Source organism: Thunnus albacares, chromosome 1 (assembly GCF_914725855.1).
Source record: "Thunnus albacares chromosome 1, fThuAlb1.1, whole genome shotgun sequence".
In the NCBI taxonomy this organism is placed as follows: domain Eukaryota; kingdom Metazoa; phylum Chordata; class Actinopteri; order Scombriformes; family Scombridae; genus Thunnus; species Thunnus albacares.
This window is the reverse complement of record NC_058106.1, coordinates 32,791,781-32,863,869: the sequence shown is the minus strand read 5'-3', so window position 1 is coordinate 32,863,869 and position 72,089 is coordinate 32,791,781. Positions and strand designations below refer to the sequence as shown.

Below are 72,089 nucleotides of genomic sequence, written 5' to 3'. Positions count from 1 at the left end.
ATGGTTAATTATGGTAAACTAATGCTTATTCAGCATCCTTATCCATTTATGAAGTGTTACTTAAGAAATACATGTTTTCAACTTTACAATAAGGGTCACAAAGAACATTAATACATGGTTAATTATGGTTAAGTAATGCTTATTCAGCACTCTGATGCATTTATGAAGTGTTACTTAAGGGATACATGTTTCCAACTTTACAAAAAGGGTCACAAAAAGCATTGATCAACAGCCAATTACGGTTAAGTATTACAGTATAACATGCACAATAATTTATAGTTAGGCTGTAAGTTAAGGAACGTCTGTATAAAGATAAAGGAACAAGCAAAACTCTACATGAAGACCATGGTGTGTGTCCACTGATCTCAAACTTTACCAAAAATAAGTCATAAGTTGGAGGATGGACAAATAAGTGGACACTCATTACCTTTAAATAAACATTTATAAGAACAGTTTTCTCTTAATGAAATGGCTTAGCTGTGAACTTCATGACATACATATTAATTAACATCTTTATCAACCATCTACTAATATTAGTTAAGGACCTTAATTAACATGTAAACCCTTAATTAAATAATGTATAAATTCATAATCGGGTTTTGATTTGGCAAATTATTATCCAAGAATTGCTTATTTACACTTTGAGTAGACACATGTGAACTTGTGTTTCTGGCCATTTTATCAATCTAATTCCAATAGTCATTCTTTTTAGCTGAGGTTTTTCACCAACTCCTGAAAAAAATATTGTGGCTTTTTAGCTGCTAAAAACTCAACTATGGTCTTCAGCTAGTCGCTAGCTTTGTCTGCTTGCCCTTTGGTGCTGAGCAAGTGGGTTTTTAGAGGTTTTTTAGGGAAAACAGGTGCCTGCTGCATCTGGGAATGATGCTGTTGAGAGCAGTGAGAGTGAACCAAAACAGTAAAGTTGTGCAAAACCATAAAACCAAATCAATGTACTGAAAAATGCTAAAACAGCAGCACTGAGGGCAACTACAGAGTTTGGTTATAATTCTGTGTAGGTTTGTTACTATGAGCTTTCCATTTCACATATTATTATTAATATAGATAATATCACCTTAAAATTAATCAGCAGAAAATTAAGTCATTTTCTGAGTAAAAATGCATTTTCTTGTTCCAGGTTCTTAAATGTGATGTGATAGCTTTTCTCATTTTATATATTTGTAAATTGAATATCTTTTTTAGTTTTTTGGTTGAACAAAACAGACTAGACTTCACCTTGGGTTCTGGAAAAACTGAAAAATATATTTAACAAATAATCTATCCAATTCAATCCAATTAATTGGAAAATAATTACCTTTTTTCCTTCCGTCCATCAGTTAAGTTACCTAGTTATCCTGTGCATGGCTGCGGTGTGGATTCTATCTCAGCTCACAGTAGGCAGGGTACACCCTGGAAAGGCAGGGTTGACACAGACAGTCTAGACAGACAAACATTCACAGCCAGAAACCAGAGCACCCACGCGGACATGGGGAGAACATACAGACTCCACACAGAGAACCATCAGCCAGAGGGTCTGAACCCAAGACCGTCTTGCTGTTAGCCCCCTCAAGTATCCCCTGTATACTGTATGGTAAATCTATTTGGCTGTATCCTAGCTACATACACTGCCATTTTTAAAATGAGCTATTAGACTTATTAACTAGGTGTATTGTATGAGCCCTGGGAATCCTCCTGACTCATTTAGCTTCCTGGGCATGTGCGTCATTCACCTCCCCCTCATCACCTCCCGCAATTGGAGCTCAAGGTTCTGTCATGCAAACTACTTTTTGCCAAATCAAATTTGAATGGATTGGAGGGATGACAACCATTCCCAGTGAATGGATTTGCAAGGGACTTAGTTCCTTCTTGGCACACATCTCTGCTTCAAGAAGCAGCCACAAGACAGAATGCCTATGCAGCTGCTGCTGCACATCTCTGCTATCACAGTTGAAATATTTTGTATTCCTACAGTGTATTTCATACATAACATGATTGGATACATCCAGTGCAGATCTGGCAGACTTGCTTCTAATCTAGTTACTTCCACATCTGGATTAAATGAACTGCGAGCCAAGTACCAGTTGGATGATACATTGTACACATATTTTACTATCAAAACAAAACCTTGTTCATCTGACATCTGAGGAATAGAGCTTGTTTCCTCTGATGAAATGATTGCATGACATTCGTTCCTCATTTGAACCAAAGAAAAAAATAGTTTATCTCAGTGTGCAACTGCAATCTTAAAAATTAGTTGGAGCATTTAGTTGGAGCATTTAACAACTCTAGATCATAAACAATTGAAAGAAAGCGGATTATGATTGTCTCTAAACTCAGAGCATTTGAGACAGTCAGCACTGTCCAGTTGTGCACGACTGAGACTTTTAGGTTTGAGCGAACTGACAGCTTAACTACTATCCTACAGCACAACTGTATGTTAGCTAAGCTGAGCTGTCAAATTTAGATACCAGAAACACGTGGCTGCTGCAAAGCTTCCGTTTTTTTTATGGTTGTCCTGCTGCATTCGTTGGGTTCTTGTTATATGTAACTGATATGTGCCCTACAAATGGTTGGCTGGGAAGATGATGATTTTTTGATGCCCTCTGCTGGTGCCTTGTTGTTGCTAATTGATGCTTGTGGAGCATTATTAATAATGCCATGATTCATGTTACCACTGAGTATTTCAACTCAGTCAGGCAATTAAAATGGATTTACAAAGATACTGGAGAACACAAGAGATCTTTAAAGTCTTTAAATCACAGATATCATGATAATATATCATAAATTAATATATGTATCCACTATAATTCTGATTGTATACACAAATGAAAAATACACTGGAAAATTATGGATAGTAGGCCTCGCAGCAGACCACCACAAGTAATAACTTTTTTATGATGTTTAAGATCACCAAGAGTTGAAAAAGGTGTTTTTGTGTTATTTTATGATGTTATTTTATGTTAATACTTTAATTATGTTCATTTTATATATATTTTTATATAAAATACTCAAAACTAAGCAGACATGAACCCAGCAATGCTGTTGCCATAGAGCTGCCGTCTCAGCAGAGTGCCATTATGAGGCAAATTTAAGCAGTCAAATCCAAATCTTCACTTCTTTAGAGGTGTGCATTATCAAACCTCATCTTGGTTTAGAGCACAGCAGAGAATCAATTTAACATTTGATTTGCATAAATTGTCTAAAATAAAACTTTTATGCCTCTACCAGAAACTTAAGAATTTTAAAATAGGATGATGCTGCATGCAATTTAAAGATTAGTGATGTCTGAACAGTCCAAAATATTCAGTCTAACAGCTACAGAGTTAATAAACTCAAAACTAGAGAGATAACCCGCACACTGTCAACTCAGATCATGTCCATATATTGAGGTTAGGGTTTTTGTAGGGGCTTGTTTTTCCATATTGAAGGATTTGCCAAACCAATAAGAGGGGACTGGAACAGAACATTACATCCCCATTGTTTTGGTGATGTTATGCATTGATAGACAATCAGCACATTAATACAACACAGCAGCTGGCCAAGCAAGGCATCTATCAGTATCCATGGTGATGGATATTTCTGTTTATGATGGACATTGCAAAGTGCATCTCACAGTTAACCTTTTCATTTAAACCTTTTCCCCTAGTGGTGCTGAAACTATAAGTGGATCAGTGAAATAGTTTAAGGAAACTTGCTGTGCAACAATTTTCATAGTTTATTAATTGTTTAGAGCTGCACCTAATCAATATTTTATATGAACATTTTATGAACAATGGCTCAAATGTAATGTGAATGGGGACACTTGTAGCGACAAACCCACAGAGATTCATCACTCGACTCTGCAGTCTCAGCTCTATGTAGCTTTTTAGCATTTTTCAGCACATTGTTTTTGCTTTTTTCTATTTCCAGCCGCAACAGCTGTTTTCAGCAAAAGGCTCTGATATACCCACCATAAACTACAACGCAGCGCCAAACAAACAACAAAGTTGTTTGCTAGCTAGTGAACATGGTGGAGCATTTAGCTGCTGAATAGGTGGATACTTTTCTCGGGTATTTCAACTCACTCATGTGTCATGTGTCATGTGGACACAAACATGACTCCAAATGGATGCTAATGTCGGTTTGTGTTTGCTGGATGTGTTAAGGTGATATTATGTTTTATATGGTTGTTGTAAACAGAATACCTTTAAGTTTTGAGCAGTTGGCTAAACAAGCTGAAGACATTACATGAGCTCTGGGAGAGTGTGATGGGCTCAATAGATTGATCAATAATGAAAATAGTTGGTCATTGCAGCCTTACTCAAGTGCGAATGTCACCTCTCATGTAATGTCATTCTGTAATGAACAGTTAATCGAGATGGACCAAGTCGGGAAACGGCCATCAGGTACATGTTAATAAAACCTATCCCAGAGTTTGAATATATGGATGAGAACATGAGTGATGTGTCCACCATTACTCATCACTCATTTAAAACCAAAACAACAGACTGGTTTCACAAACATCACAAACATGAATTCCGGACATAAATGAGGGAGTGTCCCTTTAACAATGAATATGAAAAAATTGCATTATGAAAATGCATTAAAATTTCTCAAACAAAAAGCAATGTGCTTTTTTGAGACAACAGAGACGTTTCAGTGCTGTGTCTCCATTAGTCTGTCTGAACCTCAGTGTGGGTAATTAATTAAAATACTAAAGTAACATTTTCACAATAGAGATGACTAAGCCAGAGCAGAGATCCAGTACAAAGGAGTGTGGGGATGAAGGACATGTCAGTATAACACCTTTACTGTAATAAAAGCAAGTAAATGTTTCATTTCCTACACATTCACAGATTACGTCTCTTTCTCAGAGATATTTAATTGTGTAGAGAGTGAACTATCACACCTTCTCAATCCTTTTATGTTCACTGCAAATGTGTTAAAGTATATTTTCTTATGTACATTATTAGAAGTACTTACTTAGTCAGAGCTAGGACATGCATAATCAAGACTCTGTCACACTTAGATAGTGGCTGATATTTGCAATTTTGCAAAGTGTTTTGAGCTTTTTGTTGCTTGCAAAACCACAAATATACCATGGGACTGCAGAGAAGCTGTACTTGCTGTAACAATGACTTCTTGTTTCTATTTCATTTGCAAACACTGTATATGCAAATCTTGTAGACACTTAATAAGGTAATGTAATTTCCCCTAAGAAAATGTCCACTTTGTTGTATTTTGGACTGTGTTGTTTGCCCTACTTTCCTTCACACCGGCTTGGTATGCTGAAGCACCCACTCAGCACCAGCCCACAGTGTCTGGCAGAGACATGAGTCTAGTTCATATTTCTGTGAGCCTCTCTGTCAGTTACGCTTTCTAGGGCCACAGTCAAACACAGAGGGATGGGCCCCTCGCTATCCAAGCTCACAGTCAGAGAATCTGCCGCAGGGAGCAGATCACACTCCACACATGTTTTTTTTTTTTTTTTTTTTTTTTTAACTCTTGAATTAATGAGGATGCGGCAGGATTCATCATTAGGGCTTGTTTGTGTCAAGTATTTTATAATAGGAGTGATCGCTTGAGACCTGATGTTCTAGGAATATGTAAACACACTCGGAAAGTAAATTTGTTTCACATAAAATTCTTCACATGCTAAGTCCACACCGTGATGTAACTTAGCAGGTGATTAGTAAATCATGAAACACACATGCCTACATATTTTACCGCAGTCAGACACGGTGCTGGGAATAAAAAATAGATGTGAGATTCATTGCACCTCCCTGGTGAAAAGGAAGCTAAGTAATGCATCCGGCTTCCTGATGGAGAGACTGACCACCTCTTGTTTGACGTAACAGTTTTTAATTAATGTCAAGATTAATTTTCAAAAGTATTACTGTCGTCACAGCATCTAAAAAACCAGCAGACACTTCTTAATTTAAACTCCAAGAGTTATTCAGATGATTGTCTTCTTTCCCACAGAAGCCGAGTGGTAAAAACAAATTCATGAGCTCACAAAACCTAAAGGTCTGCAGCCTCGCTGGAATAACACAAGACCGGGCTGAGCGCTACAAACGCCTGCGAAGCCGATGTAATAATTTAGACGTGCCGCCAGAAGACAGGTCTTACTGAGCTCTTAGGAAACCATGACGGCACCTCATCTGTCATCTGTCATCCTTTCTTCAGCCTATCTCCTGGGCCCGGCTGGAGAGCATCCTCCGTCTCTCCTTGCCCACATAGACAGACACATAAACCCTCAAATATGATGGATGAGGGAAGCACGCACACAAGCCTTACTCTTTCAACAGAGCATGACTCCATTTACACCTACAACATTACCAGTGAGCACTGTCTGCCTGGTGGAGCCCAGTGTTGTCCTTATCCTGACCACTTTTATGAACAAATGCAGACAGATGTGGGGCACACTTGGCTCCATTTTTATTCCTGTTCTGGGACTCTAATCTTAACGCTGGTGTTCAAATGCAAGTGGATGCAAGAGGAAAAACATGTATTAGCATATTAAAATGTTCCTTCCGGCATGAGAATAAAAAAGTGTAAAATAGTGAGTCACAGTGAGATCTGCATGAGGGTTATTTGACAGTAATCTATCATGAAATCATTTTAGTCTAGGCTGAGTGTAATACTGTTTAATTCAGTTGAATTTAGGCCAATTACTGTCAAGTATGTTTTGGATCTTTAGGTTCGTAGCTTTTTTCTCTGAATGAGCAGAGTGATAACAGCCTGCATTTTGGTACTTTATCGTATTTACAGCTAGTTTACTTTAATGTCCTCCGTGCTGTCAAAGTAAGACAAACCTTTTATAAGGAAATATGACACAAATCATTACCTACGTTTTAAATAACTTTAATTATTTTTATACAGTCGACAGCTGTTGTGATTTTTCTCTCTTAAGAAGCCAAGAGATACAGGGTGTTTTCACTTTTTACAGTAAGTCACCTTGTTCTGATTTGCTCTCAGAAAAATGTGCATTACAAAGTTCTTTTACAGTTTCTCAGATGGCACACCTGTCAAAACCTGTTTCATATTTAATATGTTTGCTGTGCACTTTGTATTTTGGAGCCATGAGATTTCACGGGTATTTCTTTCGGTAAGAGATAAAAGTGATAATAACTTCAACAAGAGGTAGAGAGTGTAACTTAATTATTGTATATGTACTGTATATAGACATATGGATGGATTTCTTGGATTTCAATGAACATATACACTTGACTTAAATTGAAACCTTTTAAATTAAATACCACTTGCAAGATTTATCTTTTCATTATGGCTTTTCCCCTGCACATTCTAAACTCCTCCAATACATCTCACCGGACCTCAAACCAACCATAGCAACAAAAGTAGTTTCATTTTTGTAGTAACTGAGTAAACATGCCATTTCTGTATGTTAACAATTAAACCTAAGTGTAACACTCCTACAACTTAACCAAACTTGTTCAAGTTTGATTAAGTTCAATTTAATTATGTGATTCTTTGGAAAGTCTGTTGTCTCCAGAGAAACGAGGAGATACATTTACAACAGAGGAGTATCAAGCCACCCTTCATACTTTACTGTGTGCATACTGTTAATTAAATTCGTTTGGATGTGAAACCATAGTGATGTGTTTCTTCAGTCCAAAAATAAACAGTGTAAATAACAGATTGCATCTTTCCATTTTCATATATATGTATATATGTTTGTATTCCTAATGACAGAACATTTCAACTAATTATTGTGAGAAGGTGGCCAAGAATTTTTCCCTTAAATGGTAAAGCAGTCATTTGTGAAAACAGAAAACATCTGGAGAAAAAACAGCTGCAATACACTTCTTTGTATTGTACAGTATTTGCAGAGGAGGTTTAAGAGACTAAACACAACAGCAAACTAATTTATTTTTCTACACTTGCAGTATTCTTTAATCCCATTTTATATTTGGAACTTTCACAAAAGTGATTTGTGAGCACTGCTTATATGCAGATGAGGATGCTAGCAGCACTACGATTTATAACTGATTGTCATTTGCATGAGTCCTACATGGCTCTCACAAGCTTATGCATGGGTCACAAGTGTGCCATTTATTTTAATCTGTGAAAAGTCAAAATGAGCAAAAGGGCAAATGATCTCTTGTTGCGAATCACAGCTTGAGTGAGAATTATTTGGGCCACTGGTCATTTATTCCTTACTAAGGTTTAAAGGTTTTTCACATTTAATACTTTAGATATGCAGACCCTCTCTAAAACTTCATGAGGCAGCATTCATTCAAACAATCCAAAGATGCAACAAGTCAAAAAATAGGTAGATTGTCGGTGCCTTCAAAACTGACCCACAACACCATTTGAAAAATTATTGATATGACAGTTTTCTGACCTGCCAACCCTACAGTACAATATGAGTCTGGTTACATTTAGGCAATTTAACCTACTTGGTTAAGGAAACATCAATGTCATGGTTGAAAGAAACCAGTGTTCACTTTCAATGTATCTCATGAAACAGTTTGTATGATATCCAGGGTCAACACCCTAATCTGCTCCATAAGACATATGTGACAGAACAATGACACCACACTACTTCTACCTTTACTACTTAGAAGGGGCAGTTATTACTCTCACAAACATAGTTGCATATCAGGAAAGTGTAAAGGTACATTTTAATTGTTGAACAGCTGTTGTATTTTTGCGTTTTTTTGGTGGGGACAGAAAGCAGTGAATCCACTGACCACAAGCTCGACTGTTTGTCCATAAAGCTACGATAATCACTTGATTATTGCACAGAAAAGAATATGGCAGCCGTCCACATTTTACATTAGGCGTCTCATCACATCCCAAGATGATGAAAATACTGTCAAATCTGTGAGTTTATTCATCCACCAGCAAACAAAACATTGTCGTGCTGCAGCTGTATGTCATCTTCAGTAGGCGCTGCTGAAGAAAAAAACAGCGTGATGACAACAAAAACGAGGATTTGCAAACACTGCATTCATCTGTGTCCTAGTCAAGACCAAGACCACTCTGAGAGAAGTATTTTTCATCTCCACAGGTTTTAACTGGTGCAATCTATTCTGTTATATTGTAAATGATTGCATTCCTAGCCTAATGCAGTGTTTTGTGCTAAACTGGAGAAAGAAAGCAAGAAACTCATTCTTTGGTTGAACTGTTCTCCAGTTTGCATTTGGAGGCTGTGACATGTTTGTGAATCAGTATCACTTAAGTTTTTTAAAGGGTCATGGGCCAATAAAGTCACTGGCTTAATATGATAAATATGAATCTAAGAAGTGTAATTACACCATTGCTATTGTTGAATGAATATGTGATGTGGAATAAATAATTAATATGTAAATAAATTAACTGACACTCAGCCATGGCTGACTAAACAACCAACTGGCTCACTTACACACTGGGTAAGTTACATATACTTACTCATGCAAATAATTACAACAGTTGAGGCATGAAATTGTGCAATAAAAGGAATAAAAACATGACATCCTTTTAGTTATGAATGAGCATATTTACAGTAATATGTAACTTTATGTGCACAAAATCTGTTAGTACATAGTAATAACCTTACTGCAGAGTCCTCACCTCCTACCCTTTAATATGGTATCATAATCCAGCCTGCATTTTCTAATGATCCATTGCGCATATTTGTGGTACCTCCTGAGTAAGTTCAGCTAATACTCCTACTTTGCTGTTAATCGTTTGGAGCTGCAGGGCCACAGTTGTTTAATTTTAAGATCTGCCTCTTTGTCTTTTCATGTCATGAATACACTGAGGTCCAACTCCCCCCTCCGAACTCCAAAGAGACGCTGGGTTCAAACCTCCTCCTCCAACACTCACAATCACACACTCTCCACCAGCTACACAAACTCATAATAATGCTAATCAGTCCAACAGCAATCGGCTCAAATTAACATGGCAGCATTTAAAACAAGATCTCTGCTTATAGTCACTCTGAAAAACAGTATTTTATCATTTTCTGGCCACAGATTTTTTTTTTTTTTTCAATTTTATGTACAGTCACTTATTTTTTTTTATTTTACTATTTTAGCCTTGTTTATTTTGATATTTATTTCTTCACTGTTTTTTTCATTTATTTATTTTTTTGCTGATCCTGCTTCTATTGATTGGCTGCACTCTGTTGCAGCTGAGAGAGATGGGTAGGTGGTGCGTGGGCGTTTTATGATCCGTCCTCATCCTCTTTCCATCCTGTAAAGTGCTTAACGACAATCAATCTTAACTCTCCTCCTTAGGAGATAACGTCGACCATGAGGTTGGTATTGATTTGTGAGAAGGCCTCCAGGTGGTCTTTAGTCATTCCACAAACCTCACCTACCCGCCGACAGAAAAAAATACTGATTTAGAAGGAATCGAGTATCAGTGACAAATTGAGCATGGTAGCATTGATAGTAACATAACGTCTGCAATAAGGAGAGCATATCTGATAACCCAGGATATATAACCTCTATTAATTAAATTAGTTGGCTGGTGAATGTAGCAGTTAGATTAGTCGGTTACATAATGAATTGTGCGGCCAGTCTGATTGTCACTTAGATTTATAGCCCAGTAACCATTTCTAGGTGTGTATATCCTTCTCCTGACATCTGAATTGGGCTTCTGTATGGATGCCTCAGACTGGATTATGGCACACAAGACTGTAACATCAGACCCTGCGTATTGATTAATACAAGCACCTGATCATATCTGTCATTCACCGGACATTTTATAGGATTTCAGAGGAGAGAAAATAGTCTTGTAAAGGTGGAAATTTTATCACCAAGACAACTAAATAGTGTCCACTAGTCTCAGATTTTACATTGATTTTGAACACAAATGTGTCTGGCATTCAAAATTATATTTGCTGTAAGATAAGATTCAAAATTCAGTGCGTAAGTGCTGAGAAATCAATGTTGCAGAAGACTGGCTCGGGTTGTAAGAGGCAATCCTACAAATGGAAGGTCACTGCTTCAGTCCTTTATGACACCCGCTGTCCATTCTGAAAGACATTGAACTGCCACTGCGGGAGCTCTAGCAGTATCTTAATCTGCAGCTCGATCTATATAGTCATAAATACACGTGTATGTCTTTTGGTTTTCTCACAGGATATCGATAGGGGTATAGAGAATATTCTCAACCCTGAATTGAAAATTCAGACCTAAGACACTAAGATCTAGTATACATATCTTCAAATCTCATCAAATGAATCAGTTTATTACTCAACACCTTTTCTTTTACATTCCTAATAATTGTAACTCTTGAGAGCATTTCTCATTGTAAAGGTGTTTTATGCATAGGGCTCAGGATTGCACCCTACGGATCAAATATAACAAGAGCGCACGTAATGAGATGATTTTGTCATTTCTCACCGCTGCACAGGCCGATCACGCAGGGAAGCGTCATTACTCAGTGGGCTCTAGTTTTCTTTATCGTGACATGCTACTGCATTTATGACAAAATAACAGGACACACTAAATTTCCCTTAACTGCTGTCCCTGTGCAGTCCTCACCATCTAAAGTATTTGCATTTATCACCCCCCTCATGCATCTTGTCTTTCTGAGATGCAGGTTCATGTGAGGCAGTAAAACTGTCGTGAAAGTTACCAGATAAGAGATATAACAGCCAGGCCCATTTTAGAAGCTCCTCTTTGTCTTCATGTTTATGCTAATAAGCCTCATTATCATGCTTTATAGAAATCTGGGCCTGCACAGGAAGTCACATGACAAGACTTGGTACACTCTTTTGGAGGTCATTCAAATTCAATGGGGACCTGGTGTAATTAATCAAAATAATGTATTCTGGAGAAACAAGGCCTGTTGGACAGCGGTGTTCAACAACGTCGGGAACACGGAGCGTATTTGACGATGTGCCAGTGTATCCATATTGGCATGGCATAGAAGTGGAGGCAGCTTTACATAACTCTTCATTGTTTCTCTGCTCCTAAAATAATCTGGCCTAGAACCTATGAGAAGGGCTAAAACATCATTTTTTAATCCTTGTTTTCTCTCTCTCCCTCACTTTTGTACTTTTACTTTTGTACTTGCACAATGTGTCACAAAAAACAGAGTAGTTTGCATAATAGGCCTGTAGCTCCTTGTAAAGTACCCACCAGAAAGATTTAAAAATCACACTGCTGCAGATACAGCTGCATTCATTACACATATTGATGTCTATGGTGAAAAATGTGCCTCCGAAGTACACCTTACTGATGATATCACTGATTTAAAGCACATTGGTGCTGTGAAAGGACCTGACAATAGACTGTAGCTGTTGAGTCTTGATATAGATATATTTTTTCACCCAGTTTCCCCACTTAACTTTGCTTCAAATTAATTCAGTGTATAAAAGAAGTCGTCAGCTGTTTTTTTTTTTTTTCTTCCCCTCCACATCAGTCACAAAGGCCTCTAAGAAATTAAGCTTTTGCGACCAACCCTATGGAGGTCAACAGGTCAATACGGGAGGGAAGTTCCAATTTAATAGCAAAGAATGTCAATGAATGATTTTCTTTGACCTATATACAGATAACTTTAGAGCCTTTATAACCTCTTAAAAGAAGAGGAATAAAGAATAAGATGTTGTGCATGACTGCTAGATGTTTCTTGACACTAATAACATGGTCTGCACATACTGTACACTCCAGATAACCTGATGTTATTACTAACAAAAAAAACATAATTTCCCAAAGATTAATTGTCTACTGACATGTAAACCTTTCTACCAAATGTTTGGCTTCACTTTAAAACAGGAAGTGGTCTTGTTACCCTCGGGAGCATCTTGAACTGGCACCTTTCCATTCCAGTTCAGAGTGTAAACTTGTACAGCCCTCACGGCCATTTCACCAGCTGAGTTATTTTTTCTTTAATCCACAAAGGGGCTTTAGTGTAATATGCATACACAGAAATGCCACTTCAATTATCTGGAACTGCTGTAATGAGAGGAAACACTGTCCATTAAGGTTTATCCTCCTACGCTGGTTACTGTGATCACTGAATACTAACAAATTTAAAAAAAGAAAGAAAGAAAGAAAGAAAGAGTACAGAATAAAATGTCATGGGTTCTAACTGAGGGGAGTTTATATTTGGTCACATTAACTAACAAATCAAAGCAGTAAGATGGAACCCTAACAAACAAACAGGTGACAAATTAAGTGAAAAACCTGAATGAATGTGGAGAAATATATATATATATGTACAGATACAGATGATACAGGTAATGAGGGGTCATTGAACGGTTTGATGAGTATGAAAATTATGTGAATCACATCCTATGTCCATGACAGTCACCAAATCTCAAGATGAATTGAATACCTAATAGACATTTTGAAGCGATGCGTAAATCAGTGCTCACCACCATCATCAAAGCACCAAACGAAGGAATATCTTTTGGAAGAATGAAGAACTACAAAGACTTGGAGTATGTTTGCCAAGTTCCATTGAAGCTGCTCTGGAGGGTCATGGAAAGTCAGGACTTTTACTATTACTACTTTACATTGTTGTATGGATACTTTTACTTAAGTATATGTGAATATACTTATATAACTGCCCTAACCCGGTCACCCCACTCTCCCACTTGAACTACAGCCACTCTTAGTTTTAGCCTGATTATCTGGATTTACTTCACTCTGTCTAATATATGGAACAAATCATTTTAAAGAGCTTCTCTAATCAAAAATGTGTTTTGCTTATTTGTATTTCTCTGGGATGTTTGACCTTCACTATGCAGACTGATGTATGTGCAGAGTTTGACGTTAGAAGGCTATTCTCACATTCATCTGCTGAAGTGGGAAAGATTCTCTATTCTCACCTTAAATCAGTTTAATGTGTGCACCTACAAGAATGATTTGTGACATCACAAGTACTTTCGAGCCAGTTGAGGTCCACTATGCAATTTGAACAAGTATGATGTGGAAACTTGAAACCTCCAGGGCACATACTGCGCATTGACAATAGACTTTTCAGGGAAGTAGGAGACATCTTGTGTCCAGCAGCTAAACTTTTGAAATAAACAATGTTGGAATATTCATTGATTCTGTTTTCTCAATGATGGAGACCAAGTAGATGAAATTTTAAGAATTTGTAACCAGGTAATTTTTTCTGGAAAGTATTTTATGCTTTTTGTGATTTTCTGTTATTTATTTATTGTTATGATGTCAGATATTTACGGAAGCGTAATACAGTTTATTGTATTTATTGTATAAAATTGTCCTGTTCTTCTGAATTAATGAGATAATTATCTAGGAAATTCTGAGAAAAGTTTTCATGGGAAAAATAATTCTGCACTGTTTTTCTGAATTAACGAGATACTTCAAAATCCCAAGAGAAGCTTTCATTCGTACTCGAGAGCTTGAAGTGAACATGTCCCACCTCTTCTCTTTAATCCAGTTTTATTTCAGTTTTGGTTTGATATTCGTGTCTTAAAGTAATATAGATGGTATTGTTATTAGTTTGTTGACTTTGCGCAGGCACCTCATGACAGAAAGTACATGAAAGAAAACATGTATATGTATCTGTCAGGACCTCGCTCAGAGGCCGTTGTTACCATAATTACACTACTTTAGGTGCAACAAAATTCAGATGGCTGTGTTACCGCAGTCAGGATTGGAAGAAGAAGAAGTATCTCATTAATTCAGAAAACAGAGCAGGTTTTTTTTTGCATTATACTTCCGTAGATATCTATGCTAAATATGGTCAAAGTTACAAAACTTGAGGTTAATGTATAAAAAAATTCTCTCTGCAAGACAAAACCAGGGTTTCAGCCTGCTCTTAACACTTTGTAGGCGACATTTTTATCAACCTGCCAACAAGCTGAAGTCGGCTCATCATGCATGCCCATAATTGGCTTTCCATTTGACAGCCTTGGTTGTGGAGGTTTTTCTATGTGCTGTCCACATGCATGTTTCGGATTGGATTCAGGCTGGAACATGTACAGATATATTTAAGAAGTTGACATTTCAAGTAAAGAATGAGAAAAAGTGGTGAAATCCTACTACTATAGTTTGTTGCATGGTTTGTTGATGTAGCCTCTGGAATCGCTGGAAGTCTCCCAAGGGGAAGGAGCAAGAGCTGGCCAATCAGAACAGAGTGGGCTCATCGGGAGGGGGGGGGGGCCTTAAAGAGACAGGAGCTAAAACGGCCTGTTTCAGACAGAGGCTGAACTGAGGGGCTGCATAAAGGGCCAGTATGAATTAAAAAAGGAGTTCTTTGAACTGTAAATCATACAAACATATTCCAGTAGAGCCCCAAATTAAAAATATAGACCTGTAAATGTGCATGATATGTCCCCTTCAACAACTAATACCAAAATCTAACCAAACAAAGGTCACCCAAATCTAAGCAACGCAGGTGATGTCCAAACCAAGCTGCATGTATAAGAGAGGATCATAATCCTTTATAATCTTCAAAGTTCAGTCACAAAATCTCATCAAACTGTGGTGACTAGTCTGAGCCTTGAAATGAAGGATCAGGAAGTCAGTTACTACTTCACTGTGTACTTCTGAGAGTAGTGGGCATTTCCCGCCTGCTGGGGTACAGGTAGCATGCTCTACTTGATACTAATAACGCAGTCCCTCAGCCTATCTTTAATGGAATTTAGGCCAAACGTGACAGGAATACTTCCCTCTTCAAAGTCATGCAGTCAGTTGCACAGATAGTCTCCCGTTCATCGACTGCTGTGGTGGGGATGTGAGGAGTCAAGCACACTCAGCCTTTGCTCTCTGCGTGGGCTTCATCTTCTGGATATCTGTCTCTTTGGGGGCGGCCATTTTAATATTCAAACCAAGGAGAGAGAACAAGTGCAGAGGGACAGCGGCCATTTGAATAATTGAAGAGGCTCCATAGCGCTAGAGGATCCTCTCTCTCTCTCTCTCTCTCTCTCTCTCTCTCTCTCTCTCCATATTTTCCCTTCCATCTTTTTTTCCAGCCTGGCTTCTTGAAGTTTGTCCCAGAAAGCAGTCTGGGACATGTGCTACCACAGCAGCCGATCCAACAATCCCAAAAGACTGATGGAAGGAAATAGAAAAGGAAGAAGAAGGAAAAGAGGTGTCTCACAGAGAGAAAGAAATATAGAGGCCAAATCTATTTTGACAGAAAAGTGGCTATGGACCAAAATGAGGATAAAAAGAATCAACTAAAGCCATCTCTGCCCATAATTTGTTAAACACTTTTACATAGCTTTTCCCATCTGTGTCCTTCAATTTGTTTGACAGACTCTAAAGCCAGAATGTCTAAATAAGTTAGTGAGAACCTTCTTCCTCCCAAAAGACTGAATATAGCATAAAGCATGTCACATAGCATGTCACATATGTATGTCATATATAAACTATTTCAAGTTCAGTGAAAATTATGAAATGTACTACAAATTGTGCTTTTTGCTAATAGTGTGACGGTTTTGTCTAAAATACTTTTAATTTAAAATCCATCTGGCTGTATTTACATTAAGAAGACCAAAGTGAAGACACACATCTATCTATCTACATTCAGGAACTGAAATGAATCCAGTCAAAAATGTTATTAATCTGCAACAAGATTCTATTAACTGCAAAACTGACAAATGCATAGGAATACAAGCATGGGCTCAACAATTTCCAACTTTCATCTTTGCATAAGACATAGAAGTAATAGAAGCTGTCAAGCTGTCAAATATGCTTCAAACTCCATGTGTTGATTTGCCACCCAGAATTCATCAGTGGGCTGGAGGTCTTTGGCACTGACACTGAGTGTTGCTGTTGCAAGGACGCAAATAGGGCTAAATAACACATACAGTACATTTATATTGTCCTCGTATGAAAAACATTGTAATGAAGGGGTACATTGTTGAACCAGCGTGTGGTTGACATTGATTTGCTTGTGCAGATCTGCTGAGGCTTTCATTTACAGCAACATAGGATGTGCTTCCCTCCCCTTGCTCTCTACACTTTTTATTTTTAATTTTTTCTGCTCAGGAGATCTCGAGGAATTAAAATTCATATTTCATCAAAGCGTGCATAAAATGCTGATAAGAAAAAATATATCAAATGTATCTTGGGTGTTTGTAGGAGAGAGTGTGCAAGTCGTTTATAATTATGTAACTGTTACCCCATTTATGTTCGTGCAATGTATGAAAAATGATACTGAAGTCCAATTATACATAAATAAAGGTGATGTGAAACCCACAAAGGTCCCGTTTCGTACACCGGGATCTGACTTCATCCTAGGCAATGAAAATTCTCTCGGATAAGATTTGCACTGATTTAGCTTCTTAGACCTGGATTATATTTAATCTATGTGAAATTGACTTGTGTTTTGACAAGCTACCCTTTTAGTTATGCATGAGGAGGAAAGTCCTGATTTCAGGAGATGTGGAGAAAGCAGTGAAATATTTTATTAGTGTGTACAGTTGGAACGTTTTCAGTTCAAGATACTCAATATTCTTTCATCTTTCTCCCCGTTAAAGGGTTTCTTTTAGGGGAGTTTTTTCCGTATTCAAATCAGGGGTGTAAAGACAGAGCATGTTGTATTGCTGTACAGATTGTAAAACCCCCTGAGACAAATTTGTGATTTGTGATATTGGACTATACAAATAAAACTGACTTGACTTGACCCAAATTGGATAATTGTTAACTGATTAAAAATGGGACTTGAGAACTACCTATGAACCAGCATCAGATTTTGCACTGTCCACCAGTTTAAGACCTTATCACTCACTTTGTCATTTAATGACATTTTAATGGCGTATTGTCAACAATGACAAATAGAAGCACAAGGACAGAGTTGATCTTTAATCAGCTAATTATTTAGCTTTGATTCAGTCAGAGATCAATTTCTGTGGCTTTATTTCTTATTATGATCCTCCCACACGCACTTTTTCATCTAAGCTGTATATTAAAACTCTGAAACTGAAAGCTTTTCATTATGCAGTAAATAAACACATTGGATAATTTCTTCCTCCCTTAAGATATACAGTATATTCGTCTTCAGTAGATGACAGTCATGGAATACATTGCATGTCAGTTAGTGAGTTAGTCAGTTAGTTAGTTAGTTAGTTAGTTAGTTAGAGACAGACAGATAGACTCATTTATTCAGCTTTTTCCTTGGATTCGTTACCTGCCAGATAGAGTGGCTGCGTTTCTTACTTTGGTGATTTCAATTACTCATAGGCTCTCCCTCAGCTCTCATTAGATTTTTGTGTGTGATCAAAACACCATGTAATACATTGCCAATATTAGTGATTTATAATCATCTTTGTTCTCTCTCTCTGCCTCTATCAGTCTCATAAAGAAGCTCATAGCCTCAGTGACCAGGAGCCACTCTGTCATGTGGCCGACTTGCGGCCCATTATGTCATCTAATGAGACAGGCTGCTCAGCTCAGATCAAATGAATGCACACTCACTTGTCTATCTGCAGGTCTTCAAGTCACTAAACCTCCCCACCTACAGTGCTGCCATACTGGTCTTTGCAGTGGATGCAGACCATCAGTAAAGGCTATCAGTAAGTAGGTTGCAGCCACGCAGAGGTTGCCTGGGTTACTTTTGTCTGCTATGAGACAGCTTTTGGAAAAGGGATAAATTGGTTGCACGTAAACATGCTAATTGAAAATAGCAGGTGGGGAAATAATGTCATGTCCCAGACAGTGTGACTAAAGCCCCATCATTATATCTTCTGTGGCATATTTTAACACGGTAGACACATTCACATATTCTGCCTGTGCTTTTAATGTGGGGGAGACCTGATAAGACCTAAAATGTGGATTTATTTGTGGATGCAGACAGTGGAAATGGTCCGTTTTGGATGACTGGATAGACAGCCTACTAACGCCTGTAGGTGGCAACCATACCTCATCAACAACTGAATCACGCATGCACGCGCGCACGCACGCACAAACACACACTCAAAGACATCAGATCTAGGCTTTATGCGTTAATGCTATTGATCCCTGATAATTAACGACCGCTGGGTGATTTAAATGGGCAGATGGACGCGCAGGCAAAGTGGTCAAAGTTAAAGTGGTCCCTGGGCAATACAGGATTACGCTCACGCCTACACACGCGCACACCTACCTACACTTTAGTTGCACACACACACGTGACTCGCGCACACACGCGCAAGACAGATCTGTGCCTGGAGACCGTGATTTCAACGTGCTCGCTATTCAAGTCATGGACTGCAGCGAGCGGGGGAACCATTAGGAGCCGGTGGCAAAAAAAAAAAAAAAAAAAAAAAAAATCCGCTTTATTTGCAACACACGGATGATGCTTCTGCTGCCACACCACCCGGATCGGACACACTCTCACTGACAAGAGGAATTATTACTTATAGCCGCGTTTATATAATCAATACACCGGATTGCTCTTGGGGGGGAAATAGCATCCCGCGGATTGTTCCCATTCTACTTGGTAGAAAATCCCTACTGTATGCTCTGCGATTTTTAGAGCAGCCTATGGCACCCCATTTGTCCTGATGCGACGCTTGCGATGGTTGCAGTGGGACGGATATCCTTAATTTGATCCAATAGGCGTTCTCAGGTTTTTTTTTCTTTCTTTTTTTTTGCAGGACGCTTCTGCACCCCTTTCTGCTCTGACCTTATCATCAATGCTTTAAATAGGTAATTGTTAATTGCCATGTCTGTAAACTGATCCTGAAATTTGTTTTGGAGGGGGAATGATCCGCGCAAAAAAACAGCCAGACTGCCAAATCAAAAAAAAATTAGTCCACTTTGGTTAGTGTTTTTTCTTTTTTCTTTTCTTTCTCCCTTTTGTTTCTTTGGTCGAATCTGATTTGGCGATTTTTCAAAGAGGAAACCACCGGTGGGAGTCAATTTTGGACTTGACTGGTTTGGGGAAAAGGGGGGCCTTCATAGACTCGATCCCCGTCAAAAACTCTGCAGGATTTCCCCCTTCCTCAGTCCAGAGGAATATCTTCAAGTCCAGGGGGGCTACTGCTGGTCCGCTGAGGGTTTTCATCGGCGCTCATTACATCCGAGGGAATGGTGGCCGCACCGCAGATCAACGCAACTCTTTCTCAATGTTTGGCATTTTTCGCAGGCGAGCATCTTGACTTGTGATCGAGAGAGACGCGGACTGCAGCAGCCTCCAATCCTTTTCACATGGAGATTTGTGCCTCGCTTGTGCTGCAAATCCTGAAAACGGGGACCGGGGCCCTGCTGATTTTTCCTACACTGCTCTCAAACTCGATTTTATTTATTCGAGAAAATGCGTAAGTATTTGATTGAATTCAGTCCAATGTAGCCCGTGTCTGGCGCGATATGCTCAGAACTGTGCTGTATATTCTCACGCAGACCGATTATTCACCGCCATTTAACTCGTGATTTGTGGTTTCATCGTAGACTTTAATGTAAGGAAAGATACTTTTTATTTTCTGTCATGTCCTTTTTTCATCTCTGTAGGTATTTTGTGATAGCTGTCGCATCCTATTTAGTGTGTGAGCGACTGTGTGTGGGTCTGAATGTCTGTATGAGATTTATAGAGAGATATATAGATGTAGATAAAGATAGATAGGGACAGAATGGGGGTTGAGGAGGTATAGTGGGGGGGAGGGGGGGTAGCTGGTGCAACAAATTGTGTGTTTAGCGCTCGGTAGGGACTGTATGGTTCTGTGGTACTCCCTGTTGCCAGCAGGACATTACTGCTAGAAAAAGGCCTACGTCATATGGTAATTCAAATTCAGTTCAGGTATTCTCAGCATACACGTTTGCAGCAAAAAGAGCGCCGGATTGGCCAGGTGGGCAGGCTGGCCCACAGGAAGGGTGCTTTGAGTTGGAAAGTGGCATCGCGAAAGCTTCAGGTCAAGCTTTATTTAACAGAATGTGCTCATGCTCAACCTCTGGTACACATTTCTTCTCTGTGCTACTGCGTGTTGACCCAGTATGTCTGCAAAACCTCAGCAAGCCACCCCGGTGATACACCTCAAGCAGAAATGATGTTGTCATTTCTCCTCACCACAGTCTGAACCGGTTAACCAGAAGTACAGGGTGCATTTTAAATTTTAAACTGTCAAGTCTGTTGTTGCTTTGGCAATACAACCTTTTTTTGAGATTTGAATAGGAGCTGTCCATCAGTGCGAGGTGCTGAAAATGCCCTGCTGCTCAAAATACTTGTGTGTTGGTTGAAATGGTTAGAGGGAGCTGCATTTGGAGCAGACATCACATCTGAAATCGCTAGTGCTGCTGCAACCAAAAGCATTCCACTTAAACCTGGACTGGTTCATCCTCAAGTGTACACTTCCATATACACATCTGGTGATTTTATGACCTGCCTGTAAAATGAAGGACACAGTTGGAGTGTTTAAGAATGTAGGGTCAGCACCATATTTGTATGCACACATAAGCATAGGATACCCATTATTTTTCACCTATAGCCTGTTTGATTAGGTTTGGCATTTAATAATTAACTGATTAATTGAGTAATTTGCAAATGCAAGGGCATTTCAGTAAAGGGTTCTGTCAGTAGTATCTGTGGACTCATTGAATGTCTAGATAGTTATTAGTTAGATAGAATATTATTGTCATTTAAGTTCGAAAGTATTAAAATGTGGTAAATCAGGTTGTTATCAGCATTCTTACTAATGTGTAATATGGTCTGTAGCTACAAAATGCATCACATCTCCTTTGCACCACAAAAACTTTTATGCCCCATCAATTAATTAGTCCTTTCACATTGAATTTTATAATTTGCATTACATTCAGTTCCAGGTTGGAAACATTAAAGTATCCTGTTATTTCTGTGCACTGTAACATACTGCTAAAATGAAAGCCACACTAATAAGTGTCTCAATAAGGCATTGGGCCACCATGAGCCATCTGAGCTGCTACACTGAGCCTTTGAGATTCTGAGAAAGCCTGGAGCTCAACCAGAAAAATTTGACTATTTTTCACAAGAAATAACATCTTTTGAACTTTAAAGGTGGTCGGCAATATTGTTCCTAGAGTAACTGCAGTGCTCTGCTTGGTTGAGAACTGGTCACCATTACTGTCAGGGTGATAAACATGATTTCCATGCTTAGCAAACCACTCTGGGACCTGTCATGCCTTGTGGATTTGGGTTTGTCACCTTGTAATAATCCTCCCTCATCAGGATAGAAACACCAGAGCAGAAGAAATGTGATCGCGCTGACAGGCATTGTAGGTTTTGGCATTTACCTGCCTGCTAAGGGACCAAATCAATGTAAACCATGCCAGGACCACTCACCAGAACAGCTCTGACAGAAGCCTTCACTGTGGGAAATAAGCACTTGGGCGAATAAATTTCTTTTCATGCGTGACACACATGTAGTCAACCACTGGTTCAGAACAGGGTGAACAGTGACTCATCTAACCATCAAATGTTTTTTCCTCCTCAGTAAACCACTGCTTTTGTTCTTGCACAACCTGATGCATAAAAGAGGTAAATTTCCTATAATAAGGTATTCATGTGATGCAGTTCCGACATAATATTGCTCTCTAAATTTCTTGTCACGAGCTGCCTTCTTACACCTTAGACATCTGTAGTGAGTTGATTCATAGTGCCTGTTTTTTTCTTTGTTTTTTTTTGCATCTGGAAATAATGCACTGACATCACAGTTGAGAACCATATGTGCTTATTCTTCACAGGTGGTTATGTCTTTCTAACACATTTCCATGCCATCATCACCTAAGCCACATTTTTCAACCATCAAACATCATTAAATTGAATGTTGTGAATCACAGTGGCAGCAGCAGCAAAATGTACATCAACAGTCAGCCCACTATAAAAGTCACAGATTTGTCATTTGAGCCACTGGAGCCAAAATAATGAGAAAACTGGATCTGCCCAGGGTTTTTGTCTGCAACACTAAGCACGGTGGGATAGTAATCACTGAGTAATTTGAAGGACCAGTAGCACACCTGTGTGGAATAATCTGCATGTGTTTTCCTTCTTTCTGATGTCAAGTGAACTGTCAATCAAAATATCATCTCTAATTAATTTCCTAAACTCTTTCAGTTATAGGTCAGCCACAAAAACAGTTTACTGGTGCTGCAGCCAAGTCTGTGTCTGGTATTGGTTGTTGCAGCCCAGTAAGAAATGTTGGATTTAAGAAATGCTGAAATTATTAGTCAATTAAATGAACAAAAATTAAGTTTAAGTATCTTTTCAAGCAAAATACCAAACATTATCTAGTTCCAGCATCTTAGATGTAAGAATTAGCTGCTTTTCACTGTTTTATACCATTGAAAATGGATCACCTTTGGGCTTTGCATTGCAATTTGAAGACATCGACAAGGGCTCTGGGTAATTGTGAACAACATTTTTTCATATTTTCTGGCATTTTATATACTAAATAATTAATTGATCCATCAAAAATAATAATAATCAGGAGATTAATCTATAATGAACATAATCATTTGTTTCATCCCTAGATTCAAAATATCTTTCTCACTTGGTCTTGCTTCACCCTTTTATTTAGAAAAAGACTGAGTAACCTCCTGACAAGCCTAATCACCTCTTTGTATAATGATGGTGTTTGTTAAGCTACAACAGATCTTTCTTTGCTGATACTAAGAACAGGGGTAGATTAATGTCTATGTTTGAAAGCTTTGAGATTCAACCTGTCAACAACAAAAATGCTGATTCACATTCAAATTACTATCTTCTCCATTGCACTTATGCTTCTGGCGATTGATGGGGACAGTCAGTGTTTTTGAGGGATATGCTTTACTATACTGGGGCACTGTTTTGTTGTTTCATCAATTTATATTGTCGTCTTGGCCTTCTGCATACTTCACTGTGTGATATGAGGATTGGTGCTGGGAGTGGCGATAATTTATGGCTGAGGTTCTGTCTGGATAAAGTGAAAAACAGCACAGTCCCCCCAGGCCTGGTGCTTTTTTATCTTAACTAATACAGAAGGAGTGTGTGCATTTCTGTATGTATACGTACAGTATGTGTCTGTGTGACATAAATAAGCGTGCGGGATGCAGCTTGAGATTAGTCTGACTTCTAGCCGGCTCCATTTTGATAGATAGCGCTCTGTATCTTTCCAGTAGTACCTCCACAAAACATGTGTTTGTGTCGAGTCAAGAGACAGACCAATCTGAACGAGTTGGACTGCTCGGGTGTGAAAGAGTCCAATGTATGCCAGGCTGGAGAGACTTAGGATTCACTGTAGCAGCTTAAGTTATGCTTTTGTGCACCAGAAAGAGGATTATTCAGTGAATCCTGCTCTGTGTCATTCATGAGTCTGCATTTCTAAATCAACAAATATTAATGTGCTGATGTATGAAGAGGCTGTATCTGAGTCTGTGTGCTTGTGGACCCACTACTGTTCATTGTCGTTCAGTGTCCCTTATGTAGAGTGACAGTGTTGATGTCTGCGAAAAATCATAACTTATGACACAAATGTCATTATGACACATTCACTGTTTTGACTGCAGCCGTTGGTGTTTTATCTCACCATCTGTGTTGTGTACTATGTGTCTGTGGAGGCCTGCAGCAGGAACCAGCCATCAACTCCAGAGAGAGCCTCTAATAGAAAGAGTATGTTCAGGTTACAGGTACCATGTTTTTGCCTCTTCAGCAACCAGCCACTTTCTGAGATGCCATAATGCCTTTTATAGATTCCTCTACAGATTACCAGCAACCTATATATATATATATATATATATATATATATATATATATATATATATATAGAGTTTAGAAATAATGCTCAAGTCAACATTATTTTCTGTGATTATAGGTACAGTGGTGCTGTGATGTGAGGCGCAGCTGAGCACCGCCTACTGCTCTGAAGAATGCATAATCACAGTAAACAATGTCCTAAAGGCAATTGTGGCTTTTATAGAGCACTTTCACTGCTGTTTTTGTACCATTTGAAAAGTTTTTCTTTAGAGAGTAGGAATATGAATAAAATCAACACACATCATAACAGATGAACATTGGAATTTCCTGGCAATGTGTAGGGTTGATTACTGATAGCTAGTTGATAAATCATTCACTAGGTTCAGAGTCAAACAAATCTTTTCTTAAATCTTTTATCTCCTCCATCTATTTTATTAGCAAAAACTGTCAAAACACATTCTGGTAATCATGTAACTGAAAAGGAAATACAGTGAGCATTGATTTGATTTGCAAGTCAAAAGATGTCTAGATGTCAAGGTTAAAACTGGGCTAAATTTGGTTCAAAAAAGTAAAAGTATTTTATATTTTTAGGTTACATATAACCGCTGTTTGATAGCACTTAACAAACTATATTTCAATGTGAAGAAGGTCCTGACTAACAACACTAAGAGTTGATGTGTGTGACATAGATCTAAAAAAAACTTTAAAAATATGAATATGAACATGTAATATACTCTGTTATTTTGTGTTATGTGTTATTTTCAAAAAGAGCACCCCTTTTCCAAAAGGAAGTAACTGCACTTCGCCAAGAAATAGTCATAACAAAAAGATGAACAGATGAAACAAATGAGATATTACATGTTAATTAGTGACTTTTAAAGATGTAGAGTATTTCCCAAAATGTTAAACAATTCCTTTAAGCCTTTCAAATATGGTGTCCTTACACCTGAATCCAATGTAATAAATCCTTGAAAACTTAATGTCCAAATTTATTGCAATGGTCTATTGGTTGAAAATAGTCAAACTGTTTTAATTCAGGCTGACCACCCCTCAAAATGTGAGTGTTAAAGGGTTAATCCAGATGTCTAGACGTCTCTTGGCCTGCAATTTACCAAATCAGTGCCATGTGGAATGTAATCTACCTGGAAAAAAAAGTTAATTGTTGGGATGTCAGAGTGATGATTGTTCATATTTAATCTATATTTTTAATTTTTATTTTTAAATCTTTATAACTTCTGTTACTTTAAATTGCTAACAGATAAACCTAAAAGGGGGGTTAAACAGGGTTCAGATTTTATGATGGGATTTGATACTGGATTCACATTTAGGAAAATGCAATCCAACCCTGAATGTACAATTAACTAAACCTTACATTTAACAGTTGACATACAATGGTCATGGAAAATGATAATTAGGTTAAACTGTTCCATTTAAGGCTATTTTGAGGCCATTTTTCAGCTAAGACAAACAAGGTCAAAGGTACACAACAAAACATTTAACTTATTTGTCTGAGTGATTTTGAATACTTAAAATTTACTTAAAACACAGACCACTAAGTGATCAAATATTTCAATATTAATCTATAACATAAAGAACTTGAAAACCTATGTTTACTTTTCTCCCAAAGCATTCTTGTAACATGGATCCTGTTCCTTCAAGGAGTACGGCAGCTTGGATTCACAGCTGTCATGATGGATTCCAGAGACAAACCAGAGTCACGGTTGCCTGCATGGCAACAAGAAGTATTAAAATGTCCATACAAAACTTCTTAGAAGACTCCTGCAGCATAATCTACTTCTCCTCTGTCCATCTGTGTGGTCAGTCTGTTCCAAACAATCGTATATGTGCCAAAATATGGCAGCAGTGAGTGTTTGGAACAGAATATGGATGGACACTGTAGAAGAAGATTAAACTGAGGGAGAGGTTTTGAAAGTTTTGTTGGATAATTTGATACTTTGTTTCACATGTGAACCTGTCTCATTGTTTTAATCCATAGTTACAGCTGTGAATCCAAACCTCCATGAAGAAGAAAGATACAAAATCTTTAAAAAGTAAGGATTTGATACTAGTACTGATGAAATATTCTTTTAACTGACAGAAACAACTATGACTGGTCTGTGGTCTGAAATGAGCAGAAACACAAACTAGAGAAACATATGTTAAGATAATTAAATCCTATTTCCAGACAACAACTTTGATATTGAATGATTCTGCATAACCCAGAATTACATCCAAGCTTTTTTTTAGAAAAATGTGCACCTTCTACAATACAGTATCTGTGCATGAACACCACGGTATGGTTAAAGACAGATCATGGTTAGGGCTGGATAATTAAAAGATGAATAGGAGATATCTGGTAAGGAGGTTCACATTTAATAATATGAAACACTATCACATTTATAAGGTTTCTGACAGGTGGTGTGCAAGAAGTTGAGCCTAAAATGAGTCATCTTTAATCATTGGTCATAATGACCAACAACCGTACCAACTTCCACAGGCCCATTACTCATTTTGTGCATTTGAACACTAAAAATCACACACTTTGAACTACTATTTCATTGCTTTCCTACTTTCTCTGTGAAACAAAACTCTTCATTGCTCTGCTTGTACTCCAGCAATGTACTGTATATCATGAGCTACCCACTTACAAGTTACAACCTACACCAAAGAAAGTAATATTTCTGCCATTTGATGCGTCAAGTTCAAACTTAGTGTAGGTGAAAGCAAGCCCTTGGAAGGGCTTTGCCTCAAAGCCTGGGTAAATCTCATTGTCTGCTTATCAGCTTCAAATTTACTCCGCCTTACTGAGATATTCCCATAGAGAATTAGGGATGATAGCTGAAGTGATGACTGTCATGATGAGTCTCTATCTCTCTCACGTTCAATGTCCCCCTCCTTTTTCTCTCTCTCTCACTTTCCTCTAGTTATCTAATTCCCCACATAGTAATATACATTTTATCTCCTGCCAGTTAATTTAGATCAGATGACTTTGATGAGAATATCTTTACATTACTTAAAGCCGTGCATGCATGGACTTTCATGTTGCAACTCACGAGGAAAAGACAGCGATTCATGGTACAATGAAGAGCGTCACCAATCACCAATCACCAGTCACTGCAAGAATGAAATCAATATCTAGTTCATTAATGCTTTGGCAAACAGTGCAGATTCTTGTTGCTGGAATACACTAGATTGGCTTAATTGGCAAAGATGAAACCCTAGTAACTGGCGCCAAGTCAAACACTACTAAACCGAGAAGGGAATCTTGTAAGGCTGACAAGATTGCCTCTTTAGTGTGTGGCTCAGAGTCGCCTCTGCTACATTTTTTCCCGCTTTTATGACAACACTTTTCTTCAACCACTGTGTTTTCCGGGCTCGAACAAGGCCGTTAGAACATCTTGTTCCCTTGGTGCCATGCACTAATACATTATTGGTGAACCTCATAAGAGCATTTTGTCCTTCAAATTCAAAGGAAAAGAAAGAGAAAAGCTCTCATGGCGCTATTCTTTGTGTTTTGTATCCTCAATAACAACACAAAGTGCCTTTCATTTATTGTGAAATGTATTAAGATGAGGCTAAGTATCCTATGCAGCTGGAGTAGTTAAAGGACAGTTGCAATACAATTTGATCGTTTACTTATTTCCGGCAACCTGTACTTGATTTACATCACTGAAGAAAGGGATGTCCCAATCACAGCCCTATTATTGAGTATATACTGATACCACATTCAATACAATAATTAGTTTATGTTTTTACTATTTATTACTCTGTAATGCAGTTGCACAATGTCCATATTAAAATGAATAAAGCGATATGTGACAGATGAAGTTAGTTAAGTTAGTTAAGACTACATCACAAGTTTTCTATTATATCTGTGGAGAGAGGACTGTCAGGATTTGTTCTTTCTTGTGCACGAAATTAATGCAGTTTAAATGAATATTTCTGATCAACAACAGCATTTCAAAGGTGTATTTCACCTGCAAAATGTATTGAAATAGATGCAAAGCTTCTGATCCACATTGTCATTTCGTGCACTCTGGTTCTCTCGTGGGTCACTTGCTCACATTATTGCATGATATCAGTATTTTAAGAAAGCACTTTGTGTTGTTCAGACATCAGCTGTCTGAACACCACAAAGTGCTTACTTAAAATACCCAAAGCAAACAAATAAATGAAATGGATCAGGCTTTGCTGTTACTGAACCATTAAAAAAAGTGCCTGGATCAGAATCCTCAGCACGTACTGTATCCAAAATCATGTGCATGACTAGAGACCACTTTGGTTAAGTGGAAAATAGGCTTTTCGTGTGTTAGGTGTTTATGTTTAGTTTCAAATTGAGCTGAAAGGATTGGTATATTAGTCAGTTATTATTATTATTATTATTATCATTGTCATTTAAGTCATTTTTAAGCAAAAGATGTCCAAAATTCACTGGTTCCAGCTTCTCAAATGTGAGGATATGCAGCTTTTAAGAGTCTAAGTGAAAAATTCTAAATTGATAGGCATTTAGCACTCTTTTCTGACATTTCATAGAGCAAATTATCCATTATCAAATCAGGAAAGTCATCAGTAGATAAATTAAAAATTAAAATGATTGTTAGTTGCAACACTCATTTTGAGCTCTTCAATTATCAGTGGCCCTCCAACTTAATAATTTATTACACCTTAAGCTCAGTAACCGTTATACATTTCCCTATAATGTCTTTGTGAATACACATCTGAAGCTGAATTTTGCAAGCTTGTCTAACCAGCACCTGCTGCTTGGACTTTAATTATCCAGGCAGGGAATAAAGACACAAACTGAGGGGAGTCCCAAGTCTTTATCTCATTCACACCTTGGTAATGAAAACAACTAACAATATGGGCCTGTTTATAATGTTGGAGACCATGGCACTGCTTGACTAACTGACCTACCACTTGCAGTGCAGTGTTTTTATTTAGCAGGTCCTGTCATCTAATTGGATAAGACTGCATCACTGTCCTGGATACAGAAATACACACATTGTTTCTGTGTCCAATCAGGCAAGAGAATCTTTCATTCACTTTTCTTTCCTCACTGACAGTGTATGAACAAGAGTGCAAGGCAGAGGTGAAAACTTTGTATCTCCAAAATGTCAACTTTCCAGGGGCTGAAAAGAGAACAGCCTTGTTTTTAGCTTGACAGCCATGTATTGAGTCGATATATATATAATGGGTTTTGAAAAGGTTTTCAAAAGGGAAAGGGTTTATCTCAATCCAAAGAGGAAAGGAGCCTCTTAAATAGACTAAAACATGGAAATAACCAACATTTAAGAACCATCATGTTTTCATAATGCATCCATAGTGGGTCACATCACAACTAGGGCTGCAACTAGAATCGTCATAATTGTCATTTCAACATAGTTGATAGGGATTTGTTCAGTTTCTCAATCAATTATCTATAAAATGTCAAACAAGACTAAGAGTCTGCAGTCATGCCAGCAGTTCTGTGAGGCTGTACTTAGGCACAGCGGTGCTTTTAGCTAAATGCTAATGTCAACATGCTTACATGCTCACAATAACAATGTAAACGTGCTGATGCTAAGCCGGTATAATGGTTACCATAGTTACCATTTTAGTTTAGTGTGTTAGCATTATAACATGTGCCAGTTAGCATTAAAGACAAAGTACAGCTGAGCCTGTTGGGAATGTCATTAGTTTGTCAGGTATTTGATCATAAACCAGTATCGTATCGGACAAATTTAGCGCTGCCATCATTAACAGGATGAAGGCACTGGAGGAAAAATCAGGGGATCATCAAAGTTATTTCAACTCAACCTAAGGGGGACATGAATGTTTGTACCAAAGTTCATGGTAATCCATCCAATTTTGATACGGATTCATTTTAAAATTTTTATCCCCTGACTTTTCATCTAGCACCATCATCAGGCCAAAATTTCTGTTTGTCCAATAGTTTGTTTTATGACCAAATACCTGACAAAATAATGACATTGCTATCAACCTCAGCTGTACTATGTGTTTTATAGCCAAACTTTATATAAGCTTGGTAGAGTAATTTAAGATTGTACTGTCACCGAAATACTGAACTGATGTGCAAGTCAACGTTAGCTAATTTTGCCAGCCCGCCCACCTAAAGTTAGCTTGTTGATCGGACAGGATTTGGCTGTGGAGATGGGACATACACAAAGGAGCCGAATCATAGTTGGCTCTTCTAAGTTTAATGTGGCTATTAACAGGGCTGCCAACTCTCATGCATTGACCGTGAGACTCATGCAATTGACACTTTTCACACACTCTCACGCCACACATCCATTTTCTCACACAGTGAAAAACAAAGTCACCGATAACTTTGCGGCGCAAAAAGAGGACACTGACAGCACACAGACAGACAAGACAGAGCAGCACAGCGCAACAGCAGCACCATGCAGCCAGGAGTTATTCAGACCATCAGGGGGAAAGCGAGAAAGCAGGCTAGCATTATGACTGTGAGCATGTTAACATGCTGACATTAGCATTTAGCTCAAAGCACCACTGTGCTTAAGTACAGCCTCATAAAGTCTGAGGGAAATGTTTGAGTTTTGGACTGTTGGACGGACAAAACAAGCAATTTGAAAATGTCGTCTTGGGCTCTAGAAAAGAAAGAAAATTTGTTTTACAATTTTCTGATATTTTATAGACCAAACAATTGTTCAACTTATCAGAAGAATAGCCTGCAAATCAACGGATGCAAATCAGCTTTGAGCTAACTCTGGTGCAGTGCATCTCTAATGTTTAAAACTGTACACTGTCCCAATCAATAAATCAGTTGAGCCCTAAACATTATTATTGTGCAATTTGCACCTTATTTCACTGAAAGGATGTCTTGAGCCAGACAAGCATCAACATCTCTACTTACAAGATTGTGTACTTACAAGTATCCCCCAGCCATGTTTTCTCATTCTTGGGGGATGATGATATGTAGACTATATGTCATGAGTCATTTAATATAGCGTGGAGCAGCTAGGCTAAGGGGCATATGGGCATGTTGGAGCACAGCCATGCGGCTTAAGGCAGGGTAAACGGATGGGCAGGGATTGTTGGTGCATTAGCTGTGCGGCTCCATGTTTCAATGTTGTTTCTACAGTCAGCACACTGTTTATCCAGCAGCAGTAAATAAAACATTACAATCAGATTTTTTGCTCCATGTTAGAGAAAGTTGGTACTCTAGGGAATTAAGGCTGTCACACTGTAAATAGTGTTTGTCTGTGCGTGAATATGCTGATGAGAGAGACAGAATGAAAAAGAGAGACAGCAGGAGAGGGAGAGAGCTTGTGATCCACGAAAATATCCTTGGTGACGAAAGACACCGTATTTGCACATTATTCACAGACAGTTTGTACTAACAATGAAATTCTGCTAAGGCTATGATTGGCTGTGATTGGCTAAATGCACCAGAGAAAATGCTGCTGCAGAACTAGAGAGCTGACGACGGACTGTGTGTGTCGACTGTTGATTATGGGGAGAGCCTGTGGTTCCATCTATTTCATATTCATGAGCCAAATGGCGCACGTTGTAATATTCATGAACAAATTAGACGTTCAAAACACCAGTGTGAGTGAGGCCGTATGCAGAATGCATAGGGACTCATAAACATAACTTTCACTTGAAACTCTATCCCCATTTCCTGGCCCAGTGCATGAATTTCAATTTTTTCTTTCCATCGCTGATCCTGATGCCGCGTTCCCTGTTAAAATGAGCTGAATATATCCCACAGAATTTATTTATTATAATACTATTTATTATAATACTGGATTGCTGTCCTCACAGCAGTTTCCACCATCTACAAGCAGTGGTGAAGCAAAGACAGTCTTTTTTTCATATATCCTGTTTACTGTACAAGAGGTTGAGAGCCGACTGGCTTGTAAGAGACCAGCTTTGTTCTGCCTCTCTGATCAGCTGGCTTGCTAGCAGTCGGGACGGAGCAACAGAAGTGTGTCCAATCAAGCTGAGCCCTGTTTTAAAAGGCCCTGCAGTCCTTGGGCAGAGGCCGCGTTTATGACCCAAAATCGAGGAGACGAGTCTGGCCCTCTTCCAAGCCCTCAAGCTCGTATATTCTGTTTGAGCATATCCAGAGGAAAGTGTAGCACTGCAAGGAGGCCCCATGAGACACCTGTACATGTGTTTCTGAGTGTGTGTGTGTGTATATATGTGTGTGTGTAAACAGTGTGTAGGATGAAAGAAAACCTTGTTAACCTTCAAACCTGCCATAATTTTTTTAACTGTAGACACAGGTGGAGGCTTAGCATTAACAATAAAGGGATTTCAGATGCACTGATAAGAAAAGGTGTGCAACATCACGGATCATTTCTGAAGGTCATAGAGAAAAACGTACATCATACTGGAAAGCATATGGACCTACAGAATACTATCACTCTTAGCCATATAGCTCAGGGTTGCTAGAAATGACCTTTGACTTCAATTAACAATCAAATTAAAAAGCACTTCATTTACATTAGGTAAATGGGCATTGACAGTAATTTTTGTGATTACATTGCAGTTGGTCAATCACTATAATGGTGTGGATTTATAGCACATTGTTCCCATTAGGTGATCAAAGTGTTTAACATCACAGAAAATTAATCAGCAACCATTCTGATAATCAAACAATTGTTTAAATATTTTTTTCATTTCACAAACATTTGCTGGTTCAAATTTCAAATTTGCAGCTTACAGTACTATGAAATTTAATATTTTACACTTTTGTACTACTTGGTTGGACACCATAAGACATTTGAGAATGTCACCTTGGACTCTGATGTGCGTTTTTCACCATTTTCTGGTTTTATTGACCAAATGTTAGATTGATTAATCATGAAAATAACTGGCAGATTATTCAATGACAAAAATAACTGTTAGTTGCAGCCCTTTTAAGGTGTGGTTACTGACCAAAAGATGAAATTTCTCCTTCCTAATATTTAAGACTGGCCTGCAGAAATGGCTGACTTACTTCAAAAATGCTTCTACCTTGCAAAATGTAGCAAACCTCTTTTAAATTCTTCACATTCTTCACAGTTTCAAACTTAATACAAGTCCCAAAAAATGTCACAAGTGTGACAGGAATGTTGTCTGCTGGATGCAGACTTTGAGTCTGCCACTATATAGCCATTTTTATGTGTGATGTGTAATGGCGTGTTTTTCCTCAGAGTAGATCTATGCCAGCGTGCTTGCCAGCCTACAGTTTTGCCTCACTCATGGTGATCAATAGGCATTAGCTTGAGACAATTGTTTTGTCAAGTAGGTTGTTCATTGAGTGATTGGCACCTCTCCACTTCACTCAGACATCAACATGAACCTACACACCTGACTAAGTGAAGACACTTCTCAACCTGGATGAATGAACGTGCCACTCATGGGGCTGTCGTTGCCCTTTTCTCTCTGGAAAAACAAACAAACAAAAATAAACATCTGTTCAGAAGATATTAAATTATCCATCACATATGTGCCGTTCTGGAGTGCAAAGACCAACAACATATTTTGCTGTTTAATTTGGAGGACTTGTTGGATGTAGCCCTGAAGCACTAATCTAGTTGCAGGTTGCCCATGGTCTTTGTCTGGCTACTACTTCTAAATAGTTAAGACAGTTCCAAGGAGAAATTTCCCCACAGACATTTATAAAGTTTAACTTCATTTGAAATCTGTAAGACCTACTGTAAAATAGTTTTTCACAAAGTTTAGGCATTTCAAAGGGAAGGGTTTGGGTTCAATAGATTTTTTTTTTTTTTTTTATTGAATTGGAATCCACAACCTGTACTGTTGCTACAACCTGAAAATTAGATGAGCAGCAGAAGAAATGTTGATTATTTATGTTGAAATAGCAGATTTAGCCATCTTACTTTTACAGCTTATTTTTCACAAGCTTCTCGAGGGTCTGAAAATCATAATTAAATGTTGACAAGATTAAAATATTGATGTGATATTCATAAAATAAATTGGAGATTGTCGTGAAATTGATATGACGCAAGCAGCTAGATTAGTTCTCTCGAGAAGAGTCGTTCTTGTTGAAATACAAAAGCCCACACTCCACTCACGGTGGTAGAGTGGTGTCACACAGTGATGCTTCTTTTTCCTCACAGGCAATCTTTAGTTGAGAACAGACACCGGCATGCAATAGACAAAAGTTTCATTTTAGCTGTTAAGGAATTAACATTAATGAGCTACAGATGATAAATCAAAATGAAGATAATGTTTGTCATTTCAGTCACCGACAGCCATGGTCAGTGCTGACTGAAAATGAGAATAAACATTGGCAATTGTGCACCTAATCTAAGGTGATATATGACATAATGCCATTTGCTGCCATAGTGTTGCAATGTTAGTCTTTGTTAAAGACTGCAAATCAGTATTCTCCAGTCTTTTCTCCCCTCTAATGGTCCATCTTTATTTGACCAGGCTGAGTTAATTCGCAGTTGATTTCAGGGCTTAAATTTTGCAAAACAACAACTGGGACTGTAAAATCTAATCTGGCTTTGCATGCCAACAAATCTGTTGCTGTTGATAACGAAAGAGATTTTTAAAAATTTCCCATTCATACATATACAGTGCAAATGCAACTGTAGCTGATTTTTTTTCCCACTCCTGAAGAGGAATGGGAAAAAAATCCATCATTGCAACGTCTAATGAGTCAAACTGATTTGTGCTTGATTTGTCAGGTTACACAGTCATCATAGAAACATGTACCACTGCCTGTGCAGTGGCCCTTGTTGGATTACATATGGGACAATGGATAACACCTCATTTAGAATGTCAAACTTATTAAATGATATCGTAGTTGCGTATTCATGTGCAGCTCCCTGTACATTAATGCAGTCTGAATTGTAAGGAAGGATGCAGTGAATAGGAATTTGCACAACAAAGAATTGATCTATCAGTATCTAGGGAGGCAGAGAATGTGGCAGTGGACTTCGAGATGTGCAACAGGAGGGATAATTTAATTATTGAAAATCTTGTGGGCTCCTTCCTCTGCTTTCCTCTACAGTGTTCAAGGTTAATTGTCATAAGGTCAGGCCAATCTACCACCAAGGCATGAGGGAGGGGATGAGCGGAGAGACACCAGACCAAATTCAATTTTATTAAGATGATTGTGCATTCAAGCAATATTTTCCATTACACATTGATTCTTCAGTGCGGGCTACCTACTGGCAGCTTCAAAGAGTTGCTCCAATTTTCTTCATAAGTTACTGCTTGTCCCCTCCTCTCACCGACATTACAGCAAATGGGTAAACCAATGCAACATATTTACTGGAGAACTAAGTGTTAGTAAAACGTAATATGAAATGTCTTCTGAACCATACCCTAAACTCAGGCTCTTGGCTGTGAGATTAACAAAAGGTTTTTGGCATTGCAAAGGCGCTGGAGATAGACGCAGGCCATTCCAGACACCAGCATGTTAGCATGTCTCAGCCGTTTAGAGGATTGCTTGTGTAATGCCATCTGTATTCAGGGGATGAACACACACTTTTACACCAGGGCAGAGAGAGAGGAGCAACAGTGACTTGAGCCAACATCTGTCGCTTTCCCTCTATCTTCCATTCACTCATGCTCTAGTCGTTTTCATCCACTTAAAATCGTGACACAAGCCCGGATGTGTTAATTGAAGAAACAATTTACTCTTCAGAATAAACACGAAGGATAAAAGTGTTTGTGAACATGGAACATGAACTGCTACATGACGGATTGGCTGTTGATGTAAAACGCTTGGTAAATAATTTGTTCCTCCTCATTTATGGAGTAAGCTCTGTCATACACAACAGTAAATCCACACATTCAGCGTTCCATGTGGAAGAAAGGGGGACAGTTTAGTAATAGTTATTAAATCAAAAGCTGAAATTCTTTAGTCAGTGGTTCCAGTGGATGGTGCGGATTAGTAGAAACATAATTGACAGCTGTTTTGATAATCAATTGAAAGTTATTTTTCAAAAATGCAAAACATTCCCTTGTTTCAGCTTCTCAAATATGAATAATTGTTGCTTTAAGTTGTAATGCTTAAGATTTCAGTCATGGTTAATTTTGCGACACCCATGGTTATTGGCGATAACAGCAAGTGAGGTTAGACTGTATATAAAGTATTGAACCATAGACTGTATATAAAGATTGACATAGCAAGATGTGACATCACCCATTGGTTTACATTGGAGCAGGTCTGAGACCCAGTTTCAGCTTATGGTCAATGCCATCTTTTCCGTGTGGAGTCATTGCCTTTCACACTCTGGAAACACGTCCTGCTGCCTTAGATACCCCTTTCCACCTAGCAGTTTGAGGGCCGGTTCAGAGCCAGTGCCTAATCTCGGACCAGCTCTTAGTGTTTCGACAGCCAAAGAACTGGCTCTAGGCCAGGAAAACTGGTTGCAGAGCAGCACCAACACTTTGCTGGTCTAGAAAAAAGAACCACTTACATCAGTGACTGGGGGCGTAATTATTGTGACCAACCAAAACCAAAATGACAATGGTGCAATGCAATGGTGTAGATTTTGAGCCAAACTAAAAGCTGTTAATATGTCACTTCATTAGGTTTTAATATTTTTTCAGGCAAGAAAGTAACCATTTAGATCCCCAATATGTGGTGAGTTTATCCAAATAATGCCTGTTTGGAAATTTGCTGTGACGTTTTCGGAGATGTTTGGAGCTGCTGGCCTGGTTAGACCCATCATGTGATTGCATCACATGACTAAGACAGTCATGAGTATACTTCAGAGTTAACAGTCTGCTGGTGATGGCTTACTTAATCGATCATTTAGTAGGCAGTATGCAGTACATACCAATTGAGTATGTAGTAGGCAGTAAGTTAGTATGTGATTTCAAACTGTGAAGCTGTAATGTAGTCCACTATTCTTGTTGTGCTTGAAGTTCTTTTCTGTTTTATTACAGGTGTCAACCAGCATTAAGGTGCATTGCTGCCACTATGTTGGAGTCTGAAGTGCTTGAAGTTGGCGTTTATGTTGCTACGAAACCGGAGGCGTATACTAGCCTCTTTCACAGGCTTTCTAGCCTGTGGAAAAGCAACCTGTTCTTAGAAAGGTCGCTAGTTGAACCAACTGTGAACCGACACCAGCCCAGAACCAGAACTAGGTTCGAATTGGTGGAAAGGGGATAAGACTGAAGCAGATGCTAGTTTACTTTGAACACAGAGTGGTGCACACTTGGGCTTATCTTAGCTACTTTAGCTAAATTGTGATAACAGGGCAGGTATCATACAAAAGTAACATTAAGCAAACTGTCAATCGCAACTGTCAATCAACGGCCACACAGCAGACCTCAAAGCCTACTATAAGTCTTCAAATCTTATTAACGGACCAACAATGAATAGCTTTTTGAAAAGAAATTGAGTTGTTAGACAACTCATTGAAAAAGCTGTATCATGTAACCACAAAGCTCTGATCGTCACATCTGTAACAAGCTTGACAGCAGAGATCCTATCCTCTCGTTTGATTTTATCTCACCCCCTCTATTATCGCGTCATCAGACAGAAGATGAAGGTGCTCAGTCAGACAGTCAGATCGTCTCTTCAGAACAATTTGTAAAGAACAGAATTGCCCATACACACACCCAGACCTCCAAAATGCATTTAAATGTCTCTGCTGCTGCTGCTGCTGATTTCTCTGCTGGGCTTCAGGTAGAGTGGGGGGCAGTGATGACATTAATGACAGGGGTGAAGGTTGTAAACGGTTCAGGAGTTGACAGAGATGTGACACCTGTCCTCACTGTAATAGTACATGCTCAGTGATGCAGATCCATGCAGAAGCGGCCATGCTGAAACTGCTGTGTTCCTCTACAAAGGAAATGTTCGTGCAGTCAGTCTATGATTGAGGCCAAAGTATATGCAATGGACTTGTAGCCCTCTGTTGACTCAGCGGTCACTTGCTTCCGTTCAGGAGACACTTTGTTTTTATCTCTAAATGTGATGAGATTTTTTTTAACATTTTATTTTGGCCGCACCTTTAGTGACAAATGATCATTGCTTTGTCCAAAAAAAGAAAGAGTCTGTTTCCTCGTTGTCCTCCATCATCTTTAAGTGCTTTTCATCTTTGGATGACAGCACCGACCTTCACTCTACTTTTGGCTTGCAGATGGTTATTTCCATGTAGAGAAATCCATTTATCCTTTTCCTTACATTTATGTAATTTCATTGTCTGTAGGTGGCATCTTTTTTTGTGCTTGTTTAGTTGTGTGTCTGCTAACTACCCAGGTATTCTTCTGTTTATTCCAAACAAGCTGTTGTTGCTGCTCCAAGAAAAGCAGAAGCATCATTTTCTGTGCTGAACAGGAGTTTTTCTTTTCTACAAGACCTACGAGACACTGAGTGCTTAGAACTGCAAATAGAAAAGTTTCCGTGACCTGGATATGTATTGAATCATTAGCATACTGTATGAATTGTCAATCGAAAACAATAATAGACATTGAAGACTGTTCTACTTTTAAGTTTTGATGTGTTCTGAGTTGGTAATCAGAGGTTGTTATTGACTTGGCTTCTTGATTGGTTTTGTGTTAAAAAGCGATTAAATTATGGATTCACATACATATGTGCAGATGGTTCTAATTATTTCAGCATCTTTATGGAGCTTGTTGTACATTTGTATTCTGGTAAGCTTCTGGTTTCATTCTCATGCACAAATCAGCCTGTATAATCTATCTCCCTCCCTCTCTCTCTCTCTCTCTCACACACACACACAAGCTTCCCAGAGGAAGATTTTGAAATGTAGTCAACAGATAGTAATAAAAAAAACAAGAAGCTGGAGGTTATAGCCATTGATCTGAACCACCAGACAATTAGTATATTGGTTGGAATAAACAGGCGCATTACAGACACCCTGATACTTGTAGGATTATTTTGACTCCAACCTTTACCACCGCTGTCAAAACAAGGCCGGGATCAAATAAACATGCTTGTGTTTGTTTGTTTTTTAATGGAGCGTGACATACAGTATATTTATTTTTTATAAAGTTTTTATGCATACACTGTCTGCATTTAAACACAATAAAAAAACTGTCGAAACAACTTCCTCAGACATATGTAAATAAATGCAACCTGAGTTAATGTGATTTGATTCTCTAATGTATATCTTGACGTTTAGAATGCAGATTTTAATTAGAGTTTGCTTCACATATACTGTATAATAAACAGGCAGTGTTTTGTTCCTCATTTATAGGTCATGTTGTGCATTTGCATATTTCTATTTTGGATGCATTCTCGTGTCAGAAAAATGTCACCCCGTGTACTTACTGCACAAGAAGAGTCCTGACAGCAAGTTGCATCCTTAAAACATGTAAACATGATTTATAAAACCCTAAAGCATAAGTGCTAAACCAGTCTATCATAGCTCTTTCCATTTTGGAGCAGGCCCTGATTTTAATTACTATACATGGTGAATTAGCTAATGAATAATGAATGGATTCCTCACACTAAGTGCTCTGACTGCTAATGCACTTGCAATTCTCTCACTCTACAACCCCCTTATACACTGCCAATGTTGCCTTCTGATTTTGGCTTTTTTCACACTCCTCTCCAAGTCTGATTCACACACACAATTTCTTACCATCTCTGCTTTTCTCACTCTCGCTCAGATTTGATTAGATTTTCCTCTGTAAGGAATTATTTTAGTGATGAGAGTAGAGAATGAGACGGAGACAGAGACAGAGAAAGGCTCCAGGATAGAGGGAGACAGATAGTGGTTCTCAAGGGAATGAGAGAGAAGCAGAAAGGTGCTTCGAGGAAAGAGAAAAAACTGAAGGATTAAGGTGCAGTGGAGCTGCAGATTTGCAGAGAGGAGAAAGACAGTGTACTCAGTGTGCATAACTTTAAAATCCACGGAGCCGAGATAAAAATCTACAAACATACATTCGCAAATATAGTAAAATATATTTAATATTGACTCATACAAGGAGAAGATTGTCTGTTTAAACTTGCACAAACCAGACAGAAAGACTCTCTCTGGAGTTTGCATGTTCTCTGCATGTCTGTATGTTGTTTTCTGCAGCTGCTATAGTTTCCTCCTGTAGTCCAAAGACATGCAGGTTAAGTGACTTGGAGACTGTAAAGTGCTTGTAGGTGTGAATGTGTCTATATGTGAATGTGTCTCTCTATATGTGTTGGCACTGTTATAGACTGGTGACTTGTCCAGTGCAGTTCTCACCCAGTGCATCAGCCACCGAAGACACTGAACACAACAAGTGGTATAAACAATGTATGGATTTGCTGGCAGTATAGTTATGGTTAATACACTGTCAGCTATTTGAGACTGGAGTTTGGTGATATCTCTCATGGTGATAGCAACAAATAAATGAAAATCAATAGTCAAAAATAATAAATGATTGAAAGTATAAAACAAGCTAGTGTCAAGAAAGCTGCAGACTCGAAGCAAGAAGCTACCTCACGTGAACAATAATCAGCACCCCAGCAGGTGGAGAGCTCTGCCTCAGGCTATCCAAGATTAATATAAACAGTGTCAAACATGCAAAGATAACCCAGGATAACTCTGGATTACAGCTCAAGGTTAACAGACACATTTACTGTAACATGTTAACTGTGGACTTTGACTGAAGAGGGTTGGACTTGTGCTGATTAACAACAACAGCATGATTCACAAAGATAAAGTTAATGTCAAAGTCTTAATTTCAAATATTATCACCATCATCATCTTCACCATGTCCTTGAATACCAAGATTACAATTATGTTTGTTTTACCACAGCTATACAGTACAGCACATCACAAAACTAAATATTGCAAATCCATGCAAAAAAAGTCGGTACAATGATTTCATCAGGGAAAAAAAAGACATTAAAATATCTATGAAATGAATTAATATTGCCATCTTTTGACATGATACAGTAAACATTCAGGGGATTGCGGCCGCAGATGGCACTGTGAATTGCGTATCATTTGCAACTGCTATTTGCCCTGTCTCAAGGTCCGATTCATAAAAGATTTTGCGCTAATGATCTGACGGCGCAAATACGGCCATAAAGTTTTGCAGCTGAGTGCAGTTTGCCCTTATTTTGTGTCTGAATGAACGGGTGGAGCAGTTTCCTATATTTCAGGGTTTTTTTCCACATTTCAGCACACAGATTGGTCCATAATGAAAATTGCAGAGAGCACAAAAGCCTGAAATTGGATAATTAGTATAGGTACGTACACACCAAGCTCTCCATAATCACAAACCAACATTTATGTATTTTGCTTCTTTTACTTCACTAATATTTCACATCTGCAAACATAATCTACTGAAATGTCAAATCTCAAAATACAACCATTAATATGACTCAGGCAGGTCTGAAATGTGTTTAATGATTAATGTCTGAATCTTACAATAATGTTGTTCAGGTGTTATTGAATGTTTCCGGGATTTTTCAGAAACATCATTACTGATGTTCTGTTTGCTGTCCACAGCTGGCTGTGTGTCACAGCTGGCTGCAGCATCACACAGCAGCTGAAACAATAAGTGTGCCTCCAAACTGAGAGAGAGGCTGTGCGCATTTACGCACGTTGCACAGCAGCAGCACTTCATTAACACCGGATCGGTCAGGATCTGATGGTAATTAATGTTCTGGGTTCTGCTACACATCTATACAAGTCAGTTGTACCGATTCCAGATTTATTCGATTGAATTGTTTGTAATAAAGCAGCCCTCATGGATGAATCCTGAGCTCTATCAGTGCTGTCAGGACATTTTTATTTTTAAGTAGCTGAAAGTCTGAGATAAGCCTACCACTCCATACCCACTTGATCCCCCAACCCCCAAAGGTCTGACTGGAGATTTCACCCTTGATATCATTCAATGTCAATTCAATATCATTCAGTGCTTCACAAGCTTGAAGATTTGAGGAGAGAAAGAGAGACAGAGAGAGAGAGAGAGAGAGTGAGTGAGTGCGCTTCAGTTACCACCAGCTCTCTGAAGACACAAATAATTTCATTCTAACTGCATGTGGCTATTAGTGCTGGTCTTTGTGAATTGGACTGTTTTTGCACTGAGGCTCATTCGCATAGAAAGGGGCAAATATTGTGCAAAACCTATACATATTATCTACCGAGACACTATTTGTCTGGCAATGCAGTTCGGGGTGCATTTCACCCTTTGCAGGTACCTTGTGAATTACACAGTTTCTTTTGTCTCATTTGTGCAGGTTTAGCAGCCGCAAAGGCCACACAGTCCTTTTTTAAATTCACCCATCAGTGTCAAAAAAAAAACAAAAACAACACATGGCAAGGACAAAATAAGGACAAACCAATAGGGAAACACTTTTTTTGGAGGGGTTGGGGGATTACAAATTTTGGCACAACACCAATCTTTAACAGCTTATTAGCATGCCAGCTGAGACTTCTCACTATGTTCAAATAATGAAAGAAAAACAAGATGGACCTACTATATGCTGTCAGCACTGGCTACACATAATCAATCAGCCATCAGGAGTAAGAAAACTCACACAGTCACTTACATACAAACACCAGCTTGTCTGTTCAGCTTGGCTTGATAGAAAATAAAACATTATAACACTGCCTCCACCATCATGATCATAATGTCGATCATCATCATCAGTCTACAATATATAGTTAAAAAAAAAAACATATTTTGTTTGTGCTGCAACAGTGCGACAAACCGCAGGCATACCAAATGACCTTGCACAAGCTGAACAATAATACGGCTCATAGTGATGATTTGTGATCCTCTTGGTAGATCTGAGCCTTTATGAGAGACTGCATGTTCAGTGTACACCCATCTTTTACAAAACTGTTGACTGCCACTTGAATAATTGCATTTTCCTTGCTTTGATTTCTGACTGACTTTAAGATGGTTTCCCACCGAGCGTCACGCATTCGCTGCTGAATTATCAAAGCAGATTAACACAGAGAAAAGAATAGAGGATGCAGAAGAGGAGGAGAGGAAGGGGAAAAAAAATCAAAATCAAACCAGTGAGAAAATGTCTGCTCTTCAGCTTTCATTTATTGAGTCCAAATATATTTGATGGTGGTTATTTTTAAACAGACCTTAATCCTTTGCTCACCCTTCATCGTGAGGTAGATAATTATAGTAATCTGGTCGAAGTGAATCTAATTTCCTAGCTGTAAATCGTTGCACTGGGATGGACTAGTTGCTCTGTGAAAGGAATATATAGTGTCATACAGTTTTTACAGTTAGATGACAACACATAGGTAACACGGAACATTGTTCAGCATGTACTTATGCAATTTTTAGATACTAATTAGAACTAGTGGCACCAGGTACCCATATAATATAACATGGCAGGGATATACTTTAGGAAGAATAGTCTCCATTGTTCTTTTTGTTCTATATAGAGGACTAGCAGAATAGATTGCCCTCAAAGTAGGACAACCTAATGGTGTTCTTCTAATATTCACTTCAAATAAAAATCTACCCTCTACTTCTGGAAGCTTTGTGTCTTACGTTGGGAATTTCTTTTGAAATATTCTTAGCGGAAGAGATTTGGTGTAAGATGGCCCTGCCATTGTAGTCACACAGGAAAGCGCTTGTAATGTACACGTCGTTCTTGTCCTGCCCTTGAGCAAGTCAGTGATTCCCTACTGACTCCCCGCCAGCTCCAGGGGCACTCTATGTGAAGATGACCCTACACTCTGACCTCCCTGGAGGGAGCAAGTGAAAAGAGAGTTTCCCTGCAGGGATCAATAGAAGTATCACATCGTTATCACTTTATTCAAGTCAGTTACGCAATTTAGGAGAGAAAGGGTTGGCTTGCATTTAATCTTTAACAAAGATGAACAGACTTCTACTGTATGTGTGTGTGTGATTCTGAAGCTGTGCATGTGTGAGTGTGATGGTGAAATATATATTTATTATATGAAGCTATTGCAGGATTGAATGTGATCATAAATCGAATATATGTATGTTCATTTTAATGCAAATGTTGGTGATTATCATTTCAGTCTTTGTTGTCACCCTGATGTCACTGCACAGTAAAGGACTGTATATTTGTGTTTTGATTGAACTATTGGACTTACAGAATGGCTCCTCGTACTGAAAAAGCATAATAATCGTGTGAAAAAGCATAATAACGTATTCATTTTTTGATGCTTTTAAGTTTTTTCAGGGCAATATTTAATGCTTTTTGTTGATGTTTGCACAAAGGTAATTATCCATAAACACCCTACTTATAGTCTCACAGGTGCGCACTGTATCTCTTTATGGAGGCAGAAAGCATAACTAGATGATAGGATACTGTGTGCTTTTAGCCTAGATAGGCCAACTCTTACGGTGAAGCCTGCTATGTTTTACAGCTTTCATCTGGGGTTCAGATCTGTATTCTTGGAGTCTTAAAAAATACCCAACTAGACAGCTCAGGCCTTGTAAACCATCACTGCTGCACAACATTTTAAATTTTGAAAGAAATTCTGCTCACCATTACATATTAATGCTTACAGTTGAGAGCACTGTGTCAGCTAAGGCGAGTCAGGAAGAGTGTTTATTTCTACGATTTCAAATAAAGCTCACAATCATTTTCAATGCTGTTCGCTGTGACATTGGGTCAGGCAGGTAAAAACCCAGTCAAGCCACGAGACAAACCAAAGTAATATGCTTTCATCAGCTACAGTTTAGTTTCTAAAATTAAAGTAGTATATATATATATATATATATATATATATATAGCAAATATGACTTAAAGTTTATGTTAGTGGCTTGCTATTTTTATTTTTCTGTAGGAAGGGTAGACATAATAAGCAATGAGCTTCAGTCTGGGCATTGGCATTGCTATGCTTAGAGATATAGATTTTTTCATTTTTCGTTTTTATCATTATTTCATTTTATCTATAATGGCTATAAAGATCAACAATTCACATTCAATCTTTTTTTATTAAAAGTAATTACATCTAACATTTACAAAAAATTAATTAAAAAAAAATACATATATATGTATATAAACATTACCTTAATGCCAGACAAGCCACAATTGTGCAAAAATTAATCATCACATGCCTTCTTACCAGACAGAAACACTTTATGTCACTTTAATTAAAATTATATTATTAGATAGTATTTAGGTTCACACATAATATCTGTCTCATCTCTAAAATTGTTTTAGACAGTTGCATAACTACAGTATAACAAGCTCAATAACAATTTTTTGGCCAGCTGTGCATCATGGTAGGGATATGTGACCACATATATGGCCTCAGCATTGCACTTATTACAGACATGTGAATGACTTCTCAAATACTGATAGACATAGGGCAAAATCCAGGAAAAGGAATCACAATGAGAGACAGTGGCACATTGGCAGGCAGCAATCTGAAAAGAACAAAAGGCTGCACCACGTACGGTGCCATCTGTTGTCAGTATCCTGTCACCCCCAATGTGAACACAAAGACCCCAGAGAGAACTGCCTCCAACTTCTCCTATTCAGTCAATTTGCAAACTAGAATGGCCGGAATTCATTGGCAAATAGCTGTGACTGAACAGAGGACACTCCAGTAAACTAATCCCTCCGAGCACTCTGCATTTTGCAGGGAGCGGCAACCTGCCAAGACTGGCCATTGAAGCTACATAGCTATTGTGTCATTTTTAATGCAACACTGTTGTCTTTATCCATACAAACAATGAATGGCGGTATCTTGGCCTTTTGGAGGCATTATCACTAAACCAGTGATATGTCAAAGTAAGGTAGAAATCTAAATGGTTCCTTCAAATTACAAATCAACACATTTCCATCCCTGGGCATGAAAATTTTAAATTTACACTGTTATATCTCTAAAAAACCGACTCAATGTCTCATTTTCTACAGTTTCTGAACCTGAGAGGAATCACATTCAATATGTTATTAACGCATTTCAAAAAGAGCCAAGTTTCACTGATGAAGCATAAAATGTAAGAAGAGCATCACTGCGGTGTGGATCCTTTTGAATTAAATATTTAATAATTCATCTTTCAAACAAAATGAGTGTCACGAGTTCATTCCGAATTATTTTGCTTACAGCGGAGCGTTGGTCCTCAGTTGTATGCTCACCTACTTTGCCAATCACACAAATCCATCGCTAAAGCGGTGATCTGTTTAACTAGTGTAAGAAGGCAGCTTATGGGGGTCTGTGCAGCTCATTATTCTGCCACTGCTGATGGCTGTGTGTACTCACCTACCTAAACCCAGGCCTGCCACCTGCTTTTATGCACTGCGGGAGGAGGGAATATGTTTCCACAGTTTTTCTGATCACTAAATGTTCTGCAGCGACAGTGTAAGTCTATCTCTGTGTAACCAATTACCAAAGATTGTCCACACTGCCTGAGTCATAACATACTTTACTGTGCCATGTTTTCATTTAGTCCAATCAGCCTCGACTCTGCCATGATGCCCTTCCACCTACAGTTGGCTGATCCTGCATATCTCTTTTTTAGGAACGCAGTCATGGGAGCAGATTGGTGGGCTAGACAAGTGACACGAATACTAAGAGTGCCCTCGCATTCAGTCAGTCTGCCACCCAAGGCATCCTGTCTTAATCCCTTTGCAGAGACCAGACAGAGCCTTGGCGGAGTGCATTTGAACATAGAGGTCCCTGCAGATTATTTAACCCATGCAATTATCATAATGGAGGCAGCATAAGGTAATACGTGAATAGGAATTGAATTATCACTTGAAAGGTGTCTCTTTACCCTCTCGCTCTCCCTCTTTCCAGTATTGGCACAAGAAAGCAACCTTCCCCTACTTACCTTAAATGTGGGCACATGAAAAAACATACAGGAACCAGGCGTTCTATGATGTGATACCCTTTAACAATGTAACACTGTGAAGGAACTGATGGAAAAGGTAATACAAGTCCAGTTATCTAAAAAACAGCTGCACTCAGACATATTTGTCTGGAACAAGCTCTATGCATCTAATACAACTCTCATATCCAGAATTTAAACGAGTGTGAAATATATCTTTAAAATTCATGCCTGTAATTTCACATCACTGACAGCTGTAGTTATGTTGTCCTACTTACTCTTACATCTCCATGATTTACAAGCTGATGGTGAGTCATTATTTAAACCCTTAAAAGACCCTTTTTACACAGTAGTTTAGTGCTTTTAAGATAGTCTTGAGTCAGACCAAAAGTTATTTAATAGAACTATAAAAATATTGCAGATTTACCATGTCGCCTTTCCACTCTGATCAAAAGCTTGAAATGTGTGTCACGGCGATGACAAAGCCATTTAATAAATGTAAAGGCAAACAAAATAGGCCAGTCATAATTCACTAACCAAGGCTGGTACATAGCAATCATCAGTCTATAGTGCAAAGTGGCCAGTTAGCTGATAATTATATTACATTTCTCATCAGAAACAAGAGATCGCAGTGATTGTCTGTTTGACCATAGTTCCAGATGGCAGTGTGATTGCTCTCAATTTTGCCTTTCTTTTAATTTAATCCCCTCAATCACAGACTGGAGAAAATGAGCCTGGTCATCTAAAATTGTGATGATTTTCAATAATATGATCATGCCATCTGGGAGTGAATCTGCTCTAACAGGGATGGCAGAAGTTAAGCTTGGGTCAGAAGGTCAACTGTACCACCTCTTTTCTCGTAGTTCATGATGAAGAGACCTAGATTACTGTCTGTTCTCTTTCGTGTCCAAGCAAACAAAGCTTATTATACAGTTTGCCCTTTTAGAGATGAATGTGAATTCATCAGAACAACAATGGCAACAATTTGGTTAATACATTAGTGGGATTATATGCTCCAGCTCCCTGTGACCATGCACAGGATAAGTGGGTATAGAAAATGGATTGACAAATATATTGGGATCTATAGGCCAATATTGGGCATTGAACTTCCTGAGCATATACCCTAATCTCACCCTAATCCTTAAACCTGCAATAACTGATTTTTTGACCACTTGGGGGCAACGTAAACAAGGTGCAAACAAAAGACTTACATACTATCAAGCCATAAAGTTGATATAGATTTTAGCTGTTAAATGCTCCACTGCATTCACAAGTTACATGTCTACGGCCTCCACATTTAATGTATGGTTGACTCAATGTATCTGCCAGCTTGTTTTGATGTTTTTTGCCCCCTAGAAGCCAAAAATCGATTAATGCAGCTTTAAGATCAAAGGAAGCCAATGGAGCTTTTATGTGAAAGCATTCAGAAAATCAATTTACATTGTTTTATTACAATGTTCTATTAGGCCCCGATCAGACAGAGCGCTTTCTGCAGGTTGCAAAACATCAGCCGTACCACTGCCTTTTTTGTTGAAGCCTACAATTTAAAATAAGATCAGCTTGTTGTGTCTTTTTTTAAATTATTGCTTGGCAACCACCGCATCACCCGTCCTTAGCCTAACCGTTATTTTGCTGTGAAGTAAACTCACAGATCTGTACCTTTTTTTTTTTTTTTTAGACAGTTATTGATCATAGTAATTACGGTTGGTAAAGTCCAACCATGTATTCAGATATGAGTCTTGAAAGTCAACGAGAAGTCGTTCGTATTTCGCAAGTCAGCAAACCATTGAATATTGTACATTATAAAGTGAAGTAAAGTGGGTTTCATATGAATAAGCAGATGCTGGGGTCTAGCCAGTAAAGCAATCTAGTCAAATTTAAAGAAGAATTTGTTAACTGTACTTGATTATAAAAGCATGGACCACCTTCTCACAGTCTGGGGACAAAGGCTGCGAGTGGAGCAAGTTCACAGCACAGGAGAACTGGAGGAACACTGGATGAACCACAAATAATAATGTCTTTATTTTCATAGTAGAGTGAAGCTTGGTATCATCAGCATAGCAATGAGCAAGAGTTTATTTCACAAACCTATACTGAGAAAAAACTGTTTACGTTAGTACATGCGCGACTTGCATCAACAGTTATCTCAGATAGGGCAGCGGCAGGCACCACTAGTTTGCCCTCCATGATTATTGTCTCCACTTGTTGTCATGACCACCACAGAAGGCCTGCCTCTCAAATCATCCAAATTGGACAATGAGAAAAACACAAATGACGTTTCTGCTCTTAGCCTAAGTTTTTCCAACTTGAGGCATTCAGGGCGTTCCTGCAAAAACGTGAGGCTCATAGAGTGGAGAAATTCAAGGTGCTCAGCAATGCAATAGTAGCAATTAAAAAGTTTCACTCTCATTAAAAACAATTACAAAAAGCCACCTCAGGCTGCTAAAAAGTGCTTTGTCTGACCAAGAATTGGCTCAAATGTACTATCTGGAATCTAAACACATTCTGGCTCTTGTGGCCAATCGTGAGCAACCAAGTAAAAACTTTCAGTCAACTTGAATAAATTTAGAGTGCCCCTGCAGTTGTCATAGCATCTTGTACCCTATGGTTGAGACCAATTCCATCTTTTCCTTTGAATGATAATGCCCTTGGCAGCCATCCATTCATGAAATACTATCTCAACACAGATGAGAGAAAACACTTGACTGTAACCCACTAGAATGACCTTGCTTATATGTTTTTTTTCCCCATTTCATATCTACTGCAGAATCAGTGACTCTAAATTGTCCTTCAATAAGATTTTGTAGAATGTTTCAGCATAATCAGGATGATGTTATATTGAATCCACTGAATATGATAATTGTGGCTCTAGACAGTTTTACTTCAGCTATTTTGTCAGGATGCTCATTTTGCTTCCATTACATTGAAAATGAAATATTGTGGCTGCAATCAGTTGTACTTTTGCATGATGAGACAGAAAATTGGACAGAAATTATTGAGATTTGGTTTCATTCAGAGCTGAAATAATAATTTCTCCATCCTCTTTGGGCATCCCACTAAGTAAAGTGATATTCCACACAGGATGTAGTTAAATAAATAAACAACACAAAAACGTGGTTTGCATCATACCTTTTTTTGTGACCTAGACTACAGTGTGTTGCAGCAGTGGCCTGTAATTCTTTTTCACAGAGGAGACCCGTGGAAAATGAGGCAGCATCACCAACACACCCTATTGAAAACACTCACCAAAGGTGATTGGTGCAAAAGGTCCTCTGTTTCAAAGCATAACTCCCACAGAAAAGGCGTCAACCAAAGCCAGATAATAAGGAGAAGACAAATAAAATTAAAAAAATCAGGCTTAACAGCTACAAGACATGACAGATGTGATTATACCATAACCAGTGTAAACATGACAACAATATATCAAGTATTACAGTGCATATATGACAGCATGTAGTCTAAACAACCTGGACTTACCCTAGTTACAGGGATAGACACAGTTTGAAATTGGATGCAGCAGGCAAGCCGGTGACAATACTAAAACATATTTGTTGGATAACACCATCCCAAGAGAATGAAAAATGTTCAAGAAAATACTCTTTATTTTTGCTGGTCTGAGACTCGTCTGGTCAACAAAAGGGCCATCATTTCTGTTCCTCTTAAAAGAATAGAGTTTAGCTAATAAGTCAGCAGCATCCCACAGCCTCCTAGATTTATTTCCCTAACACCAGCACTCTGAGTACTGAGGCCAAGGTGGGGGAGGGGAATTGCCTTTTTTTTTCAGGTGGAGCAGAGCTGGAGAGTGTAGCATTCTCAGTCTGCATGTCAGAATGAGACAGAGGCACAGGCTGCAGTTATGATGAGCCAAAAGAAAAAAAACAAAAAAAAAAAACAAACAGCCCCCGTCAAACTCCTCGAGACGCATGCAAATAAGCACATATACTGCAACAAAAGGATAGATTTATTTTTACAAAGTGATGGGTTTAAAAGCCGTCTTCACTTTAAAATCTTGAAGCAACACAAACAGATGGTCATACATGTATTTACAAAATCAAATTAACAGCTTGTCAAATTAACTAATTATTGTTGGCATGTTTACATACATCAAGGCCACTACTGAACACTGCATAGCCATGCTGCTGTTGTTTTATTGAACTGAGTATTATTGTTAATTACTACTTATTAATTATCCTGCATTTTCATAATGTAAGACTGTTGTTTACTGAAAAAAATTGTTTACTGAAAGTGTTGCCACATCTGATCTGCAAAAGCATATTTTTTTACTTAGGTTTGTTTTGTTTTAGGGCTGTAATTAATAATCATCATAATCATTATTAATGTATCTGTCAATTATTTGATTCATTGTTATGCCAATGTGGTGTCTTTAAATTATAGGTACCTCTATACCAGAGATATTAAGTTTACTGTCATATATGACAAAGAAAAGCAGAACTTTTCCCCATTGGAACAAGATAATGTTGAATTTTTCTTTTGAATAATACAGAATTTAAAGTTTCAAAATTTGTGTCAATATTATTATACTATTCTAGTAGTTCCCAACTAACACCATTTACTCCTGGTAGCATTTTCTGAAAACTAGAGTTCCCAGTTGTTGTAGGAAATTATTTAGCCTTTGTTATTTGTGACCTGCTTTTAAAGATTTTTTTGCACTATAACAAAATGGGCTTTGGGCTGTGTGTCAGAGAGGGAATGTAAGAGAGAGTCGGAAAATATTGAGAGACAGACTAAGTCAGCATTGGTTTTGGTTTTCGCCTGGGATTTCGATGAAAAATGCAGGATATTACTAACCTCATCCATTAATATACTCTCTTGTTTGTTAGCTAGCTTAGGTCCTTATATATTGTATATACTCTATATGCTAATACATTCATTAGCCCTCAAGATTCGTGTCATAATTTCAAACACTGACACAGCAAATCCGTTATCCATCTGTATCTCCCAGGCACGTTTACTGCACAAAAGCCTTGTAAGATCCAGATGGTCTGTGAGGTTACAACATGAGCACAAACGAGGTTAAAAACAAGACATGCAACAAACGTATGCAAATGTAATGAATCAGTAATGTGTTGAATGAATTAGCCAGATGACATTCAGTTCATCAGACAGCCTTCTTAGTGGTCACAGGCTTCTTTCTCTGTCAGGAGGCGAGACTTGCCAGATTTCATATCACTTCATATTTTACCCACTTCAATCATCAATTTCACACTGACTGAATCAACAGCAAATGTCAGTAACTGTCTAATAAACAATGTGACTTAATTTGTTTGGCCTTTTCTGAGATGCTATTTCTCCCCGCTAATATTACAATAAATTGAGATTAATAAACCTATTTTCATGCTCCTTCCATTGTTGATATTAGTTATTATAACATATTATTACCTTTAATTTAAGAATATAAACTAAAGTCCTGCTATTTGGGGATGTGGGAGGTGAAGGATTTGTGATCCCTTAGGGTATATTAAGCAGAACAGGGTTAATAACATATCAGTATAATGCTTTTGTGCCACGCATGACATTAGCTTGCTGCTGAACATGTGACTTTTTTGTCTGAGAGTGAAAGTGCAAACTGAGATGTTTATTTGTTGTCACTTGAATGCAGTAATGCCATTGTACATAAAACAGTCCAAATCTCCCCTCAGAACTCTGAGGGAAATGGTAAATATGCCGGCCAGCTAAGATGTGACTGCAAAGCATTTTTATTAATGATGCAACATTTCTTGTACATTTAATCCTCATAGATGTACTGTACTCCACTATTTGACTTGTGTGGAGCTGTGTTAACATATTTCCCTCTCATGAGACAATGAAACATCAGGTGTTACTGAATTTCTTCATTGGTAGACACTAAGTTATGCAGGTCTTTGCATCTCAGACTGTGACGCTTGCTTCCCTGGTGTGTGGGAATGTCCAAGCTAACACATTTCGCTAGTTGGTTGTAGAATGTCTCATGCTTGCAGTGCACAACACTGACATACTCTAATCATCTGATGTTGTAATTTAAGTGCTCTGAAACACTCTGCTTTATATTACAATCTCCTTGCTATGCGCACCCTGATTGAGACATATGTTACCCTTGCACTTTTCCAACAAACTCATTATAACAAATGAATCTGGCAAATCACAGTGGTGTCAGACATAATGCCAGTGGCTTCTGGTGCAGAAGCAGAAAAGTAAGGGTGGGTGTGTTTTTATGTAGCTGGCAGGATTTTAGATGTAAGCAGCAATTGCTTTCAGTGGCTCTGAATACATGCTGAGCGTGCCTGGATGAAATTAATCCAAGCAGTGTTGCACCAACAAAGAGAGGAAGGATTTTTGAAGCTTTTTTTCTGCAATATACGTGCATTCTCTTTATTTAATGAGGGATTCTGTGCTGATAAATGTGTTCAGATAAAAATTTTTATGAAGAAGGCATGTGGCCAAAGCTATAATTACATTTTTGTAGAAATGCAAACAGAGATGTTTTATTGACAGCTGATAATCTCTATCGGTGTGTTTTTCATGTCTGACATTTTCTTCTCTTAGGTGGTAGCGAAAGGTTGTTGTAATTCCAGCCAGACAAAATGAGCTCCTGCCAGTGGGAGGCCTCATTCGATCTGATTCCCCAGCAGAGGCTCGTCTCTCCACAGCCTCTCTACACTACGTGGCAGCCTGGCTGGTGCAAAACCAAGCCACATGTAGATTAATTTCTACTGATTAAGTCAGCCACTCATCCTCACCGGAGAACAATTCCACCTCAGTTAACAATTTTTACAGCTTAGAAAACACCTGTCATAATATACTCATTTCTTCTTGCTCGTGGGTTGACAAAAAGAGATGATTAACAGACAGATTGAATTGGACGAGTTGGGAAGAGACAATGAGAATACTTGAAGCTAAGGACCCAGTAGGCAAGTTTGATGTTTTTTGCAATAGGCAAGAATGCTTTGCTCTTGACAAAGGTACTAACTGCACTGAAGAATGATGTCTGCATCACTTAATAGCACGGCTTGACACAATGCTGTCACATTTCATAATTTCACAGCATATACTGTACGATAGGTTTGGAATACTGTATGTATTGATTTATTTGTAGGTTACCATCTTTGTGGGAAGAAGATAATAAAGGGTGATAGCAACACATCAGCACTGCTGTGTGGAAGTGGGAGGTACAGGCTGTACTGTATGTGTTTGAATGTCTTGGTCTATTTTTATCTTGAGCACACACAGGCATATTCCTAGACACTTTGGCTGAATGAGCTAATCTAATCTAATTTAATCTAATCTAAGATAACAGAGTAACGAGTTTCTTGTTAGACACTTGATTTGGGAGATAATAAATTCTGCTAAAGTTATGGAAGGACAATATCAGGCCTTTTCATACTCTTGAATTATACTATTTGTCAGGATTTTTAGTATGACGAGAAATTGGATTGTGATGAAAAGTAAACAGCACTGCAATGCTGTTTTAATAAAGAAATATTAATCATGAATTAATGAAAACTCATGACTTTGAAACCCCAGGAAATTAACAGATAACATGTTTCAAAAGCAATAAACAGCTAATAAAATCTTATAGTGAACAGTCGAGATTGTGAATAATAACCCTCATTTGTTTATCACTGTATAACATTAATCAGTGACTATCCGTGATATATTGTTGTGTTTTACATCAAGATATGAGATGTAGAACAATAGCACTTAGTATTTGTTTGCAAGTGTATGACAAACACAGGCACAGTGCAGGCTTGCATTCATTGAAAGAGTCTAATGCTTTGGTATCAGAGATTTGTCTTGACTTGAAACTAATGGCTCTCCGTGACATCAGTGGATTGTAATATTTCTTTTACAACTTTAATGATACAGGCTTTGTGTATTAAATAATTCCTAGCTACAGATCCAATGAATAAGGGGCTTGCAAGGAATTAACAGGTCTTGCTCAAATGGGAGACAGATGCTAAGTTTCATTTTTCATTTTTAGGTCTCCAGTGTATGGTTTCTATGAAGTCTGGAAATCTGGGACAATCCAGGGTTAGGGAGCTAACAAAAAGCTTATAATTTTCCACAGATGGGCAGTTTTGACAATTAACTGAAGCTGTCAATTCGTCTCCTGCTCTCATCCCTTCTTCATTCTTTATACAGTATATTGTACTGTATAGAGTAGTGCTGCACTTTATGATTATTTTCATTATTAATTTAATAATTATTCTGTCAATTTTGTCTATAATATATCAAATATGCCATTGACTGTAGTAATATTTTCCTTTTGTTTTTCTTTTTGTTGCAGAGAACACAAACAGCGGATGAACTATGAATGCTGAACACAATGATCTCCTCCCTCCAGCGCCAGACAATGAGAGGTCGTAGGCTGAAGGGGGCGCTGTCCAACCCCCTCTTTGTACTACTTTTGGCCCTTCAGATCCTGGTGGTGGCTGGGCTGGTTCGTGCACAGACTTGTCCTTCTGTCTGCTCATGCAGTAACCAGTTCAGCAAAGTCATATGCACCCGTCGCAGCCTACGGGACGTCCCAGATGGCATTTCCACCAACACTCGGTACCTAAACCTCCAGGACAACCTCATCCAGGTCATCAAGGTGGACAGTTTCAAACATCTGCGCCATCTGGAGATCCTGCAACTGAGCAAGAATCATATCCGCAGCATTGAAATAGGCGCCTTCAATGGGCTTGCCAGTCTCAACACCTTGGAGCTCTTTGATAATCGGCTCACAACAATCCCCAATGGAGCATTTGAGTACTTGTCCAAGCTGAAGGAATTGTGGCTTCGGAACAACCCCATCGAAAGTATACCATCTTATGCCTTCAACCGGGTCCCCTCGCTTCGAAGGCTGGATCTAGGTGAGCTCAAACGTCTCTCCTACATATCTGACGGAGCTTTCAAGGACTTGAGCAATCTGCGTTACCTGAATCTGGGAATGTGCAACCTCAAGGAGATCCCCAACATCTTACCTTTGGTTAGACTTGAAGAGCTAGAGATGTCAGGAAACCAGCTGTCTGTTATCAAGCCTAGCTCATTTACAGGATTAGTCAATCTCCAGAAGCTGTGGATGATGCATGCCCAGATCCAAACTATTGAGAGGAATTCCTTTGATGACCTGCAGTCACTGGTGGAGCTCAACCTGGCTCACAACAACCTTACCTTTCTACCACATGACCTCTTCACACCATTGCATCGCTTGGAACGGGTCCACCTCCATCACAACCCCTGGAACTGCAACTGTGATATCTTGTGGCTCAGCTGGTGGCTGAAGGAGACAGTACCTGCCAACACCAGCTGCTGTGCTCGTTGCCATAGTCCCACAGTCTTTAAAGGTCGCTACATTGGGGAATTGGACCACAGCTATTTCCAGTGTGATGTTCCTGTTATCGTGGAGCCACCCAGTGACTTGAATGTGACAGAAGGCATGGGTGCTGAGCTTAAATGTCGTACAAGCTCCTTGACATCCATCAGCTGGCTTACACCAAATGGCTCGTTGGTGACACACGGGGCTTATAAGGTGCGCTTGTCTGTACTCAATGATGGGACACTCAACTTTACTAGCGTCACAATGCAGGACACTGGGACTTACACCTGTATGGTTAGCAACACAGCAGGCAACATTTCTGCTTCTGCTGTGCTTAATGTCACTTCTGTGGAAAACAGCGGGGTGACCTATTTTACCACAGTCACCGTGGAGACCACTGACACCTTCGGGGATGATATCCAAACGCCACTGCCCCCATTTGGCTGGGTGTCATCCTCAACAACAAAAGGTACTCCTGTTTCAACACGGACCACAGAGCGGACTTATACCATTCCAGTTCTTGATGTGGAGGGAGAGGGCGCCCTCAATGGCCTGGATGAGGTGATGAAAACCACCAAGATTATCATCGGCTGCTTTGTGGCCATCACGCTTATGGCTGCTGTTCTGCTGGTTATTTTCTACAAGATGAGAAAGCAGCATAACCAGCAGGATCCTGATGGCCCTGCCTCCTCCATGGAGGTCATCACTGTTGAAGAAGAGCTTGCAGGTGTCGCTGCCATGGAGAGACACCTATCGCTGCCCCCACTGGAGCACTACAACCACTACAACACCTACAAGAGCACTTATCATCACCCTCCAATGCTCAGTACCATACACAGCTCAGCCACACAGGAACCTTTACTGATTCAAGCCTGCTCAAAAGACAATGTACAAGAGACCCAAATCTGATCTTGCATTTGACAAAATCCAGTTTCAGCAGTTTCATACTTGGAGTACAATGGACCAAAACATGAAGATAAAAGAAATCAAAATGACATTAACTTGACAGAGTTGATGTTGATAAATCAGCATTTGGCAAAGGGACGACATATGATACTTTAACAAGTGTCTTTACAAAAACAAAGATTATTTATTAAAAAGTATGTCTAGTGGCTAAATGAAGAAAAACAATTTGTGATAGCTTTTTAGCTCATTTTATTTCTATCTGTCTCTCTCTCTCTCTCTCTCTCTCTCTCTTTCTCTCTCTCTCTGTGTAATACTGCACAAGGGAAAGAATGGTTTACCTAAAGTGAATATGGAATGTATCAAATGCAACCGATGTGAAACCACCATAGAAATTGGCCTTATACTAAAATTAATGTCGTTAAAACATTAATATGTTTTTGTAAAGGGCATTGTTTTAGTATTTCTAAGCATTTATTTAGTAGTAGTTCAGCATACCTTGTCTAAATTAGAGGTCTATGCAGACATAAAATTGGTTTATTTTCATCAGCTATCACATTCTAGCTGCCACTCAGCACAAAATTAGATCTTTTAATGACAAAGCTCTTGATGATATCACAGTGAAGCCAGCATGCCTGAGGAGCAAAGCAGCCAAATGAGTAAATGTGCATTTCCCCTGTGGCTCCTAAAAACCATCCATATATCTTTCACTTTAATTAAGATTAAGTTCTCACTCCCACACTTCCCTCCACCTCTTCTTTACTACTTCTTTTCCTTCTACTCCTCCTCTCGTCTGTTTCTGATTTCTGCATCTTCCTTGTCTGCTCTCTCTCCGCTCTCTTCTCCTCAGTGTCCTCTTGCTTCTTTGATTTTCTCTCTGTCACTTAGCTCAGGCACGTTCCTCACCCCTCGCCATGTCTCATTTGTCTCGCTTTATCCGCAGGCATGTGCCGCACGACGGCAGAATATTGCTTGGGAAAATGAAGGGGAGCATAAGGCTGCAGTCTGTAGCCTCCCTGTTAACCCAGTAATGATCTACGTCCACTCAGTGTCGCGTTACCTTGCCATCACCCCAGGGTCACACAAGCTCGGGCGCTGATAGTCCATCTGTTAGTACAGATAAAGAGGCAAATGAGGCTGCTTTGTAATGTAGTGTGACCCTGTCAGACTAACGCAGACGGGGCAAACATAGTCAGTGAAGCAGCTAGGAACCTGCAACAAAATAAGGGGAGATGGGTTATAGCTCATTAATCTGTATCAGCAGTTCATTTGCAGACTAACAGAGGAAAGCTGATAACAAAACAGCATGAGACTTTTCCACTCTCCCTGTGCCTAACATCTAACAGGGGGTAGAGGCCTTTGATATTGAAGCGACCCCTGCTCAGTCTCATTTTTGTCAGAGAAAAACACACACACTTTGATGTTGCATCATTTATAGACCATCAAAACATTGTCTCTCCTGTAGTCTATTTACGCTTTGCTTTTTCATTTAGTCTTTCAAAGAGGAAGGCTTAAGGAAGGGTGAGGCAGGGATGAAAAATGAAGAACAGTGGGTGGGAGGGGTGGAAGAGACCCACAATGGTCATGAGGGGTCTTCAAACAAAGATATTGCAGATATGAAGGGAGAGGAGTGAGAAACAGATAAGAAATAAGGAGGCAAAACTAGCCATCAGACTGTCGCCATGGAAACAGTGACCTTGTACAGAAAGTAAGAAGAGGTAGATATGCCTTTCACTTTGGTCTCTGTGCAATGAGCATATTTTAATTTCCCAGTGGCGATTTCAAAAATGCGACTGATTATTGACAAAACTGGCATAATGGAATGTATATTTACAGATGGGTTTAATGGGATTTGAGCCGCACATAACATTACCTTTGCGGAGCACCGCGTGGTTTCAGTTATTTAAATGAAATAAATCACAGCATGATGTGAAAAACTGAACAATTTAACCGTCCACAGCTCTACTCGCCTTACTGATTTCCATCTCCGTGACGACAGCTACCATAGCATAGAGTACGAGCATAGTAAAGCACTGTCGCACACAAAACCATACGCCTTTGATGAGTCAGTCTCCCAAATGTATTAATTCATTTTCCACAATAATGGTGGCATGGTTAACAAAGTTGCAAAATATACATCTTAAGACTGGCGTGTCTGGTCAAGTAGAGACAGGTGAAACTGTACATGGAGCAGGAACAATTGAAACAGAAACCTATTCATTATCAGCCTTTTAATGGGCGTTTGGAATGACGAGAACAGTACCGTTAATGGTATCGTCAGTGAGTGAACCATTCTTTCCCTTTCCACTGTTTTCTTTTTCAATGCTCAATTCCTTTTCAATGCTTTTGGTGGCTTAATGATTCAATGTTGATGCTGGCTACAGTGAAAAAAAAAAGGTTGAGATTTTTATATATATATACATATATATATTTGGGAACGAAGGTTGTGAGTTATTCAGAATGAATGGAATATCTCTGTATTGGTATTTACTTGAGCAGGATGGCTTTACATGGGGAGATATTTGAGTGCCAGAATGAAATTAAGACGGACGTGCCGAATGTTGGACATGAAATACCAGCAGAGTGAGCTTGATTTTTGTGCAAAAACCTTAGCCAAGGTGATAAAATTCTTGTGTGTTATTCTGCCAACTGTCTATGTATGGGGAGGGTTACTGTATGTGGGAATATTCTCTCTCATTTTTGGAGAGAATAATCATCAAATGGTTAAATTTCTACAAAAAAAAAATATTTTCAAAAACATGATGCAAAAAAAAAAAACTTCAGATCATAATTTTACATGTGCTTCAATTGTTAAAAAAAATGAGAAAAAGCAAAACAAAAACAAGAAAAAAAACAAAAAAAACAAGAGACTGTGCTTGTAAGGAGTCCAACTAATTTCTCTGAGAATAATGTTCAATTATTGATACCTGAGATTGTAGTTCATACTGTACATGAATACAAATAAAAATTGCAATTCTTTTTTTTTCCAATCGATTTCACTGAATGTGTTATTCACAGAGACGCTGTCACCATTTCGCTGTCTTTGTCCCATTTATACATGAACACATGTATAGAAATATCCAAACAAAAAGGATTACTAAGCAGCTCACAGAATGCTGAACTGAGAAGATTGTGCTGCGAAGAAATGTACTGTAGCTTATTTTATGAGGTCAGATGAGGGAAGTGGATCTCTCCGAGAGGAAAAGGAAGTGATCTTTCTGTATTATACATGGGATGTCCTATTCTTTCATCTTATTTAAATCACCCCATCTGTCTGACAGTATTATTTGATTCAAGCAGGCAAATCTGAGAATTTCATAGCCAATAGCACAAAAGGCTGTTCCTGCTCCCTTCACTGACTCAATATGATGAACAAAGAACCTCACAGAACCTTGGAGAACATTGTCACAGTCAGAAAAATACAAGCCTGCACTACTCTCACTTGCATTTCAAATGTACTTAATGTTAAATCAATTAAACTGGATCTGCGTCGGAAATAATCATGATTTGTGTAAAAAAAAAAAAAAAAAAAAAAAAGTACAACAATTCAGTGAAGAGCCTGCTTTTCATTATGACATCCCCACTACTCAAATAGCACAAAATGGCTCACAGTCACAATTGCCTCTGGGATTGCTCCATTTCATTCACAAAGTGCTTGATGGCTGCCCAGCGAAATGTTGTGAGGCAATTGATGCAGGCTTCATTCAGACACTTATTGGTATGTATGGTCAGCCTCGAACGTCCAGTCCAACAAAGGGATCGTTAATTCATTCGCAACCGATCAATTTATCCAAGAGGTGACACATTCAGCCTCCATGAAATGATGTCGCATCTAATTCAGGAACTGAGCTGTAATCTCATTAATTTACAGACAGTTATAGTATGTGCACCGTATGTGGGAGATGTAGTATTTTCACAAGCCGTGAATCAGTGGAGCATTTGTTTTCTGTGGGGTCTGTGTGGGTTTAGAATTGTGAATGTGAATATTATTTCACATGCCTTTATTTCTCATTACATTTGACGTCAGTGTTAGCACGTCATACTCTGATCCAGAATGGCAAGTTCCAGTACTTGTGAGCACAGTCTGACAAGGAGGGAAGAAAGAGGAAGAAAGAAAAAAACAAAGAACCCAGACAGCTCCTCTGAGGCTATGTGCACTGTGCTCATATACTGCTATGAAGCGCCGGTTATCTAAAACTTGAGAATCAGCTGCAGACACTGCACAGCATCCACAAACTATATTGAGAAATAATAACACCCAGGAAAATAAACAGTATGGTCATTTTATATAATGGATATCTTGAACTGTGTCCACTAATAGGTCTGCTGTTCATAAGTCAGTAATCAAGTCTCAGAAATTGGAGGTTCCTGTCGCACATAAATGCACCTTTATACACAGCACAACAAGTGTCAGCAACACACAGAGCAGCCTGCGGTGGACTTTTTCAACCAGATAAAAGGGATACAGGAACTATTAAAGAATAGCATACAACACAAACAAAACAAGAGCTGTGTTAGTGTGGCCATGTTGCTATGGGGAATAGGTTAACGAAAAACAACAAAAAAAAAAGCTGGAATATGAAATAGCAAGTCCACTTAAGGCTCATTAAAAAGCAAGATACTGCATGATGTTTTGTACCAAGCCAAAGTCTTGACGTCACATGTGGACTAGCTGCTGTTTCACTAGCTTTTGTGACCTAGTACAATATCTCATTGAGGGTTTATTTTATCTGTCTTTTGGAAAATGTCCCAATGTCCCAGGAGTTTATCTATATACTAAGACCTAATAAATATGATAAAAATGATTTATTACAACACTTGCTGGTCAAACTTGAACCCTTACACTAAACCAAATAATTTGTTAGCATTCAAAAACCTCAAGTTTAGTGCACATATTATACATTATTATCATAGTTATTATAATATAACTGTTATAATAACTATTTCTTTTTTATTCAGGATACTCACACTTCTATCTAATGTGATCTTTCCAGTTTTTTTTCAACTGTAATCTTTGCTATCTAAAAAAAAAAAAAAGAAAGAAAATTTCAGGCCTTCCAGCCCATTTTCAATGCTCATCACTGACCTCTTCTGTTAAGGGACATTTAACCCATGTAGGTGGTGGTTTGTGGGAAACTGAGCTTGTTGAAAGCTGATAAAAAACAGAATAATTGAATGAAAAATTAGTTTTTAATTCCCATCTTTTTAAATGGGATAAACTACACAATAGACTGTTTTTTATGTTGTTGTTGTTATTGTTATTGTTTTTTTGGTATTTGCTTGATTACAATGTCAGTGTGGTTTTCTTACCTCTGGAAGAGAACCTTTAAATTCTGGTACAATTTGGCTCTCTATTCTCCGTTGAGGCAGGATTGTACATATCAGAACAATTAATTATATTATCCTTGGCTACCTGATGGTGCACCTTCACATGCTGTATATGAGCCATCAGCAACATTACTTGCTGTGCCAAAGCAGTGGTCTCATTGAAATAAAAGAGGAGGTCTGCCTTTCCTGCTGCAGTCTGTCTGTATAGAGCATATTACATATATTACAAGAACCTTATTACTGGTAATAATTATGGTGTTCAGGGGTTATTTTCATCATGGCAAAGGCCAGTTTATACTCCCAATCAATTTGCAGCATTGTTAGTGAAGGAGCTTTACTGTGTTCTTCTGGAGCACGTCAGGAGTGTGAGACCACTGTCAAACAGACTTGGTAGTATATGACAAAACAACTGCTGCATCCAGCTTCAGATCTTAATAAACACTGAAATACTGCACAACAGTTTTGAGGCAGGATTGTAAAAATAAAAGGATTGTACAAATAAACCATGACAAGGTATTGCATCTGGCGCTGTGTGTGTGCTTGAACAGCACCTTGTCAGGTTGTCAATGTCAAAGCCCCTTAAAGCAGCAAACATATTGTAGGTATGGTGCTTGAACATTGTTCTAAAGGTTCCATGACAAAGAAAGGGTGTAGCCAAGAGAGCTCTACACTAGCCTAAACATGTAAACAGCATATTTGCTGCTTCTTATTCTTTGGTTAAAAATTAGAGACATTCTATACTCTAATTTCCAGGTCTAAGTGCAAACGTCCCCTTTAAGAAAAGCTCTGTTCAGGGAGCCTAGTTCTAAGAAAAGACAGTCAGGTTAAACGGACCACCCGCAAGCTGTGAAACAGATGGTTTCCCACTTGACTGCTGTTGTCTATAATCAAGCATCTAATAACACCTGTTACACATATGAAAGGTGGACAGAGAGAGAGGAGGTGAGGTTGCCAACCAGTAGCATGCACAGCCTGAAAGGTGTGGGGAAGAATAATCCTCTAAAAGGGCAATGTCTGGACTGTGCTGGTGGCTCAGGCATGGACCATGTAACTGCATCATCTTGGTTTTAATTAGCCTTGGAAGCTTAGTTGCTTGTTGCATCCATTTTCTCTTATTATCCAATAAAGTAAAAACAAACAACAAAACAATCAAGTATGCTATAAAATGCTTAGGTGTTCTTCTTTTCACTATGGCATGTGCATGCTTTTTTATGGTAGCATGAAACATACTGACCTTACATTGGGATTCATATATATAATCCAATATGCAAAAGGAAATGTAATTAGAAGTTGATCAATCAAAATAGATTCTCTGTTTAGTGAAATAGTTTCTCTTTCCACTTTTTTAGCAACTAACCCATATACTGTGTGTTTAAGATAAGAACCAACTTAATTTGCATCCATTTCTCTGGATATTATTACTGAATTATACACAAAATATCTAGTGTTTATATTCCACATACAGCACCATTCTTTCAGTAGAAGTCAGTGTGAAACACGGTAGATAAAATTGTGTTTTCAGGCACTGATAGTTGTCTCTCAATATAGTTTGGCATCTCTCACAGTTTTGGCAGCTTTTATGCCCAAAGTAACTACAGACATTTGTCTGCACAGACTGGATAAGAGAAGGCGCCAAGTGTCTCATGATTTTATGGAGAGGAGGAAAACATCCACGTGGCCTCACTGCTCACTGTGATTGAGTGTGTGTGTGTATAAGGGAGCAGATGCTATTTTATTTAGTTTGATTAATTCGCTAGTTAATGGATAATTTATTACAATATCTGACTGAAGCATACACATTTGAAACATGCTTAGTGTTTAGTTTTTAAATTGTTCAGTTATTACTATTATTGCATCATTTACAAGTCTTGTTCAGCTGGATAGGAGCTCAGTGTTTTCTGTTAGAGGCCGAAACAAAACACGAGACCTCAGTATTGGAACCTATATGGTCTATAATGGCAGATAAACAGTGAAATAACAGTGGTCACTATGGAGCTGTGATTATGAGACACAAAGTGGCTGCATGTTGCTTTAATAGCAGCCAATCAAGCGCTAAGTTCCACCTACTGCGAGACAACCGGTGCTACAACAAATGATCCAAAAGTAGATTTGCGTGAATTGGCAGCGGCCGAGGCACGTGGTTTCCTGCCTGAAAGTGATACTACGCTGAACATGCCTGTTCAATTCATGTGGGCTGAAAATCTAAAATTTGTGTTGCAGCTCCAGACATGAGCTCTCCTTGAGAGAGAGAGAGCTTAGAAACAACATGCTGATGTCAGTCAATGTTGCCCTTTGGGTTGGAAGAAGACATCTGCTTTCCTTAATCTGTAGTAGTGTGTGTAGTTGTTACTACAAAAAGCACTAACAAGCAAAATCTGACAAGCTGAGTATCATCTGATAAAAAAATAATCATTTTATATATTTAGGACATTTCAAGTGATTCATGTCATTTCATGCACAAAGTGCATTCCAAATGAAGGAAAAGAAAGGTTACAGTTTCAACTGACTTCTGTTCCAATATTTCATATTAGATATTTTGTAACTTGCTTTCTCCATCTACATATTCATGTCTTGTTGATGTTTTTAATATTACAATATTTACTTTAGTTTATTGAATACATGACTTTAAGATTTGATTCTGAGCCATTCCTCAGCGTGTTATTTTTATATGCAAATCAACAAAACAAACAATGCATATTGTTAAATGGCATATAAAGGACAGCATAGTAATTATTTTCCTGGCTTGTATCTAAATCCGAATTGCTTCATTTTACAGAACACAAGGGAGGAAATTGACCTGACTAATTGGCGCTGACAAATTAGGAGCGACTTACACAAGACAAGACTGACAGATTCGGTGGAGGACAAACTGTAACAGGACGTCACATGCTGTGCAGACGGGTCAGACTGTCAAGTAGCCTTGCAGATTAAACATAAACACATCAAGAAGCCTACACACAGTACATTTGAGACTGGAATAAATCTCAGTGTGCTGATGTTGCAGCACTGGCATAGTTTCAAGCAGCACTGGCATAGTCATAAAAGTGCACTGTGCATCCACCGTAGGTTGACATGTGGGAAAAGCTGCATAAAGAGAGAGAGGGAGGGAGAGAGCACTATGATATAACAGCTGTGGATGTAGGTGTAGTGCTGAAACGTTTAGTTGATTCATCATTTAGGTTATTTATCAACCAGAAATGTAAAAATATCTTTTGGCATCACCTTCTCAAATGTGTCTGCTGCTTTGATCTGTTTTATATCACTGTAAACTGAACATTTTGTTATCGGTTGGAGAGAAAGAGCAATTTGAAGACATCACTTTGGGCTGTGGTAAATTGTCTGACACTATATAGACTAAATAATTACTTGATTAAGTGACAAATGAATCAATAATAAAAATAGATGTGCAGCCCCAGATAAGGGTGTACATTTGGCTACAGTGCATGTTTGGGGCTCTGGTTTTAAGAGTCTTCCACAGCCAGTAAAGGAGTGTGATGTTGCTGCAGTGGCGACTGCTGTGAGCTCAGATGCACCAGAAGTGTCTCATAATAAACAGGTGGTTACCTGCGTTGGGAGTGACGGTTGGCAGTGGCAGCAATATTCTCTGCCCTTTTCCGTGCTTTGATGAGCTGGCAGCCGGCGACGCGACTGTTCAGCCGTTCAAATGACAGGCTGCTGCTTCACTCTGGCACCTCTAATCTAAGAGCCCTAATCTAGCAGCAACACCACCAGATCCTCCCGATTGTTTATGTCATTACGACGGCAAAGCCAAAATGAATTATCGATCAGCAGTCCTTCTCTTACGTACTTGATAAATGCCAGACTGTTGGTTCAGTAAACTGTATACCAATAGTTCATATGCAAGGTTAGCAACAGAATGATAGAAACACTGACTTACAGTCTTACTGACCAGAGAGGACAGTTCAGTGTTTATATCTCTGCTGCCAACTTGTTTTTTTTAATGTACTATTCAATATTAATATTCCCAACATTATTTATGATCCGAATGACTGAGATATTAAAAATTATGGAAGGAAGTAAAGAGACAAACTACATTTCCAGATTATAGAAAGAGTAACAAGATTGTTTTTAAAAATGTACAATAGTTAAAAGTATATTGCATTCACTCCTTTTTCTGCTCTTCTGGAAGGACATCTGGCCCTGATGGCAAAAGCCCAATCATCTATACTGTATATGGATTTATGCCAGCCTCATGAAATGTCCAGTAGGGCTCTGACTCAGAGCCTCAGAATACATTCTGTCTTATAAAGGAATTAAAACATTTGAGAAATGGCCCAGCCTTGTAGAGACTTTAAAGGAAACTGTAAAATCTCCAAAATCAATTCAGAACCTGGCAGGCAGCTAGTGTTCAAACTGTAGCACAGTGGTAATATGAAACTGTGATGTGCATTCTGCACAGTATACAGCTATGCCACAGCAGTTGGGATGAAGAACAAAGGATTACAGACAAGTCAGTAAAGACAAGATGGTATAAAGCCACACTGGTATCTTTGCAGTGGTCCTGAGTTGTTAAAAAACAAATGCCAAATCAGCATTTTAGCAGGTTAATCTACTGTAGGTTCACATATTGATTTCAATTCAATTGACTTATGTTAAACTTAAACACAAACTGTGTTCTAAGGCCTAAAGAGTATTGCATTTGAACAAATTTATGGGGTAATTGGCTAAACTGGGACCTCAGTTTTTCTCACTTTTATGCCATATTAATTTTTAAAAGAAAAGTATTGATTCATATATCTTCTGCCATCTTTTACACTATATATTATTGCCATAAACAAGTCAAGAACAGATGGATTTTGAAGCTATGGTGGTATAATGCTGCATGATAACGTTATAAGACTTCTATGGCCAGTGCTCAGAGTAACATAATACTCAGTACTGTAACACAATCATGTTTAGATTTTTGTAATCACATTACAGTTACTGCATTAAAAGTGTCCTTCCCTGCACTACACATACAATTCCAGCAGAATTACTCCATGGTGCAACTTATATCAGGTATCCCATTCACTGACTATTGAATATTGTTTTTACGTAAACATTAATATTCTAATGCAGGCATGAGCTGTTGCCTAGCAACAGTTGCTGTAAGTGGAAGAAGACAGACAAGTGGTGGGAGGAAAGACGTTGAGCAGAGTTTTTTTTTAAAAAATAGTGAAGGAATCCTTCGAATATCAAATAATGTGTACAGTTTTAGTAACAATATTTAGCAACAGATGACAGACTGGGGGCAAAATCCCACGGGATATTATTAGGGTTGAACACAAAGGAAAATGGTTTAACATATTTTATTTTGAACAAAAAAAAAACAAAAATGACATTATTAACAACAAATTAAAAGAAAAACAATGTGTGCCAAAATCAACATGGATCATTTTGACCTCTTTTACAAAGATTTTGGGTGATGACATAAACAAACTCACATTGCAAGTGACAAAAATTGCTAAGGGCAACGATAAGGGCACCAGGTATGTTTAAAGATCCCCTTCAGGCATGTTTTAAGATGTATATGAAATAGTATAATTTGTGTCTAATATGGTTTCTCCACCAAAAAAAGTTCATTTATCTGGATAAGATCCTTAAAATGGCATCTACTGCTTCTCCCCCATTAACCATTCCAGAAGCTATAAATATGCAAATATATTTCATTTCAAAAGTTCAATTGTTGGACACATGAATACTTCACTGAAGAGTATATTCTCAGTGTGTGTTCACGGGAGGCTTCAAGTTTTCATATTACACTTATATAAGTTGAATTCTGGACCAGGACTGGCTCCAAACTAGCTGTCACAAATCATGCTCCCAGGTGCATGCCTTAAACTCAGATTTTATTTGAGCGCAGAGAAACTTTCCCCCTTCAGCAGATGAAAACATCCTTCTAGTGTCAAACTCTGCATATAAGTCATTGTGCTCAGTGAAGCTCAAACTACCCAACTGTAGCAACAATAAGCAAAACACATTTTTGAGTGAAGGGGGAGTTTAAGGAATACATAGATCATCAATAAATAAAATGTTTTTTCTTGATTTCATGATTAAGGCTCAAAGAGCTTATTTACATATATCATTAAGTTATTTGCTTGTAGCCGACATTTCCATTTTATTCCCTGTACTTACTTAAATGTGGCTAACTCGAGTAAATAATATTTTAATAAACTTTAAGCTTATGCAATGAGTAATTTAAGTCCTTTACAATTTAAAGAAAATTGCTAATTGATTAGATTTTCAGAGAGCTTACTACACATAGTGTACACAAACACTACATTGCAAATACTCTGTCAATAATTTAAATGGGGTAATGTCTACCCTGTAGATGTTTTCTTCCTCTGACAGCTCCATGCTTTTAAAGTATTTTGAATGATGCTGCTCTTATCAAAGAGGACATACATCACCGGGGATATGGGCTGAGGATTTGTAGCGATATCACCTTAACTGATTGGTTTAATTACATACTTTTTTTTTTTTACAGTCCACTTACATCCTTGGAAAAAACATGCTTTAAAGTATGCTGACATTAAATAAAATGGAACATGCCACTCAGGATATACCCTATGCTACTACTGTAAATCCATATGTACTGATACCAAAATAATCCTTTCAGAGCAAGAGAGAAAAGCAGCATGAGTGCACAGGAGAGCCAGAGTGAGGGAAGAGGAAAGTGGGATCAGAACTCAGTGTTCACCTCCAGAATTGGGAGTAAGCACTTTCCTTGTGCTAAATTCTGGAGTCCCGCCAAGCTCTAACCAAAGACCTCATCACCTACTGAAAGGATTACATGCCTTGACATTTTGACATTTGTATACATACAAATTACATCTCCCTTTCTTTTCTTAGTAATTTTTTTTTTTTTTTCTGCCACATGCACATGCAAACCTGAGCTTCAGTATGATCACCTTGAGAAAAACTATACTGCAATGCATTTGTGGGCCTCCTCTTACATTTTGGAAAAGCCTGGACATTAAATGTTATTAGAATTATTATTATATTAGTAGTTTTCTTAGAATCCACACACTTAGTGGTATCAGCTTAAAGGCTGATGTGCTCCTTTTTTATTATCTCTGGGAGGATCAATTGTCTTCAGCTACATTTATTTTCCTGTTTGTTTGTTTGCATTGTCTATTGATGAAATATGGTGGAAAGTTAGGCCTTGGGCCAGACAAAAAGATATTACTTTTTGATGTGGATCGTGCAACCATGCAATCATTAATAAAGCCCTTTACATTTTGACTCATAACTCCTGAACCATGAAGTGCACAAACAAACGAAATTCATTCTGTCTATAACAATTTTCTACCATTTTGCACTTTTTGCAAAACTGATTTCTCAAGATTTCTCCTATAAATGTCCAATTTTCACCAAATTGAGCACATAATATATTTGGTGAGACCGGAAAAGGGGTTTTATTTTTTTAATATCACATCGCATTAACTTAATTGGTTGTTAAATTCTTGTGGGCACATTGTGCAAATGCAAAGAAAATTAGACACATATGCATATTAACTCTGAGTGAGCCTGAAAATGTAATGTAAATTTTCTGTCGGTGGTGAAACGTTAACATGCATAACCAGACTTCACAGCCATTTTCCCCCATTTAGGTAAGAACATTTCCATGTGAAATTAAGTGACGCATCATTCGGCTCACACACACTGCCAACAACTGAGAAACTATTTTCAGTAATAATCCATCACTTAAAGGTGTCCTTACATTTAGTGTGTATCCTTGCATTTCAAAATGCATTTCCTTCCTCATATAGCCTTTGGAAAGCAGATTTTTCTTAGAAGTTTGAACCCCACCTTGTTTACATCCATGTTTACTAGCTGGCAGTCTTCTTCACTGTCGTTGTTGGCACATTGCTGTGTTTCTTGGCACATTATCACCAATCAGTGGAATAGTGTCAAACCACTGGCCTGCTTGCGCATGCATGTGCATCTTGAGGCGTGTGCACATGAACAAACAAAACCCACACATGAAACATTGCTCCATATAGCACTAACAGTGGTCCAAAACTCCATAGGGTGCCTTTAACGATTATCTCTGGGGCGAAAAAAGTTACACAAATACAGTATATATAGTACATGCAATATGAATGGTAGATTAACTATTTATCTGTAGTGATCATGATGCAGCATCAAGGGAAAGTAACCTGGTGAGAAGCCTGCAGAGATGATCTCCCATCTGAGAGCAAGATCATCCATGCGTGTGTGCATGTGTGTGTGTGTGTTCTTTGTTAGCTTTTGATGAATGGAGCTACAACCTTGGTGGATTGTTGGCTGTCCATCAGTTATTTATTTTTGGCTTGCATGATAATGTTAAACCAGTAAACAAAGCCAAGAAACTTATTCCATGTGGTCAATGTTCATGGTATCACATCTGGCCAGAATCAAACATTAATAATGAATCAATGGTCTATTCTTAAGTTTTATGAAGCTGAGACAATTAAAACAAAAGTTCAAACAAGGGTGAACAACTAAAAAAACACAGAACAGTAATTAAGAGCCGTCTGCAAGTGTGAGAACATACAGTACTGTATGTGTATAAAAATATAATCTCAGAACACAAGTGAAATGGGAAAAATATCCCTCTGCGATGTAGTTAAGCATAAAAAATGAAAGAAAAAAAACACTTGGCTGCTCCATAACTTAAACTGCTAGTATGATTTTTGAGTTCCCCAACAGCTGCTGATCTTTCATCATCTGCGGGGCATGAGCAGGGGAGAAATGTGTGCTGTAAGTTGCCAGTATAGATGGCATACAGATTTTTACACACACACAGTCTTCACATTACTTCATATTCCTCAATGTTTGGAAAGTTAACTGTTGCTGTTCTTGACAGAGCTCTTATTCATGTCTGTATCAGCACAGTAGACAGCTTGGTTATCTCCTGAGGCTTTATTTCTAAACTGCTTTCTCTATTTTCCTCATTTTCCTGAAAAGATGGTGGAAATAATGGGATTGAGAGGCATCGTTGGCAAGATAATTATCTTTCACCAGTTGTTGACTGTTTGTCATTGCCTGGTGTACACATCAGGGGGCATAGTGTTAGTGTAACTAAAACAACCTGACATGCTGCTTTTACTGCTGATATGCTGAGCAATGAGAGGATAAACAGTAGACAATAATTGTGATGTTTTTCATTTTTCATTTTCAATTGTTGGCAGTAAGACTGGTAGTAGTAATAGTAGTTAGTAATCATTCCTTCCTGTCAGATTTTATGGTGTTTGTTTAGTTCTTTGACAAAAAATGTGAGTAATCGATTTTGGTCATGCCATAGCTTCTTTTTCACTGTATAGGACCAGCAGTTAGTTTCCAAATCTAATTGATTTTTTCCTTT

General features: G+C 38.4%; 1 protein-coding gene across 1 annotated transcript; it reads left to right on the top strand.

Moving 5' to 3' along the window:
- The first annotated feature begins 19,095 nt into the window (after nucleotides 1–19,095).
- LOC122985053 (leucine-rich repeat-containing protein 4C-like) lies at nucleotides 19,096–60,402 on the top strand. Its single transcript, XM_044355431.1, has 2 exons — nucleotides 19,096–20,155; nucleotides 55,496–60,402. The coding sequence occupies exon 2, from the start codon at nucleotides 55,523–55,525 to the stop codon at nucleotides 57,416–57,418; it is 1,896 nt and encodes a 631-aa protein (XP_044211366.1). The 5' UTR covers nucleotides 19,096–20,155; nucleotides 55,496–55,522; the 3' UTR covers nucleotides 57,419–60,402.
- The last annotated feature ends 11,687 nt before the right edge of the window (nucleotides 60,403–72,089 follow it).

Bases quoted from the DNA above. Each gene is read 5' to 3' on its own strand.
- LOC122985053 (XM_044355431.1), top strand. From the start codon at position 55,523: ATGCTGAACACAATGATCTCCTCCCTCCAGCGCCAGACAATGAGAGGT.